This window comes from Pleurodeles waltl, chromosome 7, assembly GCF_031143425.1.
Source record: "Pleurodeles waltl isolate 20211129_DDA chromosome 7, aPleWal1.hap1.20221129, whole genome shotgun sequence".
Lineage (NCBI taxonomy): Eukaryota > Metazoa > Chordata > Amphibia > Caudata > Salamandridae > Pleurodeles > Pleurodeles waltl.
Window position 1 is genome coordinate 132,484,880 of NC_090446.1, and position 72,089 is coordinate 132,556,968.

Here is a 72,089-nt window from a genome sequence, read left to right on the forward strand (position 1 = left end):
CTTGAATAAAAAAAAATGCATAGAAATGCACATTGTACAGCACATCATGGATGTACGGAATCTTACCTGTAAACAAAAAGACTCGACAAATGTATTGTTAGATTACCAACAGGAATACTGTTGGCCAGATTTATAGAAATGAAATAATGATTGAAATATGAACAAAATTCACAAAGTAAGTCCAATGTCAAAAAGTCCACAAGGTACAGTGTGCTTGGCAAAGGCCCCAACTTGACTCCTGACAGCCTAATGGTCCCCACAAGGTAGGGGCATCAATGGGGCAGGCAGGCACCTCAAGGGTCTGCGGGTGCGGGTGGTGGTGTAGTCTTGGGTTTGGGAAGGGGGTCTTTGGGTTTTGACTTGGGAGGGGGGGGGGGGGGTCCTTTGGCTTTGGTTTGGGAGGGGGTGGGTTTTTTACCTGTGATTTGGATGCAGGGGCTTTGGACTTATGTTTTTGGGCAGGTGATTTTTTTGTGGGACGGGGAGGCTTTTTGTCGGGTGGAGGGGCAGCAGAGGTAGAAGGGGGGGGTCATGGGAGGACTTGGAGGTGGAGGGACTTGGCCCGGGGAGGGAACCATGACGGTGAGGGGCAACACGGGGTGGGACAGGCACAGGGAACAGGTCAAGACGGGCAAGGAAAACCTACTTAGGACCAGAGGGGATGGATTGGGAAACAGGTTTGGGAGTGGAGGTAGAGGGAGTGATTGTAGGACATGTAGGTGTGCTGGATAAGGGTGCAGATGTATTCAGAGTGAGTGTGTGTGTGTGTGTGTGTGTGAGATGTGGAGGAATGTTGAGTATCTGAGTGCAGGCGTTTATGTGTTTTGGGAGGATGGGGGAAGAGAGGCTGGGAGAGGACAGACAGGTCATGTGGATGTATGTTGGTGTGGTGTCTGCATGTAAGGTGGGTGTGCTGCATGTGTAATTGATGGTGGTTGTGGTGAGTGTGGATATGCTGCATGTATGAGTGTCTGCTGTTGTGGTGACTGAGGCCAACACAGAAGTGGTGACAGGAACTGGGAGTGAGGATGCAGTGCTGGCAGGTGTGAGTGGTGATGTGAGTGTAAGGGAGGAGGTGCTGTGGGAGACATGGGAGATAGTGGGTGATGTTGTGTCTACTTTTGTATGTTGAGTGTGTGCATGCTTGTGATGTGATTTGTGGTGCCTGTGTTTGTCTTTGCATACCTTGTCTGTTGCTTTGGGTAAGTACATGTCTGTATGTGTGGCTAGGATGGGAGAGGGGTCTGTGATGGGGCATAGGTAGCAGGAGGGAGGACAGAAGTACTAAGGACACTGGCTGCCATCAATGAAGAGGCCAGAGCCTGAAGTGATCTCTGTAGGCCAGATAAGGGATCGTGAATGCCCTCCAGGTAGGCATTACTCTCCTGCATCTGGGATGCCAGGCCCTGGATCGCATTCACAGTGGTTGCCTGCCCTACAGAGATGGACCTCAGGAGGTCAGTAGCCTCAGCACTGAGGTCAGCAGGACTGACTGGGGCAGCGGCTGAGGTGCCTGTGGCGAAGAGATGCCCACCCTCCTGGGTGAGCGGGCATGGGCAACTGGGTGGGTAGCTACTGGGAGGGCAGTGATGGTAAGGGGGCGGCGGACAAGGTTGGTGCTGGGCTGGTCCCAAAATGTTCCGCCACCACCGGGGAGCTTCCATCGGAGGAAGAATCTGTATCTGTAATACCTGCTCCAGTCTCCCCGTGGTGCTCCCCTCGCCCTCCAACCCAGTGGTCCCCTCAGCTTCAGTGGACTCCGCCTCCTAGGTCCCGTGGGCTGCGGCCTCCCCACTCGCCGGTGCCCCTACTCCTTCACCTGCTGATGCTAAGACACACAAGGATAAGATAGAACAAAGAGGAGGGGAGGGGGGTGAAAAAAATACCCTTTAAACATTTGAACAAATCAACAACATTAATCATTAGAAATTCCTGAATGCACCCACCACAATGTCAATAGACATATCTACACACCTACTGTGTATACACTCTAATGTGTATACTCAATCATAACACCTCTAAAGTAACACTCAGGTACAACTCTACACTGTCATGGCTCTTGTATACATGTTTATTACTGTGAAAAGTCAGTCCACAGTGACAGCTGGGCAGTGTGATACCTACCTGTGTCACCCTCAATGGACATGAATAGATAGGCATTGTAACCAACTCAAGATTCTGAACATCCCTTTAATATCCTACAATTTGGTACCTTGCATATGCCATGGCAACCTGTTGTACAGATGCTTACCTATCACAGCAACTAATACTTACATCACAACTGTCTCCTACCTACATTATCTGTCATAGCTACACTAGTCATCCTTTATCCCATGGCTTACACACCCTTTTCATTCTAAAGCAAACAGCACAGGAAATAAACACTGTCACTCACCCCCTTGTGGCTGCTGTGTTACCCTCAAGTGCCCATCCAACTCCGGGTAGGCCACCGCCAGTATGCGGGCCATCAGGGGGTCAGGATCCGACGGGAACCCCTTTCTCGTTGGAAGGCCACCCCCAAATGGGTCTCTGCGGTCTTCTAGGCCCAGCGTCTCTGGTCCTCCCACTGCTTCCTGCAGTGGGTGCTCCGCCAGGTATGGACCCCCCAAGGGTCCGCACTTCCTTGGCGATGGCTTTCTACAAACCTTTCTTTTGATGGGCACTGACCTGCATGGGAGACACAGAAGGAAAGGCACATTAATGTAGACCAAACAACCTACTACATTCTTAGGCCTACAAACTGTTAACATTTCACAATTGTACACGACTTCACACGTGTACAACATTCCCAGCAGTCATATCCGAAGCTACACCCTCCACTGGAATATCCTGCATACACATTCTAACACTCTTACATACCAATGTACCAATAAATACACCATAATGCGACCTACCTGCTGTTCTGGAGCCCCATACAGCTTTGTGTACAGGGGTAGGATCCCATCCACAAGTTTCTCGAGTTCTTCCGTAGTGAAGGCCGGGGCCCTATCCCCTATAAGACGCGCCATCGTGGCTCGACACAGCAGCACAGTCAGTGGAGGTCTTGATGGCTGGAGAGTCAGGAGTCAAGTAAGAAACACTGTAGAAAATGGTAGTCACGGCCGCAGCGGTTTACACTGTCGCAGCCGACGGTAATCGTCATTGATCTCTGTATGCCATAGACATCAATGTTAACCAATGAAGAGTTGCATGGTGGTTCCAACTGCCTACCTCCATAACGGCATACACTGGCGGAATGAGCTCACTGAAGTCTTTCCCCTGCATGCAAGACAGGCATCAACTATTACAAAACATATTTAACCCCTTAGCTGCTGGGCCTCCCCCCCCACCCCAGTGCTGAGCCCTTTTTTGGCTATTTGGGGTAGTTTGCGCTTAGGCCTTGATAACTTTTTGTCCACATAAGCTATCCACGGCAAATTTGCATCATTGTTTTCCAACATCCTAGGGATTCTTCAGGTACCCAGAGTTTGTGGGTTCCTCTGGAGAAGACCAAAAAATTAACCAAAATACAGGTAAAAGTTTTTTTTTTTTTTTTTCAGAAAAAGGGGGAAAAAAAGGCTGCACAAGAAAGCATGTGTTTTTTTCCCTGAAAATGGCATCAACAAAGGTTTGCGGTGCTAAAATCACCATCTTCCCAGCTTTCCGGAATAGGCAGACTTCAGTCAGAAAACCACATTTTCCAACACAATTTTAGCATTTTACTGGGACATACCCCATTTTTACAATTTTTTTGTGCTTTTAGCCTCCTTCCAGTTAGTGACAGAAATAGGTGTGAAACCAATGCTGGATCCCGGACAGCTAAACATTTCTGAAAAGTAGACAAAATTCTGAATTCAGCAAGGGGTCATTTGTGTAGATCCTACAAGGTTTCTGAAATAAAACAATATTGAAATTAAGGTGAACAAAACAGCAATTTTTCTCCACGTTTTACTCAGTAACTTTTTCCTGCGATGTCATATTTTCAAAATTAATATACTGTTACGTCTCCTGGACTCTTCTGGTTGTGGGGATGTATAGGGCTTGTCTGTTCATCAAGAACCCTAGGTACCCAGAGCCAATAAAGGAGCTGCAACTTGCAATGGGTTTTCATTCTATACCGGGTGTACAGCAATTCATTTGGTGAAATATAAAGAGTGAAAAATAGGTATCAAGGAAACATTTGTATTTTCAAAAGGGGCACAAGATAAGGTATTGAGAAGCAGCTGGCACCTAGGGAAACCTATATATTTTTGGAAACTAGACACCTAGGGTAATTCAGAATGGGGTGACTGGTGGGATTTTCACCCGGTTCTGGTACCCAGAATCCTTTGCAAACCTCAAAATATGGCAAAAAAACACTTTTCCCTCAGATTTCGGTGCTGCAAAGTTTTGGAATCTGAGAGGAGCCACAAACTTCCTTTCACCCAGCATTCCCCAAGTCTCCCAATAAAATTGGTACCTCACTTGTGTGGATAGACCTAGTGCCCACAACAGGAAATGCCCCAAAACACAACATGGACACATCATATTTTCCCAAAGAAAACTAACCTGTTTTTTGCAAAGTGCCTCGCTGTGGTCTCTGGCCTCTAGCTCAGCCGGCACCTAGGGAAACCTATACATTTTTGAAAACTGGCACCTGGGGGAACCCAAGATGGGGTAACTTGTGGCTCTCTCACCAGGTTCTGTTACCCAGAATCCTTTGCAAACCTCAATATTTGGCAAAAGAAAACACTTTTTCCTCACATTTCAGTGATAGAAAGTTCTGGAATCTAAGAGGAGCCATAAATTTCCTTCCACCCAGCATTCCCCAAAGTCTCCCAATACAAATGGTAACTCACTTGTGTGGGTAGGCCTAGTGCCCATGTTAGGAATAGATCTCACAATGGTCAATGTTAGTCCTTACATGAGAGCAACTGTTGACCCTAGGGTGATCCATTCCTGACGCAGGCACTAGGTACAGGCACTCAAGTGGGATAGCGTTTTTATCCGGACAGGTGGGAAAACACCAGGTGGTAGGAATTATGTGGATCCCAGCATATTCCTTTAGTTTGTGTGACAGAAATGCAACAAAAAAATGAGTTTTTATTCAACATTTCATCTTTGCAGGGTATTCTGGGTAAGAAGTTCTGGGGAATCCACACAAGTCACACCTCTGTGGAGTCCCCCGGATGTCTAGCTTCCAGAAATGTCTACATTTGGTAGCTTTCCCTATATGGCCGCCGAGCCCAGGACCAAAAACGGAGGTGCCTGCCTTACAAAACCAGTTTGTTTTGTGCTAGATAATTTTGATGTCTCCACAATACGATTTGGCCGGTGGAATTTGGGGCTGAACTAAATTGGGGAGCTCCTAAGAGAGCACTCTCTGTGCTTGCCGTTGCATGCACCTGCTCTCTGGGTTGGGCTAACCCGCTATTGTCCCGCTGCACAGACCGTGCTTGCGAAGGGACTGCTAGACTGTCCTCTTCACCTCCTTCATAATCACTGGAATACAAGTTATCGAATGGGACTCCTCTGACTGAAAAATCACTCCCAGAGTCTGCACCATTGTCCTATCCCTCAGATGCTGCCTCAGTATCTGCTGTCTCAGTCTCTGACCCTACGTCAGAGCTGTCCTCTATAACCTGAGTGAGGGCTTGAGCAGCAGTCATCCAACGATATGCCATCTCTGCTACTGGGTAAACTGTCGCTGTAAGACACTAGCCTACGTAGACAGTCACAAAATTGCTGGTGGGTGTGTGTGTGATACGTGCAACAGTGGAGGTCACCTTACCTTCGCTTCTTCCCTCAATTAGCACTTTCTCTCAAGATACTCAAAAAAAGACACACTATTACTTCATCTTGTCACATACCAAATATCACAGTCTTTAGTGCCTCTAGCGCCCAGTCCAACAACCATTATTGGTGCTCCCACCCCCATTACCTCCTCCTCCAATTCCCTCACTACCACCCAGCAGAAATGCCCTTCATCTCTCCATAGCCCCCCTCGCACATACATTTCATTTGTAATATAGCACAGGTAAATCTACTCAGCTACATACATAAAATACAGATTTGATCTTTGCAGTAGGCATATAAACCTTCTGTGCTACCTTATGGCATCAAAAACTGCCACTAAACAAAAGTCAGATCCTTTTGTAGCATAAACATAATCACAAGACTTACTTGACTTTTTTATTGCTGCCTAAAAGCAGCAGAAACATAATCACAAGACGTACTTGATTTTTTTATTGCTGTCTAAAAGCTACACGGTTGAAACGCGCCAGTTAAAGTATGTGCATTGCTTTGAAGACGTAAGCTGGAACTGCAAGAGAACTCATGGCGAATATATATATATATATATATATATATATATATATATATATATATCAAAAACGAAGTTGTCCTCATGTGAAAGCGCACTCCCAACAGGTTAATTAAACAGGAAGAAAAAGCAAAGCCAGCAACTCACAGTGAATTTCTTTAAGCTGTTTCATTATTCCAGGCCTTTGGTTATAAAATCATCTCTGGACACGTGTTTCTAGGTCAATCCTTTCTTCAGCAGAGAAAAATATAGAAGTGTTTCACCCTCGTATGTGCAGCCAGTGCTGGAAGTGTTCCAGGCATTTCTTTCTTGTTGAAAAGACCGGCATGGCTTCAGCTTGTCTAATTGCAGGCACCTGATTAGTCTCTTTAAATACTAGTCCGCCCCAGTGGGCCTCTCAAGTGAGCAGTGCATGCTGGTTATGGTAGTCCTGCAATTTTTTAATTTTGCCCCAAGTGGGTTGCTGGAGCCAAACGAATAATGAACCCAAACTGGGAACCTGTTGGGAGTGCGCTTTCACATGAGGACAACTTCGTTTTTGATAACTAACCGGCCCGTCCAGTCGGGAAGGCAGCACCACTGCACATCGAAGCAGGTCTGTGTGACTAAAAATGGATTGTCACATAAGAGCAATCAGGTTGGGCTATTCACAGCAAATCTGTCAATTTTACTTTGGATTCGCCTACATAGGTTTTGCATTTGGGTTCATTATTTCGTTTGGCTCCAGCAACCCACTTGGGGCAAAATTAAAAAATTGCAGGACCACCATAACCAGCATGCACTGCTCACTTGAGAGGCCCACTGGGGCGGACTAGTATTTAAAGAGACTAATCAAGTGCCTGCAATTAGACAAGCTGAAGCCATGCCGGTCTTTTCAACAAGAAAGAAATGCCTGGAACACTTCCAGCACTGGCTGCACCTACGAGGGTGAAACACTTCTATATTTTTCTTTGCTGAAGAAAGGATTGACCTAGAAACACGTGTCCAGAGATGATTTTATAACCAAAGGCCTGGAATAATGAAACAGCTTAAAGAAATTCACTGTGAGTTGCTGGCTTTGCTTTTTCTTCCCGTTTAATTAACCTGTTGGGAGTGCGCTTTCACATGAGGACAACTTCGTTTTTGATATATATATATATATATATATATATATATATATATATATATATATATATATTGGGGGCCGATCGCAGCCCCAGGGAAACAACAAACGTGCTGACAAAAGTTATCTCTATATATATATATATATATATATATATATATATATATTTTTTAAATAGCTGTATGGTTTCCTTGGGTGTCAATGTGGCCCCCAGGGAAACCATACAATAATTCAAAAAATTATTGCCCCCACAGGGGGTCGCCCTACCCACAGACGACCCCATGTCAATTTTATTTATTTTTTATTATTTTTATTTTTTAAACCCCTGGAGGGGGTGCGATTGTGTCCCCTCAGGGGTAAACCTACCTTTCATTTTTTTTTTTAAATGCCCTCGGGCGGGCAGCCCATTTTCCGAGGGGTGCGACCCGCCCCAAGTGAAATCCCTGGTGTCTAGTGTGGCTTCCTGGCGCTCGATCGCAGCGAGCGCCAGGAAACCGGTTCAGGAAGGCCTCGTTTGAAAGGGGAGAATCTGCTCTTTCAAATTAGGCATTCCTGAACTTGGGGGAGGCCTGATTGGGCCCATTTTCCCCACTGGAGCAGGAAGTGGCCTTACAGCTGCTTCCTCCTCCAGTGAGGAAAACAAACAGTGTCACAAAGGGGCGGGGGAGACACAGAAGATCGTTTTTTTAACCCCCCCCTGGTGTCGGCCACTGGTCGTGACCTGCACCAGGTAGGTAGTGCGGGCATCGGCCAGTGTCCGACGCCCGCACAGTAGAGGTTAATAATGTGTCACTAATCTATTGCATTATGGACATGAAATAAGTTACGGTCTAGGACTGTGTGTAAAACAATAGGGCAGTATAAACTTTAACAGTGCACTAGCATTGACAGGCACCCATCTTTCTGATGTAAACCTATGTAAAACCCAGGTGTATGTGCAAAATACATAAATATTACAACAACTCTGCACTTTGAAGTCTGCTTTGTATGCAAAAAGTGGTGGCAAATGTGATGATCACCCTCCATTTGTGACCATGACGTAGGATGCATGAAGTGTAATCGGTGTCACTCTTGTGTTGTTTGCCATGTGTAGATACCAACCACCTTGGAGGGTCAGACATGCACCTGTGTACCGAACCCTTGTTGACTTAGCAACAATGGAAGAACGCAACATCATCTCCAACTATCGTCTGACCATGCTACAATCAGGGACCTGTGTACCCACTTGGAGGGTGATCTGCTGCCAGCCATTCAACAACCTACAGGCATTCCTCCTATTGTGCAGGTGCTATCTGTCCTCCACTTCTTGGCCACTGGCTCATTCCAGGGGATGGTGGGAATGGCAACAGATATGTCTCAACCAATTGTCAGCAATGTGTTGAGCGATGTCATGTGTGCCTTACTAAATCATGTTAAAAGCTACATTGAATGCCCCCATACTGTAGATGTAGCCATTGTGAAGGCTGAATTCTATGCAATGGGACATATCCCTCATGTGATTGGGGCCCTTGATGGCACCCACATTGCATTAATACCACCCAGGGATAATGAGCAAGTGTATAGAAACCGTAAGAGCTTTCACTCTATTAATGTGCAGATGGTCTGCTTAGCAGACCAGTACATCTCCCAGGTGACAGCAAAGTTTCCTGGGTCTATACATGATTCCTACATCCTCAGGAACAGCAGTGTCCCATGGTTGCTGACGCTTCAACAAAGAGAAAGAGCTTACCTCATCATTGTGTATGATGAGTGTTAGTGAAATTACTGTTACCCCAGCCTTCCTACTCGGTCTGTGTGTAACATATTGGATTTTAAATGTTTGTTTCCTCTCTACACAGGTGATTCACGTTATCCCAATCTCTCCTGGCTACTGATACCGATGAGGAATCCAAGGACCAGGGCTGGAGAACAGTACAATGAGGCTCATGGGAGGACAAGAAGGGTGATAGAAAGGACATTCGGTCTGTTGAAGGCAAGGTTCAGATGTCTGCACATCTCTGGGGGTTACCTGCAGTACTCACTACAGAAGGTGTGCCAGATTGTGGTGGCCTGCTGCATGCTCCCCAATCTGGCACTAAGGAGGAATATCCCATTGCTGGAGGACAAAGGAGTTGGGAACAATCCGATGGCAGAAGAGGGAGACAATCTGAGTGACGAAGATGGGGACAAGGAAGATATGTAATCACAAGGACACAGCTCATCCAGCAGTAATTCAGCTAACATTCTGGTAGGTACATCTCTACATAGACAATGTCTAATGCTGGAGTAAGGGTTGGGTGTACTTTGTGATCCATCTTTGATATGAGTAGGTTTTGGTCCCATTTGGGTATCAGACGGAAGTACATAAGAAAGGTCTGTCAAGTAGGTCAACAGTCCCACTGTGATGTACAATAGTTTGTCTGCCTGTGTTGCACATACTTCAGACATCCTATCTACCTATTTGCACATTTGTGAATACTATATTCTGATATCATATAATCTTGTGCATATGTTGCTGCTTATTGTACCTTAAATTGATGTACAAACTTGGCATTCAAAGGTGTGAGCTCTGTAGTACAACTAGAATGAGTGAGTATTACTCAGTTCGTAACCAAGATGAATCAATAATCTTGTCTCATATTACCTGCAGAGGATTGAGGTCATGTGTTCAGTAGCATTGGGCTGTCTTTATATGTTTCAATCTACTTTGTCATCGGTTTAACCATCATTATTTGCAGGCACATACTGTTGACAACTGTGCTATTGATATGTGATGTACCGTCTTTGCTATCTATTGCAGTAGTGCTGTGGGTGGTTTTTTACTACACTTCCCTCTCTGCTACCTGAGGACCCAGGGATGTGTGGAACTGACTTTGCTGCAGACAACTGGATGTCAGGATGATACATTCACATCTTCACTGTGTATTAATAGTCACCTTTTTTAACATGTCACAATTTGGTTGCACTATTTCAATAATTAAACACAAAACACCATAACTTGTGTGTAAGTGTATTTATTGTGATTGACAAAGGGAAGGATAGGGTGCAAAGAAGTGGGACCATGGTGTTCAAAGACACCAGTCTGTTAGGCCAAGCAGTGAGTAGCACAGGTCCAGTATGCAAGTGGCAATCGACAATAGGGCTATGGAAGCAGAGTCAACAAGGTGTCTTAGTGGCACACAAGGGAGACAGTCCTGGAGAGGCTCATTTCCTGGTAGTGGGGTTGGTCTTGGCTTCAGTCTCTGCAGGATGTCTGGCTTTGCGACCACATTTGTGTGGGAGTTACTCAGCTACAGAGGGTGGCTTAGTAGTTGCTTGTGAGTACTTACAGCAGATGTATAGGGCTGGTCAGTAGTGTGGCTAGTGGAAGGGAGGAGGTGTGGCTAGTGGTGGGTGGAGGATTCATGCAGGACTGTGATGAGCTCCTGCGTCAAGCCTTTCATGGAGCCCATGGTGGCATTGAGGGCATGCCACTCCTGCGTGGCCTCCTTGTGGTACTCACTCTGCAGCCTCAAGTTTTCTCCCAACATGTCTATCATCTGGCCCATCTTGTCCTGGGATAGGTTGTATGCTCCCAGGACTTGTGTTATTGCCTCATGGGCAGGTGGCTCTTTGGGTTGCCCCACCCTGTGGCCCCTAGATGCCCTCCCATTGGCCCTAGCCCCTTGTGCCTGTCTCTCCGGAACAGTGTGCCCAATCCCACTTACACCAGGACCTTCATTGTCATGTGCTGTGGGTGCTGACTCAGGTCCCTGTACAGGTGGGCGCACTATGCATTGACGTGGCCTGGAGACACTGGTTTGGGGGCCTTGGGCGACAGGTGTTGTGGTGACTTAGGTTGTGAGGGGCTCTATGGTGTCTGGTGTGAGGATGGTGGAGGTGGACTGCCCAGAGAGACCGGATGGGCCAGGTAGGTCTTAAAGTTCCAGGCAGCCTGTGTAGCTGTCAACACTGGGGTCTTCATCTGGTGGAGGACTGGTTCTATGTGGCACTGGTTGACTGATGACATTCTCAGTGGCACCTGTGGATAACAGGGATTGTTATTCACATCTACCTGATGTACTCTACAGGGGCTGCTATGTAAGTGCTATATGTCATGCTTCAGAACTCAGGTGTTGTTAAAAGAGGGAAATGTGCATTGTTAGGTGGCTAAAGGGTGATGCATTGTGGGAGTTTTAGTGTTTCATGCTGTACATGCATTAGGTGCATTTGGGAGTGTAGACTTTGGGATTGGTGTTAGTGGCGTAGGGTGGGCATGCAGGAGATGGGGATGCATGCAATACAGGTAAACTTAATACAAGGGGATTAGAGGTGACTTACCAGTTTCCAGTCCTTAGGGAATTCCACTGAGACCCTTGGGGTGCAGGATCGCCAAGACCATCTCCTCCCATGATGTGATCTCCAGGGGTGGAGGTGGGGGCCCACCGCCAGTCTTCCTGAGGGCGATTTGGTGTCTGGAGACCATGGACTGGACCTTCTACCTCAGGTCATTTCACCTCTTCTGTATGTCTTCCCTTGTGTGTGGATGGCTTCCCACTGAGTTCACCTTGTCGATGATCTTCCGCCGCCATAACTCCACCTTCCTTGCCATGGACGTTTGCTGGACTTTTGCCCCGAACAGCAACAGCTGTGGCTCTACCCTGATGATTTAGTCCGCCATGGTCCTTAATTCATCATCGGTGAAACGGGGGTCCTTTTGTCGGCACATGGTGAGTGTGATGTGTGTGTGAGGGAAATGTATTTTGAGTGAAGTGTGATGCGTGAGAGGTATGCAGGTTTCTGTGATGTATGTGTGCAGTGCGATCTTCAGAGTGGTCATGTTATGTATGGTAGTTGTTTGTCGTAGCGAAGGATTGTTGGTTGTGTGTGTATGTGTTTTATAGTGGTGTGTGGGGGGGGGTGAGGCGTGTGTTTGTGTATCATGTGTGCGGGTATTCGAATAGACCAATGTGGTGTTGTGCTGTTGTGGAGGTTCCATTTCACCCGCTGCGTTACGGAGCGCCAGTGGATTACCCCCCGCACCGTGACTGCTGTGCTGATTTGTGAGTCGTAAAAAGGTGTGCGGTCGTTTTCTGGGATGGCGGTGTGGGTGGTGGGACAGCCTCTCTGCTGCCATCGTTCAGCCTGACGGTGTCGGATTTGTGGATGTATTTTGGCGATTTTGTTTTTTGTGAGTCATAATTGGGTGGGTGGAATACTGCCGCCACTGTGGTCTTTTGGCAGCTGCCAGCACGGCGGTCTCTGGGAAAGACCGCCAAAGTTGTAATGAGGGGCTTAGAGTTGGCCCCACCCTCCAAAAGGGGACCTAATAGTTTTAGGTAATATGCCAGGGGTGTCCACATTGTGTATCTTTGTAATTTAAAACAGTCCATTGCGGAGGCTCAAGATGCCAAACTTGGATAAGGACCAGGTAGCCCTTTGAAACAATGAGTGGGCGAGTTTGGTGGACCTGACACTTCCAAATACCCAAGAGAACAGGAAATATATTTGATTCATGGTAGGAAACTAACATTAAACATACAAGACCTCAGTGTGACCACCCACCACTGATCCTTAGCAAACTCCTGACTGTTTTCATGCAAATGCTTCTGTCCCTACCAGGATGACCATCTCATCACAGTTGCATGAAGGGACTCCTTAGGAGGGGTGTGGAGAGTTGAAAAGACTGCAAGTGCTGCCAGGCAAAGTGTTAAGGACTACAGTGATGCTTCACACACCCCAAAAGAACTGGTAAACTACCACCCATCATGAATCTCATTCAGTATGTGGCTCCAACATCTTCCTGCAGGTACTACCAACGAAGTCTTCTAAAAGAACCATGCCATGGGTACCGACTATGGACTCCTTGTCCCGGCACCAATGAGCCTTGAGGTCATCATTGTTTGTTGTGGTGTGTGTTAGTTCACACTTGATGTTGTTTTGGGCACAGTGTGAGCGTAAGCCATACTGTCGCTGGTCCCATTGAACCTGGATTTTGTGATGCAGGTAAAGAATTGACTGACTTGTTCTCACTGGTGCCAACATTTTGATGGACGCACACCCTCAGGCTTTTGGTGTAATACCCCTTCTGCTGTCCCTCAGCCTGTTGCCCAAATGATGCTTCAGAATACTAGATGGAGGCTCACTGCCGGGAGCTAACCTTTGCTTCCAGGTTGACCAGTAAGATTAATACGCCACATAAATGTGTTGGACCTGAAGGCTATCATCCATGTGCTGAAAGCATTAATTTCCAGAATGCTGATAATACACACAGAAACTCTACAGCCTTCTTCTATGTGAGGGAAGAAGCTGGCATTAAATCCCTGCATTTCCGGCAGTTGTAGGGAGTAAAGCTGATGCAATGGGTGCTCAGGCTCAGCATGTTTCTGCTATTCTCTCACCTTGCAGTGGTCAACATGCTGCAAAAAGCCAGAACTTTTATCCACATGATTGGGAGATCCACCAGGAAATCCTCAACCGCATTTTCAAGACCTGAAGTTGCCCGGGCCATTGCTGCCTTTACTCTCTTGAGCGTGAGGTCCAACAGGTTCATCTCTTGTATCGGAATGTGGCCTGGTTCCCCTAGAGGAAGGCCTGATGTTGGAAAGAACGGGGTTTTCCTTTATGCTTTTCTGCCAACTCTACTAATTATGGTGCTCCTGCAGAAGATCAGAAGCAGTACAGGATTTTGGGGGCATTCGAGTCACACCAGGTTGGCCTTGTCAAGTTAGGTACTCATACCAACTGTATCGCCTTCAGAGCTACCACACCGACTCCCCAACCTCCTGTCCATGGAGAGAGGTGGAGTGCTCTACAACCAGTAGCAGCAGCCGCCAATCTAAAGTAGTGAGGCGGGGGAGGGATAGGGGAATAATTTAGAAAGAAATACTCACCTGCCGCTGCTGGCCGCCTCGGTACTCCTTTCGTCCCGCCATGGACCACAAGCACAGGCTCCCCACCCAATCCAGATGCTGCTCCCATGCTATACCGAGCATCAGAGAATCTCTGGGATTAGCCCGAGCAGGCTGGTCTGATGCTCGCTCAGGCACAGGGAGCCTGTGATCCGGCTGCGTAACACAGCTGGGTCGGAGAAATATAAGTGCACTTGTCGGTTTGGCCGTCCTAAGATGGCCGGCCAAACTGGCATGTGCACTTTCTGTGCCCACCACTCCTCCCTGCCATGGCGTGGCCCTGCCCTAGATTCCATCTGCTCAGTCAGACGAAAAGAAAATGATAATAAAATTGTTTTATCATCATTTTATTTTCCACTGACTGATTCTGAGCATGAGGGCGACGCTCCTCCGCTATTCCGGAGGAGCCGCCCCTGCCACCACTACAGGTTAACTTGAGCACATTGTTCATGAAGAGGAGGGCGTTGCCTGCCTTGCTCACACCACACATGTGCACATGACACACTCAAAAGAAATCGACCCTCAAGCTGTATCTATGATTATTGGGAGTCTACTGGAACAGACCTGTGATATCCTTCTCCACTGCCAAAGATGTTATCAAAAGATGTCTTACAGGTCTGATGTATCTATCTCCTCCCGTCATATGTCTTGCAACATCTAGGGACTTCGACCTGGCTCTAGCCAGACCAATGCATAAAACTTTCAGCGCAGCGGCCTCTTATGACATGCAGCTGGTCTCATGAATTGTGTCCTTTGTGACCTAAACATTGGCCAATCAAGATCCATGCTCTACATACCTTAGAGCCATTCACTATATTCCATATGGACAACAGGGGTCCTAAGGCTTCACCCCACTTTTGTCTAAAAAGTTCTGTCAGGTATCTGTTTGAATGAGGAGATTGATCTCCTAGCATTCTTTCTGCAAATGATTCATTGCCAGTTACTCTTTGTCTTCTACCTCAATATATCCAGTGGCCTGCATGAACCAACCAGCTACTGGTGACTTTTGGAAGAAATGTTTCCTGAGAACGGTCTGAATGTGGCGGATCCTCCATCCTGGTGCAAGCACTCTCCAGCAGCAAAAAACAGCAACCTCTATACATGTACCTATCAGAGACACATGCCAGCAGCTAAATGAGCTTCACCACATTCATTCTTGAGGAATCCTTCTAGAGCGCTATAAAGCTTGGCCAGAAGTTTGAATGCCATCTGTTTGCTAGGCTTTAGCTTTTTGGTTCTGCCTTCCACTCTACATCTTCTTCTCAATTGCTGGAGAATCTAGCCACAAGGTTGAAAACTGAAAAGAGCCATGACTTAAGAGAAGGATGAAGTTACCTTTGTCGTAACTCTGTTAATCTTAATTTGTAGTCTCTTTACCATTATCTACGCTCTCCAGCAATCCTAGAGCCATCGGTGAAAAATACTCACCAGTTGGCTTCTGTTTTTTAAACTATGGGACCTGCTGAGGATCCTCATGTGCACAGTGAAGCGGGCCAGCCGAGTGAATGAGTGTCTGGTAGAAGCGTGTAAAGCTTAGTTTTAAAAACTTTTATGGCAATATCTGGTCCTGCCACTAGGTAGGGTGGTATCACACAAGAGCCTATGGGTTAACAGTAATGGAGTTACAAAGTACATTTATTCTAACCTGTGAACATAAGAACTGTCCAAGACCTGAGCCACAAAACCAGTAGTACTCAGGACAGGCATGTGTAGTTTAAATTCCAGCATTTCTGAAAGGGACGGGGAATGTTCACTAGGAGCGGCGAGTCTTGGGGTCTTGAGTGGGGGGATCTGGTGAGGAGTTTGTTGCAAGGGATTGCTTGCTATCAATGGACTCTGTCTTTTCACACATCACTAACCTGCATGCAAGCCAAGGGATTCTCTGAGGTTCTTCTTCTGTAGGCTATTATTCACCATCCACTCAGAAGTGATGGGGTTCAGTAGCTGAGCCACCAACATTAAAACCTGGGGACAAGGACTCCAATATTTGCCTCAGCACTAGACTGTAAATTGTGTGATTCTAGGCACATCACAAAATCCCTCTGTTGCTAGACATGTAAATATATAACATGCAGTTGTAAACATGTGAAATGTAAATATGGAGTTTAAATATGTAAATCCTTAATTGAATATGGTCTTGCAATATCCTCTAACACATATGCCCTGATTACGAGTGGGTCAGAGTTTTCTCCAGGGGTGGGCGGAACTCGAGGAATTCCACTCTGTGTAATTTGGTAGAGTTACTTAAAAACTCTGTGAGATTCCATGGAGTTCCGCCAACGGGTGGAAAATATGCACATCGCTCTGCAATTTAGTGCGAGTAGTACTGCAAAAAACGATATGAACTGCACTTTGTAGTGCACAAGAGCACACAGCCTTTTAATTTGATTTTGGTGCCACTTGAGTAGAAAATCTACATGAGCGGCAGCAAATCTATTCGGCAATTAGCCTTCTGGTCATGACTGCCCTTGTTAGAAAATTGCATTACGTGATGTGAAAGCTTGCTGATGCTCGCATTGCTGGAGCCTTGTGGGAAAAAAATTCTGCTGCACGGTGATTGGCGAAATCTGGCCGGAACCCCATATTACAAGAATAACATGAAGTCACCAAATTCCATAGGTGGAAGGAAATATTCCGCCCACCCCTAGCTTTCACACCTCTGATTGCCTTTGGATCAAAATTCTGAGTTGGATGGCACTTACAGCACATGGTACCTACTGGGTGCATTAATTACCTCAGCCTTCGTTGAATTTCAGCAGGTCAAACCTGCAGCATTTAATATGGGAATGTGCTGTGGTTACCGTAATACACTGCTTTGGGTATGTTGAGTGCCAAAATCCACATTATCCCCCAAAACTCAGAATAGGTGCTATTTATTGCACCTGAAAAAATCCTAACCCCACAACGTCAGATTTTATCAGGTGTGATGTACAGCACTTCATTGCTTCCCTATTTCATTTACATTAAATACCTCTCCATCCATAGACATTGTCCTAAGGACATCAATAGATGGATGGAGACCCAGCACTGACTCTTCCTCTGACCAACGTTTTGGTTTAAAACCTCATCTCTAATCAACCGATGTGAAGCCTTTTTTCTGGGTACTCGGGCAGTCACAGGGTACTAGACTGTACCTGTGGTGGGTGTGGTTGTTTATCACTAGTAGCCCAGTGTCTGGTACTGTTGCACTCCTACTAGATACTCATGTTACTCCATTTTGCATCTACAACACTAATGAGTTCAAGGCCCATCCCAGAAATTGGTTGAAAGTCAGATATTCTATTGTGTAGGAAAAAGCTCGAATTAACCTTAATGTCCAGTCAAAGCTACACTATGGGAGGGCAGTTAAAATAAGGAACAACAAAAAAACAGAAGGTCGTATGCCCCAAACAACAACAGTGTACTTTTGTGCTAAGGCGCTGGCCAAAGGATTGCGCCTCAGCCAGTGGCATAGCGTGGGTTGTCAGCACCCGGGGCAAGGCAAGTAATTTGCGCCCCCTAACCCGGGGCAAGGCAAGTAATTTGCGCCCCCTAACCCGTGGATTTTAGCACTCGCGAGCGCGCCCCCCCCCCCAGATGTTGCGCCCGGTGCGGCCTGCCCCCCCTGCACCCCCCACGCTACGCCACTGGCCTCAGCAGAATTCTAAACTCTGAGATTTCTGGGTTCTGATTACCACAATCAATCACCAAGTTCCAAGCAGAATGGAACAATGTATTACGGTGAATATAATGTCTCTGCTCTAATTCCATAGGGTACTATGTGCAAGACTAGTCAGCCTGGTGTGTTTGAGCCCAGGTGACTGAGAACTGAGAGAATAGTTCATAAACCCAGTAACCAAAACCTTCACCTCTTTCTCCCCAACCCCAAACAATGAACATTGGTCTAACCCCATGTCCAAAGTGCTGTCTGAGGGTGCCACAGGCGAGAACACAAAGCCTTGCTCTTCCGTTAACAGAGCTGTGGGTTGGCCTGCAGTGAGTATCCATAATCAAGAGTCCTGGGAGGATTCAGCTGAGATGCAAACCAGTCTCAAAGTCACAGTTCAATAACGGAGAACTAAAGGTGCAGGAGTTTAGCTAGCAGCCAGTGTGTGTGCTATGGAAGTGACAACCTTCAGGGAACCAGTCCCAGGCATGATTTGTAATTGGCAAGGTCCCAGAATGCCTCTTTGCAGGCCCTCAATCTTCTGGTCATATAAATGATCTTAGGGTGGATCTGGTTATCCTGGCTGCAATGTTCTCATGGCGTCTGGATGTCTCACTCTCTGTGGCTGGCTCTTTGTCCTCCTGGTCATGACCCAGATCCACACCAGACTCTTGACAGTACATCTTCTACTCTTCCCAGAAACATCGCAGCAGCACGCCTTCTCCAGAGCCCCATGCATGTCTGTGTTCTTGCAGATAACAAAAACAGCTGGGCTATGCCTATGGCACATATCTCTGCAGAATGGCATACAGTCTCCTTCAGATGTCAAGAGGAATCTGGCCCTGCTTTGGGGTACTGGTAGAGCTCCGGGGCACACAAATGCACAGCCTTTTTTCAATTTTTTCAGCTCCCCGGACATTACAGGTCTTCTCATTGCTAGGACAATACAAAGTGGACAGGGTGGAGGTGGCTAGGGAGAGAAGGATAAAATCTCAGGCACTGTAATAGGCAGACACTATCTGGAAGGGAAGCAGATATTTATTCCATCAGATATAAAGAGGGCTTATGACACAGAACACCAGGGACAGCAGGAGACCGGGTTGTCAGGTGCACACGGATTTTTAAGGACAATCTGAAAGAGGAAATCATTATTTTGTGCCAGCATGTATTTTGTCTTTCATAAGACTGCAGCCAAGGAAGCACAGACACACACAAATGGCACATGCAGCACATTGCGCACAAACCATGGAGAAAAGTAAGGACCTACGTTGTATGTAACTGAACTGATTTTCTAGGGAAGAGCAGGGTGGCCGCTTCCTTTTGATGGATAATGGAAAAAAAGCTTGTGACTGAGACCCATGATCAACTGCCACCAATCACCAATCTCCCGAATTCTGTTATTCAGGGGCACCAGTCACCCACCTCTGCGGGTAGTGCTATACTGACGATGCACCCGTGGTCAACAGAGCCCTAGGCTCTGCTGAAGATTGCCACTACAGGATGTGAAACAACTGCATTTCCCAGCATACATCTCTACAGGAAGTGACATCTCTGCATTCCCCAGCATCCACCCATATAGAAAGTGATATCGCTGGTTTCCTTCCAAAAACATCTGCAAAAGACAAAAGCCAGTCAAATGGACCTCATTCCCCAACATTCATCTCTCCAGAAAGTCAAATCACTGTTTTTTTCCCCAACACAGAAGAAGCAGGCTGCATTCCTCATCAATCTCTACATAAATTGGCATTCCAGCCTCCCTCTCTAGACAAAGTGACACCATTGAATTTCCCGCCATCCATCTCTACAGGATGTGACAGCACTACATTTCCCACAGTGCAGATTTATTGGAAATTATATCTCATTTCCTGCTAAAGCCATCTGTAATAGAAGAAGCCAGGCAAGCAGACTTCATTCGCAGCATTCATTTCGACATGAAGTGACAACATACGTCCCATACCACCCTTCTCAGTGGTTCCTACCTCCTAGACAACTCAACCATGAAACATGCAAGAGACACCCTCCTTCATATCATTAACACATACAAAGTGGTACAGAATGTTTCCCAACCAGTACACTCCCAAGGACAAATTCTCAACCATTCCCCCTTAACATTTCCAATCATCCAAAGCAAAACTTCCATATCCCTGGGCCAGGCTGATCATCTTGTATTCACAACACCTTTTTCAACATCCACCAAACACACCAAGGTCAACCCCCAAAAAATAATAAAACTACTGGCCCTAAGCCACCTTCCGTGAAGATGTGGTCCTGCTCTTGACCTTAATAAAAGCCCTCTATCTGGAGAAGCTCTGGAGCCTGATGACTTTATCAACTAATCACCCATCGCTCACCTACCCTTCATTGAAAAAGCAGTCTATTCACAATTCCAAGATAACATTCTTAGCAAGCATTTCCTGCACAATTAACAATTCAACTTGAGATCACACCCCGGCAGTTTGACTGCTACCTTAAAAATCAAGACAACACTCTCTTGACCACAGACAAAAAGGCACCTGCCTCCTGATATGACTGAACCCCTCAGCTGCCTTCTAAACCAGCAACCAGCCCACTCTTATCTATAACATGCAGTTTTGAAGGGAATCGAGTGCCAGCATCCTTTACTGGTTCGCGTCCTGCATATCCAAGCAACACCAATTCATTCAGAAGCGTACCCCATGTACCTGAAGACTCCTATCGCTTCACCCCTGCATGGAGCCACTTGGGACTCTACATACTGAGAACAGCATCAATTTTCACCAAAACCTCAATGACACACATCTCAATCGTATCTGCCTGTACCTCACTAGGATGCCTCATGAAGGGCCGAAGAAATATGACAACACCACCAGCTCTCCTGGCTGACCTACATCATCCAGCTCATTTACAAAGCTGTTGCTACAAGCATCCCGCCTGTAAAGCTCACAAGGTCGCCTCCTTTGATGAATCTCTGCACACTCGGGCATACACAGAAAGAAGTGCAAAAAATAAAAAGCAGGTCACAGACCTTCTTTATTTATGCACCCAGGATCTGGAGTGACCGCCCTGTATCCCCAGGACTGCCCCAAATGTTCTCTAACTTAAGAATGAGCTGAAGATACACCTCTTTAAAGAACATTATATTATGATGCGGTAACAGTCCACTTCCTCTCTCAGAACCCAGCTATCCAACCATTGACTTGCTGAGTGTATATTTCCCTTTGACTCTGTAGAGCGCTCCTCTACCTATACTGGTACCTTCTTTATACATATATACGTACTTCTAGTGAACTCGCTTATCACAGCTGCCTATAGTGGGGCAAAAGAAATAAACCTTTCCCTACTGTGCAGGGCTTTTTTTTTCTTACATAATAGCACTTCTTAGATTTAGATGCAATCTGCACTTGTAATAAGGGCTACAATACAAGAGACGTGTCAGGAGCTGTCATCAAGGGTAAAACTTTGAATTAAACAAATCCAGCACTTCTCAGAACAGTACAACGCTTTAAACAGGACAGTACTGGCACTTCTCAACATGGGTACCATACTTTTAACTAAACTATAATTTCACTTCTCACCAAGAGCTCATATCACATGTGACAGTACTGGCACTCCTGTGCATGGATCTAATACTTTTAATTAAACAGTACCAGCACTTCTCAGTGGGGTGCAGAGTATTGAAACATAAATGGGACACTATGTTATGTTATGTTATCTTATCTTAAGCGGATGCAGGTTCTTCTCGAAGCTGGGGGAGCGTCGCCCCCCTGTCGCTGCGAGCTGCACAAGCAAAAAAAAAAAAAGGGCAGTAAAAAACTTTAATTGTCATTTTGTTTTTACCACCGAAGCACACACAAGCCCAGTGTCATGCTGGGTGTGTCCTCTGCTGCTGAGAGGCAGCAGAGGATGGGAGCACTGGCTTGACTGGGTCCTCCAAAGTGCGTATGTCCCTTTGGACGGCTTTTGCACACATTGAAGCTCTCCACTCAGCTGTGTTAAGACAGCTGGGTGGAGACCCAGTACAGGCCTCTAGGGCCTGAAGGAGCATCCAGCCAGGCCGGTCCATCCAATCCAGGCACTGCTCTCATGCTGGTTTACAGCATGAGAGCAGCATCTGGATTGGTTAGGGTAGCTCTTCCAACATCGGCGAAGGAGAAGAGCACCAAGGAGGATGCACAGCCCGTGGGTAAATGCCATTTTTTATTTTAAATATGTAGTGTATGTGTGTGGGATGCATGTATGTGTGTAATGCATGCAGGTGTGTAATGTATGTAAGTGTAGTGGTTGTGTTTATTTGTACTTAGTGTTATGGTTTGGGCTTTTGGAGGGAGGGGTGGTTTACTCTGAAGTTTTGAAAGGAGGAGGTGTTGTTTTGGGGGGGAGTGGTGGGGCACTTCACTTGCCCCACCACTTTCAAAGGGTACCAGCCGCAGCTGATGTTATGTTATGTTGTGTTATGTTATGTTAAAATGATTTTTTAAAGTGCGCAATTACCTAAAGGTGTCCTGGCTCTGCTGATGGTTTTCTGCCCTTCAAAGAAATTACTTAGGGAAAAGCCAGGTTTTTATTTATTTTCTAAAGGAAAATAGATGAGGCATAGATCTACTGTGTGGGGTAGGAGTTTCCATGTGTTAGCTGTGCAAGTAATGAATGTTCTGCCTCCCCAGTTAGTACATTTATACCTTGGAATTGCCAAGGTCTTGGCTCCAGATGAGTGTAAGTTCCTGCCAGGCTCATATCACTTGAACCTGTGTATCAGGTAGTCTGGGCCAGAGTGATGCAATGCTTTGTATGCAGTGCATAGTGCCTTGAACTCAACTCGATTCCAGACTGGAAGCCAGTGAAGTGTATGAATGGCTAGGGAAGCAAAGTTAAATTTGGGAATACCTAGCAATAGCTGAGCAGCCGCATTTTGTAAGATTTGAAGTTTGTTTAAATGTTGTTGCTTCAAATTGAGGTACAGGCCATTATAATAATCTAATTTTGAAAGTACCAGAGATGTTACCACAGTTGTTTGGGCCTCAAAAGGCAAGAAATATAGAAGGTCGACAATGTAACTGAATTTACCTGGTCTCCAAAGGAGAACTTGTTATCCATGATTACTCCTAATGTTTTTTGCCTTCCTTACTGGCGTTGGGAGAGAACCTAGATCCTCTGGCCACCACACAGGGGTCCAAAGGAGCATCTGGTTCCCAAATAGGATAACCTCTGTCTTTTCAGAGTTAACTTTTAAACAATGTTTGTCCATCCACTGATCGACCGCCAGCATGCAGTCATGGAACCTCAGTCCTGTGTTGATGTCTTTATTGCCCAGGGACGCAGCAATTTGTGTGTCATCAGCATAAGAAAAACCAAAGGATCTGATCAAAGAAGCCAAGGCTGTTACATAGACATGAAACAATGTTGGACTAAGTGATGTCCCCTGTGGGGCCCACGTGGCAGAGAGAATGGATCTGACACAAAATGATCAAGAGCCACCATTTGCTTCCACCCTGTGAGAAACGAGTTCATCACAAGAGGAAGTGCTGGTGCATCAACCCCGATCTCCCGGAACCAGTCAATCAACAACTCATGATTGACTGTCAAAGGCTGCCCATACGCCGAGTAATAAAGGGCTGGACTTCCTCCCCCATCCAGGGTGGCTCTTAGCTCCTCTGTCGCTATGATCAGCATGGTCTCAGTGCGGTGCCCACTTCGAAAACCACATTGAGTGGGATCTAGAAACTGATTGCACTTTATAAAGTACGAAAGCTGCAGATTCATAGCAATGATTTCAATATGTCAAATGTGGCCGGGCCCCTCATGTGCATTTATAAATGTTGCCCACAACTCAGTCCGTGCTGTCTGTGAACAGACTCTATTGGTGCATTGAATGCATTGGAGTGAGTGATGGCACCATGAGGCCTAGAAAACAGGTCTGCTCATTTCTACCAAGAGCCATTCAGTCTTTACGGGCTAACAAAATATGTGCTTAATACTCAGTTTGTTTAACGCTCATATTAAACAGTCGAAAAAGGTATTTTCCCCATTCTCTAAAGCTGTTTTCTAAACATAGGGCCAGATGTAGGTAACAGTTTGCATGTCGCAAACAGCAATTATCGCTGTTTGCGACGTGCAAACTGCATTATGCAATGCACAAAACCCAATTTGCGATTCGGTAACCTGCTTACCGAATCACAAAACGGGTTTGTGAGTCGCAATTAGGAAGGGGAGTCCCCTTCCTAATTGCGAGTCGCAGCGCGATACCAGATTGCCTTGTGACCGCGGTCGCAAAGCAATCACGGTTTGCACCCATTTGAAATGGGTGACAACACATTCGCAAAAGGGAAGGGGTCCCCATGGGACCCCTTCCCCTTTGTGAATGGAACTGCAAAAATGTTTCCAGAGCAGGCAGTGGTCCTATGGACCACTGCCTGCTCTGAAAAAATGAAACGAAAACGTTTCATTTTTTGTTTTTGTAATGCATCTCGTTTTCCTTTAAGGAAAACGGGCTGCATTACAAAAAAAAAAAAAAAACTGCTTTATTTAAAAGCAGTCACAGACATAGTGGTCTGCTATCTCCACAGGCCACCATCCTTGTGAGTGCCGCGAGTCTCAAGGGGGTTGCGAATTGCGACCCACCTCATTAATATTAATGAGCTGGGCCTTTGCGGCCCACTTGCGAGTCGCAGATGGTGTCAGGGACACCATCCTACATTACAATTTGCGGCTTGCAAATTGCGAGTCGCTCTGACTCGCAATTTGCAAGTCGCAAATTGGAATATACCTACATCTGGCCCATAGTGACTAACGTGGGGCTAAGGAGAGAAACAGCCCCATAAATTCCATCTTGGAGGCAGTAGAGTGATGCCATCTGAGCAGACTTTGCTGTACTTCTTATAATATGAACAGAAGTGTTGTTCACTGCCCTTTGTAGCTAAACCAGAGCTCAGCACAAGCCAGCCCCTCTTGCTCCACGGAGCATGACATACAAGAATGATGTATAAAATACAGGGGATTGAGGCTGGGTGAGGCACAAAGAGCAGTTGTTAGAAGGATGCTGAAATATGGAATTCTAATTTCAGGCCTCCTGGCATGAAAGGCCTATGAGGAGAATGTATGTGACTTGCCATAAACAAGCTAAGAAACCCGTGATGAAATATGATTGGATCATATCTGACCTTTGCCCTTTTGTACATAATATTTGCTGAGCTGCTTGTAATTTTCAGAATTATTCTTACTCGTCTCATAGTAGGAAATAGTGTATAAGAAAGAATAATATAATCTACAAACGTGTGTTTGTGCTGCTTTTGGGGTTCATGGTGGGGCTCGACAATACCACTTACAGGTATGAGATTATCTCTCTGACAGGTTGTCTGACTCCTAACCAGTGCTTTAGATGGAAATATACAAGTACTGGTACTCACTATCCACGGTATGTTTGCTCCTGGGAAGTGCTGGTACTCTCCCATTGAATGTACTGCAGCAGAGCTGAGGAGTGTAGGTACTCTAGTCTTCAAATGAAACAAGTGCAGGCACTCAGTACCGGACAGTACCTGCCCTTTAATGCACTGTACCATGGTATCCATAGAATAGCTCAGCAGAGAGGGCCGAGAGACACCCTCCAGTGTTTGTTTTTCCTTAAAAGGTCACATTTTCTCTTTGGGGTTTAGGAAATCGACCAGGTGTGGCCGCAAAAACTTTGGGGAAACATCACAAACTCTTCCCAGCCGGGGTGCCATGTTCTGGGACAGCCCAGTAGCTCTCGGCAGTGGTCCAATACTTTAAATCGGACAGTACCACCCAGTCCAAGCAGAGCTCTTGCTCAGGACAGTCTCAGCAGGAAGCAGGCACTGTGGGACAGGGCGTCCCTGTCCTTCTACCTTTACATGTGATTGTGGAATTAAAAAAAATCAGCATTAGAGGAATCGGTTCCTAGGTCTAAATAACATGCTTATAGCACCTCACAGTGCTTGTTACATGCAGACACTTGCAGCAAGGGCATGGACCCCAAAATCGGGGGTCTTCCGGAACGCCTGCCAGTTTCCCTCCTGCTGAACGCGAATCTTCAAGTGCCTCGGAGCTGGTCAGCATCAACATTTTGCATGTTTAAAAGTTACAAAGTTCTTAAATTGTAACATTGTGTGTTTCTTGGCGTCCGATGGTGGTGTTTTGGGCAGTGGATTCCGAGATAAACTGGGATGCTGCCAGGAGCAGGACCACGTGGTATGGTATCTCTCTAACCCCCGCCTGCCAGGTTGGTACCCGGGACTGGATGATGCTGAGCAGGGTTTTCAGGGCGGGGTTTAGTTTATCGAGTGACGGGGGTGTCATGTTCTTGATGGAGGGCGGGGCCTGTCCTTTGGGGGCTGCACGCCTCTGCCTGGTACAAAGAGTAAAACAGAACAAGTGAGAGCTGCAGAGGAAAAGAGACAGAACAACTCGAGCTATGTCCAGAGACACCCAAAACAAGGGAAAAAGAGATCCTGAGAAAGGAGGCGCCCCTCAAAAGACAGAGGGAACGAAGTAAGGATATATATATCCGGGACAGAAAAAAAGCGTCTGGGCAGAACCAGTCTCGGAAAGCAGAACTGACAAAAGTCTCACCCCTCCAAAGACAGCGCCAGAGAGTGAAAAAAACCCAGGACGTAAACAGGCCACTAGACTAGAGACAGCGAGAAGAGACACACAGATCATGGGAAAACAGAGCTGGGAAGAGTCTCCACTGACATAAACCACTGGAGAGTGCACGTAAAGCAGACGAGCGCCCAGGGACTAGCCTTGGTGAAAATACATCCATAATCTAGGAAAAAAGACCCTGAGAAAAGAGACATCCCTCCAAAGACAAAGTTCACTGCAGGGTGTACTGGGGACCGAGGAGTTGCTCCCTGGCAAGGGCCTGGAAGAAGAGACGGTGATAAAAGGACATCCCACCCAAAGACAAAGTGCACTAGAGAGTGAGTAGAACATGGAAGAAGAGACACCATAATTCCGAGGGAACAGACCCTGAGAACAGTCCCCCATGAGATGTCCACGAAGGCTGCATATTCCATTCATAGCACTGGAGCAGAAAGGGGGCATTACTGGGAACAAGAGACCCCTTAATCCAGCTCAGCCGGGATACTGCCTTGGTGACAATCATTACCTCGAGCCTGAGAGAAGAGAGAGGGCCCAGAGAAAGAGACCACATTCAGAGAGACTGTGAGACATCGTGGAACTGCCTCTGGGTGCAGAGATGGCGCAGACTCTAGGAGGATAGACAGTCCGAACCGGAGGAAAGAACTCTACGAAATAGAGAGCGTCTTCGAGAGACTGCGACGGGGGCAGGAGACCTCCTGAACCCGGGAGCAGCGTGCAAACTACGAACGAGACGTTTTTACTGAAACTGCACCCTAGAAGCTGTAGATTCGGAGAACCTGGAACACAGAGACACCTCCGAGAAAAGAGACCGCCCTGAAACACAATTTTAGCGAGACTGCACAAGCGAGAAGAGACATCAGCTACATAATAAATACTCTAAGGACGGGGGCACCACCCCAGCCCCACAAAAAGCGTTCACAATATGCACCTAATCTCGCACAGAGAGACTACAGCCTCGAAGAGATGATACGTGCATGGACCTCATCCCTAAAGTGACCCTCCACCAGAGACTGCGACATATAGAGGCCGTGGGCGGGGATATTCCTGGAGAGACAGACGGGTGCATATAGACAGCATCCTCTAAGAGATAAACACATGAAAAGAGACTGCGCGTGGATGGCAGTGGTGTCGTCGTCTCTATTGAGAGATCACAAAACTCGACGAGACCCACTAAAAGAGACAGTACAAGGAGACGAGAAACCTGCAAGAGAATGCATCGATCAATGGGACATACTTCCTCGTCAAGAATGGGGAAATAAATACCTTTGAATAAGAGACCTGCATGAAAGACAGTTTTTAGGGCAGAATCCTCTCAACCTGGACTGAAGAACCCCCACCCGCCCATTACATAGAAACAAGCTCTCTTAATTCGACTGCTTTCAGTGTGAACTGCAGTACTAGAGACATCTACATTGTGAGCAAAAAAATATATAATTGTAATTGCATCTGTATACCGCTCCGTACTCGTTTCGAGGCGCTAAAGCTGCAGAGCGACACTCCTCCAGGACAGACTGAAAACAGAGGAGCATTGCCTAGAGACTGCTACAGCCGACAAGTCTTCCAGGTAGACTGCGCAGCGAGACTGCATCAACAGAGAGGCGTCTAAAGGGGTGACGTCTTGGAGAAACTTTGGCAGCACCCGAGGTAAGTCTGCAAGGGAGAGACTTCATGCAACAGCGTAGCAAGGATGTCACAGTCCCTGGTGTAAGTAAGGAAAATGTCCCTTTAGACTGCTGCTGGGGTCGTGGATATAGATATTATCGGGGTTCAATGGGCACCCCAGCGCTCGTGGCCACGGTGCCCCCGAACCTGCTGCACCATGGTAACTACGCCATTGGCTTTATCCAGGGAATCCGTCAGTGCTTAATTTGGGCCGGTGGTCTCCGGTGCAGGGCACCGGCACTTATTTTTTAGGGCCGGCACTTATTTTTCTGCCTCAATCATTTACTGCGAGCAAAAGACACATATAAGAAAGACGGAGGAAGAGAAAAACAAAAAAGCGTCACAGGGAGAAAACAGAAAGCTGCAAGAGTGAGCTGAAGGGGCAGGGAGTGGCTGTAAATGGATTAAAGAGGCCTGAGGTGGCTTCAGGATTACGCTGCCTCGGTATTTTGTGCTCGCACATTTAATTGCAGCCGCTGCGTGTTTCATATGAGAGCTTTGGGCATCAGCACGTTTCTATTTACAAATTAATCACTGGTCACCGCCTCTTTATAGAAAGTGATGTAAAACTCTGACTGCAGGGCAGATATTAGGCAGAGGCCACAAAAATGTGAAATTGCATGAAGGTGCCAAACAGCACATATCAACAGTTTATACACTTTAAATAAAACAAGGCCTCTCCTTTAATGAAAGTTCCCAATTACAAATGGTTGCCACTGGGCCGTTCGCCGGCAGTCAGGGTTCTGGACATCTGCTGAACTGATACAAAGAGGTTTCGCTTGATTTACTTGTTATTTTTAGGGGATTATTGATGTTTGATTTCATTTGCCTCTTGTGAGTGGTTGTCGGTGTCTGATAGAGTTTATTGATTATATCTGCTCGCATTTTTAATTACCCAATAGATTTTTTTCCCTGCTGACCCCAAGCTGGACGATTGAAAACCATTTGTAAATGAGCAACCGAAGTTTCCACCAGGGGAATGTGAAACTTTATAACTGCAAAATGAGCGCTTGAGTGATATTTTGAATTTAACACAATTTTATAATCTGGATAAACCGCAACACAATGACCTGCTAGTGTTGTAGTTGTCATGTATTTATTGATTCCATTTACCTCTTCTATATTTTTTCAAACTGCTGCTTGGCGCTTCAGGGCGCACACGCCACCGATAGACAACCTTATTTTTCAATATTATTAACCGGGTTATTGGACCTTTAGTGCAATTAATCTCCTGTTCTGAGGAGGGTGTCCGCTTCATTGGCGAACTTTTTAATTTTTTAGTGTGTTTTGGAAGCGCCCTTGCATGTTGCCATGGCAGAGGCACGGGTAGGGTTACAGGTGAGATCATGAAACGCGACACTGGGCTGGCAAGGTGGAAAGAACTCATCTCACCTACTGTGCCACGCGCTGAGTCCCTGTGCCACCCCCTCGGGGAATACCATAGGGTAGAGGGGAAAAACCAGGCCAGGGCTCAGAGACCAGTGCCCCTCAGGGGAGTTTCCCTTGCCACTCCCGCACAGGGCCTGGTGTGAGTCACGTCTCTGCCTCGCCCAGTAGGGGTCGCTATCAGCGTTCAGACTCCGCATCTCCCAGCAGGAATGGCAGAGGGGTGACCTTTTCTGGGGGCTGCACCGCTCCCACCAAACGCTTCACCTGGGGGCACTGGGGGGACAGTGGGGCATACTCACCTTGGGGGGCACTGTCCAGTGTGCAGCTATCACGACCTCTGCCAGCAGGGGGCCTCGGCACTGTCCAGTGTGCATCCATCACGACCTCTGTCAATGGGGGCCTCGGCACTGTCCATTGTGCATCCATCACGACCTCTGTCAATGGGGGCCTCGGCACTGTCCAGTGTGCATCCATCACGACCTCTGCCAGTAGTGGGCCTCGGCACTGTCCATTGTGCATCCATCACGACCTCTGTCAATGGGGGCCTCGGCACTGTCCATTGTGCATCCATCACGACCTCTGTCAATGGGGGCCTCGGCACTGTCCAGTGTGCATCCATCACGACCTCAGCCAGCAGGGGGCCTCGGCACTGTCCAGTGTGCAGCTATCACGACCTCTGCCAGCAGGGGGCCTCGGCACTGTCCAGTGTGCATCCATTACGACCTCAGCCAGCAGGGGGCCTCGGCACTGTCCAGTGTGCAGCTATCACGACCTCTGCCAGCAGGGGGCCTCGGCACTGTCCAGTGTGCATCCATCATCATCCATCACGACCTCTGCCACTAGGGGGCATCGGCACTGTCCAGTGTGCATCCATCACGACCTCTGCCACTAGGGGGCATCGGCCACATCCACGATCCTTGCACTGGGCTGCGGCAGGACCGGTGGCGATACCAATCCCTGCCTCTGCCAACAGGGTGGTCTGTGCCGTACCCAATGCTCGTGGGTGTGGGTACAGCACAAGGCCCCTGGCCCCTTGATCAGATCTAGTGCCACGTGCCAATAATCCCCCTTTTAAGAATTATCACCTGGACCCATGAAGCCAGAGCACAGGCATTGTAAGTTATGGGATGGGTTATTGGCCATCTCTGTCTGAAGTGATTATTTACTTAAAAGTAATTGGGAGATTCGTAATACACAAAACCACATAATACACACAAACTCTGCCACTCTGTTAAAGCTTTCTTTAGCCAGACTCAAAAAGACCAAATCAGGAGGGATTGAGAAGGAGAGCAGCCAGGAGCGAGGCAGTGGCCAGGGTGTTCTGTGTGAGGGAATGTAGTGAGAAGAATAGCCCATGTCGCCTTGTTGTCACTACACGGTTTATCAGTCCCAGGAGGAAGGTCTTCACTACACAAACTGAACTTCTGCTGGGAAGGTCACGTGGATTATAGATCGGAGCTGTTGTTAGAATGCTAAGGATACACTATGTTCCATTTGGCATCAAAATGCGTAAACATGAATCATTATTTTCTCGATATGTAGTTATTTTTGAGTGATTTTGCTGCTTCCGGCTGATTTGAAAGGCCACATCTCAGCTTCAGAAACAGCATAATTCCTCTATAAGGTCCGGTTTGTGCCTCAACAGCAGCTAAAGCTGGAAGCTGATTGTGGGACCGTGGGAGTGTATCAGACACCACTGTATTTCTTTTACATACTTCACTGTAAGTTCCCGCAGACCCTCCTGGTGGTAAGGTTTGGGCTGGGATACAGGGTGTGTGCTCCCAAACACCACTCACTGGGAGAGGCAGGAATTCCAGGACTGGGAACTTCATTTGAGTCCGGGCTCCTGGGCACCATGCTTCCTGGGGTGGGAGAGGACCCGTAAAGGCCTAAAATGTTCCTATTCTTGACCTGTTCACAGTTTTTGACCCAGCTGGTCACTTGTCTTTCCCCACTTGGCCCCAGGTATATCCGTTCAAGTTTACAACTGGTTCTCCTATCTTTCTCTTCTAGCATCCTCAGTCGTATGGTGTCCATCACTCACCGACCCCTACAGTGGTTGCATCTCCTCAAGCGCTGGTCTTCAGACCTCTTCTTTCCATCAGCACTGTCCTCTTACGAGACATGTCTCTTCCATTGCTTACCCTTATCGTCTCCATGTCAGCGATATACAAATCTTTGATTCCTTCCCTACACTGACTTCCCCTCTTCGTTCTCTCATGGTCAACTCATCTAAGACTCAGATCATCTACCCTACTGACAGCTCGGATAGTCCACATCTGTTTCCCTGGGATATTCACAAAATAGCGCCATCAGACAGATATTTTGAGGCACCACTAGATCCCATATCCTGCCTGGACTCCTTTATAAGTGCCACCTCTATGGCCGCCAGATCCAAGTGCTTAACGTACAAGAAATCTGTCCTCGCTTCCTCTGCCACGCTGGTGCACCGTCTCTTGTTCTATGAAAGCTAGATCACTAAAACAGGCCACCAGTTGGTCTCCTCCTTTACGTATTCCCACTTATAGACAAGGTCTTAAACTCTATTATGAGAACCCTACAATATATGGCAAGCCACTGCTCAACCTCTCAGATTGGGTTGAGGTCATTAAAAAATCTGCCACCCCCGATCTTTAAAGCCATAAATACATTAGCAGTAAACTGCCTATCCACAAACCTACACGTTGCTCTTTCTACTAAACTTTCATGTGGTGCCTCGTGGATCCGCCAACTAATATACACTCAAGTCCCATTTGCCCACATGTGAGACAAAAAGCAACACATTTCTTTTTCTATCTCAACTCTTCCAAACCTCTTTCTCTCCTCTTTGTTCATAAAGTGGATATTAAAGCTCTGTATATTTTTAATCTTTATGTTTGTAATGTCCATCAAAGATATGCACTAATTAGATCCCCCACCCCAACTATATTTGATCGTATGTATTGTGTTCCTAGGTACAGCATTGTTGACATGCTATTTTAAACATTTTCATGGCATGGCTTTCCTTAGGTACACTAACAGAAATTATTCTGTATGCTTGCAGAGGATGACGCTGAACACCGAGCAATGGCACCTAACCCCGCTCCGGAGAAGAGCCAGCACCCCATTACCGTCATCCCACAATTTTCATCCCAGGTTTTTAGAGGCAGGGACCACCACGGGACATCGCCCTTTGGGACAATCTGCTTCCTTTGGACCTACCATCAAGCAACCAGTGCGGCCCACTTGCAGCTGCTCCTCCGACTCCACTGACTCCGAAGGTTCCTTTGAAGCCATCTTCCGAGTGGTCCTGTTAGGTGACCCTGGTGTCGGGAAGACCAGTCTAGCCAGCATCTTTACCGGAATGTCAGAGCAGGGGCCACTGGAGCAGCCGGGAGGTAGGTAATCACAAATGTGAAAGTGCTTCTTCTTTGACCTCAGTAAAAGACTCCCTGTGAGGGAGCAGCACTTCACCTCACCTCATAGTGATGTAGTCAAGAGGCACTGAGCACAAATTACAGATGCATGCAGTGGCCGGAACTTTGGGCACAAGTGATGCTTGGATCTCATTTAGAACATGCCATGGGGCAGCAGGAGCACTCCATCCTTTTCTGAATTCTTCATGGACCACCAACAACCACTGGCACACGTGGTAATCCTTTGTGGATCACCATTGACCCTTTGTCCTGCCTACAACTTTCCTTGATTGCAGTTGATCATGATCCACTTGTGAAACGTAATTGGCCACGAACGACCTGTAGTCCTGTGTAACCCGACTTGTTGCCCTCTGCAGCGCATTAGCTCTAAGTGAGTCCTATACCGGCCATGAATTATTTATGTGCTATTATGCGTATTTGTATGGTAGACTTTCTGTCATAAATGTGGCTGTGCAGCACCATTCGGGTTCGGTACCTTCTCACTCAGGCTTTCTGGTGTCGTTCATGAGATCTTGTAAGCCTATGCAGTATGAGAGTATTTGAGTGTTCAATGTATTAATTTAGCTATTTTTGAAATTGAATTTGTTGGGTGTGACCAGAGATCTAGTCAAGTTGCCTATATGCTAATTGGGTTAGCTGGCATTGGGCTCTGCCTACAGGATACCTTTTAAGTGAAATACCTGGAGGTATTGGGAGGTGCTTGTAGCAATCAGATCCATCTTTAGGCAAAGCTGGACTGTGGGTGTTCTGAGCTCTCTTTGGATGTACTGTTAATAGTCCATTCATTCTCCCACATTTCCCAGCCGCCTTTGGAGTCCCCGAAGGACATCACTATGCACATTTCTTTGAGTATTGAGTAGTTAGTGGGTTGGTAAAGAAGGGTGGTGAGTATAGATACAGTCCTGATGGTTGAAGGGAGGGAGATTAAACTGGTATCATGAAAGCATCTTTGGAGGAGGATAGCGGAAGACAGAGAATGTCTTCCGAGATGATGTGCATTGCTCTCTGGAGGTGGTACTTTCTATCTGTTGTCTGGAGATGTTAGGTCAGGTAGGGTAGGGTTATTAGTGATGGTTTAAGGAAGTGCAGATGATTCAGAGGTTAAGGGCTGAGTGAAGAGGGTTATGTATGAGGTACTATTTGATGAAGCCGTATCTGTCAATTTGTGTATAGAAAGCTGCTGTCTATTACAGTGCAAAAGGCATGAAACATTCTGGTATATAATTTCTTTGCATCGTATTTCATGAAAAACAGCTTGTGGATGGTTACTTCCATTTCTTGTGAAGGAGAACTGGTCTTATACCTAGAGCATGGTTTCAAGACTATTTTAATCTGAAAGCTAAAATTGCCTTTAGCTGTTCCAAATCTGTGCACAGCGAGAATCTGAACCTAAAGTAGATTGGTGACTAGTATGAGAATTTTTTTTTCAAAAAAGGAAGAAGAAGACCCTAACTGTGATCATTTGCTCAGGTATGTTGTTCTGCTGTGTTACCATTTATAAGTCAATACTGGTTTGGTCTTAGATTCTGTATGCTGTTCCTGATGTTTGTTTGGAGTTGGACATCTTTCAATGACTACTGTAAGAGGGTATTTTCTGTGTTGGGATCTGTACCAATGATTGATGAGAGGTTCCTTTCTGTTTTGGGTTCTGTATCAATGGTTGGCAAGATGTTCCTTTCTGTGTTGGTTTTTGTACCAGTGGTTCCATAATTATAGTGTTTTGTCTGCTTGGCCGTTTGGAAATGTAGGATGTTCTTTTTAGGATCTGAATGCTTCTAGTGGTTAGAGATGTGTTTCTTTATGCTTTGGTTATGTTGTTTGGAAACAGCCAAGTTATAAGGAGTTTCTTGAAAGAAACGCCATCCTGGGTTGTACGCATGTGAATTATGGGGTATTCCATTATTTTGATAATTTTACTGAAACATATAACCATCCCTGATCTCTGTATGAACCCTTCATTGGCTAACATTATCCATTATCACCCTGCGAACCATTCGTTGCCATTATGATCTAGGTCCTTGCATGAGTACTTCATTGGCCAGTGTGATTCTGGATGTGCAGCTGAACTCTTTGTTGGTCTTAATAACTCATGAATCCTATGTGAGGCCTTTGTTCATGCATGCCTTCTCTCTGTTGTGCTCATCTTTACTCTGTGTCTGTTGATCCAGAATGCACTCCCATCCTTCTGTTCTCAGTTTTGCTCCTACTCTGTCACAACGTACCAGCTATCTCATCTGCCTACTTACAAGTGCCATCGTATATAATGCACTTGTAATAAGGCGGATTGGATATCCACCATCCATGTGTTGGAGTACCACATATGCAAAACTCTAAATCAGGCCCTATGCTTGGTCATGGGCTTTCTAAATTTGTCTCCTCCTTGGTATTCTTGGTCTGCTCCCCCTGAGATGGCTCCCATTACTTTCAGATCTATAGACCTTCATACTTATGTCTGCCCTGCTCCCCAAGATGGGTACACATCTCAGTTCCTCAATCGCTTTTCCTTTTCTGTCTGCTAGGCATTTCCTACGCTGTTTCTGATGTACCTCTTTTATCTTTGTCCTATCTCCATCTAGAGATCCGTGAATGTACCCTGTCGGTGGATGGAGAGGAAAGCACCCTGCTAGTGTTGGATAACTTTGAAGCAGAGAAGCAGGTATGGCACAGGTATGGGGTGTATGTTGATATAAGGGGCGATTGGCCTGCAACAGTATGATGTCTTTTCTAGATCTCAGCGGTATTACGAAACCTCACGGCATCACCAAAAGTGAGGCTGCCTCTTTTCCCCACTGACCTGGAAGGCAGGTGCGTATTCCTGCCCTGACTCCTAAGAGCCCCTTCACTCTCCATTGTACCTTGTTTGAACGGTAAAGACCTCACTAATGGGCGTTTCTCTAAAGGTAGATACTAAAGTAGTGATTTAGAGTTTGCTAGACAGGGTACCTTGTCACAAACACGACAGAGCACCCTGTTTATCAAACTGACAGTCTGCCTACCCTGTCTAGTGTCAAGAGGACCATCAGCTTTCCCTTGAAGGATCCCCAGTTGCTCCATTGATCGCCTGATGGAAAGATTCCTTTGGTGGCCTGGCAGAGTAGGGACCGTCGGAAAAAAGCCCTTACACAGCGACTTTATTTAGAGTGGACAGGCAAATGGGTTCTTTTCTATCTGTCACCACCAGGAAAAACCTGACTGTGATGGACAGAAAAAAATATTCCCACACCCTAATGACCACCCAGATTGGAGAAAAATCCCATGGTTTGGAGGTCATTTTTTTTGTTTTTCAAGAACAAGCTCTTACTCTTGGACTTTGTTATTGAAAAACAAAAAATATCAAAAGTTTGGTGGATGGGCGTAAAAAATGATAGTATCTTGAAGGAAACCACAGTGATGGTGGTTTCTTTCACCTTAAAGAGATTGACCGCTAGGCCGGTGGTCATCTCTAAATTGCACAGACTATAAGGGTGGCGGATGTTAAGAATTCCACACACCCCGATAGAAGGTATTCCGTGCTTCAGGGTTTAAATCAGGCCCTATGTATGGTATGACACAATGATTTATCACATCTAGGAAAAGATTAATGGACAGATGTATAATTTAAAAAAGTATTAACACATTCATTTACATATTAGCATAATGAAAAGTACAGATTAGGAAGAGCAGTGAAAATTTAAAGTCTTTAGGTCTAAACACTCCAGAGATATTTGCAATAAAAGCTTGAGGGTTAGGACACTTGACTCTGATTTGTGAGTCAGTTCATGGATTTTTCACAAAATTTGCTTCCGTAGCACTGAATGACACATTGATACCTTATGACGATTCAGCACGGTGGCCATCTCAAGAGCTGCCATAGGTCCATAGGGCAGTCACACGGTGAGAGGGGTGGCAGAATTTCACAAGTATGGTTCCATGCTTGAAGGGCCCTTGTTGAGACTGCTTCTACAGTCCCTCAATGGTTTCATGCTAGTGAAATAGTACTACGTCTAAAAAGCCAAGTTTATATCCCTTTTTCGCCAGTTTCTGCCGGTCATCGTTCTTTGTTTCAGTGAGCCTTGGGTGCCTTAATCTGGCCAATGTGACAAATAATGTTTTGTGCTACCAGGAACGAAAACAGCCATTTATCTCTACATTTGATAGTTGTGGGTGAAGCTTTTGGGTTGCTCTGTGCTCTAGATACAACTTGTATAACACAGCTATCCTCATGTGCCTCGTATGAACGTCAAAGTCCAATATTTTTGCATCAGGCCACCACATTGAAGAACATCCTTCACCTTGGGGTAACTTGTGGATTGAACTAGCAGGTTCGTAGTCCCTTTGAAATCCAACCTGGTAGAAGTGGATTATTATTGTCAAAAATGCATTTACCTCTGAGGTACTAAGGTATCCACATACATTTAAAAAAGATTAGGGGTCTCCCTGGCCGTTAGATTTATGGGGTAGCTTGTGTGTGTCAGGAAGCTAAAGCAGGGACGAGTGATCCCAGAGGGAACTCTTAGCAAAGAGATAGGTCAAGGTAATACTAAGGTATTCAAATTGTTACTCTGGTTACAGAACTGCACAGGAAAGAAGACAGACAAGAACAAGGTTTGATCAAAGCATGGGATGTACTGGTATATGAACATGAGGTCTCTTAGTAGTTTAGGGAAAGCTCTTCGGACTGACACCGGCAGATTCCTCCTAAAAACAGTTCTACAGCGGTCATAGTCGGCCCTGCCCTTATAGAGGCTGCTGTACTCGTGCAAGGTGGACAGAGACTGACAACAACACGGAGAGAAGTAAGACTCTAAAGGACCTGGGCACAACAACAGAAGTCTCTCCTTACGCGATCTGAATGGAGACCAAGCCAGAGGTCACGCTGCAAACAGATATGAAATGCAACAGAGAGTGGACCAATTCTGGAATGAAACAGAGTGGAAAGAATAACCAGACTACTGGACAGACAAGACAGTGCAGGACAGAGAAGGCAGCGAGGAGAAATGAAGAACAGCAAGATGAGGAATAACAAACAAGGCCTCAAAATCAAGAACGGGATTACAGGACTCAAGAGCATGTCAAACCCAAAAGGCACCTGAACAAGTAATGCCCTGCTGGTACAGAAACTAGAACTAGGGTTCAAAACCGGAAATTCAAGAATGGACCCAACAGGCACTGGAACAAGTAATCCCCTGCTGGTGTATGGAATAAGCACAAGAAAACAGAACATGGGCAGACCAAAACTTCACAACAAGGAAACAAAGGGAACCGTTGCCAACTCCGCAAAAATGTGGTCAGCATCCCAGCAGAGAAAATACAGAAATCATAATATCAGATTGTGGAGTAACGAAAATGCATAAAGCATAAATGCATAAAGCACCATGCTGTTCATGGCAGCCAGAGCAAAGCAGGACACTGTAAAAAGCAGTAGCAGGAATCAGGAACTAATCTCTAGGGTTCAAGGACTCAGCAGTGTAGGAACCTGGAGAACAAAGCAGGAGCCTCCGTCAACGGCAGTTGGGCAAAATTCAGAATACAGACGTCTGGCTCACACACCTCTTCCCTGCTCACAGCCACATGGGGAGACTGGATTTCAGAAGGTTTGAGAGCAGGCTGCAGCACAGTGCAGGTGAGAGCAGTCAACGTCCATCCACCAGCTCTCTCGCTGAAGGAGTGCCAGGAGGCACCAGTGGGGAGAATGAAAATCCGGAGAGGAACATGGATCAGATCCTGTTTAATAATACAACAGGAATTCATGAAAAGGAGCACTTGGGGTGCTGAAAGTGGTAAAACAGGGATCCAAGTATAATAAGATTCACCCAAAGTCTCCTCTCCAGCTTGGGTAAGACATATAAATACCATAATGCATTAGTGGTTGATAAGTAAACACTGGAATGGAATGGAATTTGGTGTGGATCTGATTTCCAAGACGGTTTAGAGTGTCTTTGAAGGGACACTGAAATGCAGCACCGGTTCAAAACTAGTGTACACAATAGTAGCAGGCTCACAACAGGTCCTCAAGCAGCGCCACCCAATGGCAGGATCGAAGGATCTGACAATTTGACTGTACAGGGTTATGTTTTCAGGGCTTCCATTGGGACATACCACCCTACCTTAAACTTAAGGTCCCAAGTGAATTGATTTAAGGTTAAGGTGCTTGATCGCAAGAGGGGACAGGAACTCTGAGCCACACAGTTCCTGCATTCTATTCCACTGCCAGAAAGGTTTTTGACCTCTCCATCAGGGGGAGGGCCACATGTATGCCAGATATGACACAGCTGGCAGTGTGCAATAGAGGGGTCTGAAAGCTTTCCTTAAAATAATGTATTGGTACCCAGGTACGCAAGCCAAGAATGAAGTTAGCCCGTGTGCATTGTCCAGTGTTGCAGATGCTAGCACGTACCAGCGTGTGGCATGTTCCCCAGAGGAAGCAGATGCACAAAGAAGTGAGATTCCCAAGGCTAAATCTTCATTGTGGATAGGGGTTCAAGTGTATATCTATTGGCCATCAAATTCCTGTGGTTTTCAAGGGTGTCTCTTAGGGTCAACACCTGGGTTCGAAGGACCATCTGTGGAGTCATTGCCCGGTCTTTCACTGGTCAGAGAGGTCCTGTTGGCAGATGTTGGGATGACAGGTGGGCACATCTGCAGGGCACTCAGTTGCTACCTACAGACTTGGCACCAGCCTTGAGGGGATGAGTAGCCCGCATGTCAAAGATCCTGGAAGAGCTTACAGCGAGTGGCACATGCCCTTGTTCCAAGCAGCACTGTATTCTCAGTCTTCTGGGGGCCTGAACAAGGGCCCAGTTACAATTAGGACTCTTGGTGGTTAGGCAATTAGGAAAGTAGGCTAATTTTCAGATTTGCTCCCAAGAAGTGCTGATCTCTGCTGTGGCAAGGCTTGCATTGCAGCTCCATCTCAAACACATAACACATCTTGGCTGTTGCTAAGAATCACATGAGATGTGAGGAGGGTTCCCATATGCATGCTGGCTTTCTGGGGTATGGGCATAAACTCAAGCAGCCCCCTACTTGAATAAGGGGCTGCTTAATCAGGCACATCTCACCACTCAGAGGAAATATAAATCGCCCTGTTACAGCGCTGCATGTGTTAATCTAGCGGAGAGAGTCAGTATATCTCTCCCTAGAAGCACGATACAAAGATGTACACCTCCTACATAAAAAACACCTAACACGTAGTTAGTCAGCCCATAGAAAGGTAAAGGAGAGAAAAAAACAAGGTAAAAATCAACATGGGATCCACACAGAAGTGCAGACGTTTGCCCCATCAAGCATCACTTCCATAGGCGACTGTAGGAAGGTACCTCTCTGATGACAGGTGCCTGAATGATTGCTTATACTTTGTGGCAAGCTAGGTGATCAACAGTTTACATGCTGTAGGCCCCACGGAGCCCAAACTGTCTTTCTCACCCCTTGGCAGTCCCTACATTCTAATTTCAAAAATACACAGCTAGCTTGGTAGTGCTGAACTTTGGTTTATATTCCTGGACTTGAACTACATAAAAAATTAAGGCCAATTTACAAAATGTAATGCATGTGCGAGCTTTGTGTATAACATAGAGTATACAAACAGTGCAAGAACCAGCGAACCATCCAAACAAAGTTATATTTATTCCTAACGCACGCTACACTCTACAGGGTATTAAAATATATTAAAAAAAGATTTATTTTACAGAGCTTGCAATAGTGATGGCAATTGTACTTTGAATCTGGGTGCAAAAAAATGTTTACTTTGTCACTGAAATGTTTTGTTTCTCTATTTTTGCAAATTCATGCTTGCATGACAGACACTGTTCTGAAAGCAGCAGTTTTTCACAATGGCACTCAGAGTGTAGAAGAACTCTTGAACAAGGCCCTTTTGTCAGGGTCACCCTCACATTTTTATATTCTATTGCAGAACCCCTTTTGGTTGGCATTAGGATTCTGTTCACTTTTTCCCTGCTAACAAGTTATAAAGTGCTTGTGCTCTCTCTGTAAGTCCGTAGTACATGTTACTACATGTGCCCCAGGCCTGTAAATTAAATGCTACTAATGCACCTGCAACACCTGTTGCGCCACCCACTAAAGTAACTTTTCAAAACATGTCTCAGACCTGGCACTACAGCCTGTAGTACAGTTGTAAAGTGTCATTTCATCTTTGCAAAATATACCTTTCGCCAGGCATAAACCTTCCTTTTAATACTTATGTTACCCCTAAAGTGCTCTCTAATAGCCCATAGGGTAGGGTGCATTGTATTTAAAGAGTAGAACATGCGTACTTGTTTTTTATATGTCCTAACAGTGAAAAACTCCTAAAGTTGTTTTACACTGTTCCAAGGCCTATCTCTCCCATTAACCAACACTGAGTTACCTTATTACATTAAATAAGTGCTAATTTTGAATTGGGGCAGATAGAGATTTGCCGTTTACACTCCAATATATTGAAATTTAAAATTCTCTATAATGGTGAAGTCAGGTTTTAAGTTACAGTTCTGAAAATGCCACTTTTAAAAAGTTGGCATTTTCTTGTCCCAGACATTTGTGCTTTCTGCCAGTGTCCTAGGTCACAGGACCTGGAGTAGCTCTGATGTCAGGGTTTGGAGATTGCTTCCAGACAGTAACAGAAAAGGAACCTAGGTGTGAACAGGATGGGCCATCCTGGAAGGACGGAAGGGAAGAGGCTGTAGCCAGCCCCACATACACATCAAAGGGCTTTGCCTCCTGCCCACACAAAGGAATTTGACACCAGGCCTCCCCTGCCTTTATCGCCCCAACAGTTTGAAGCCTTGACAGGAAAAAGGGAAGATCCTTTTAGAACCAGTTTTGGGGGTAGGAGAGGGAGCTCATCCACACAAAGACTGGCACCAGATATAACTATTGGACCCCTAGAACCACTCTTCAGAATACTCATGGGCCCTTGGCAGTTGCAAAGGAAGGACTGGTCCTCTGCCATAGGACTGCCCTGCTGCTCGAGGGACTGCCTTGCCGTCCGAGAAGGACAATTGGACCTGCTTGCATTCCTCTCATGCTAACCAGACTGACTACAAGTGTCAACCACTATGGCGGCGCTAAAGTGGCGCTAGGGGCTCTTAAATATGTGCCTAAGTCTCAGGGAATTACAATAATGGTAAGATCATTCTGGAGGTAATATGTTTTCTGGAGAGATCTGTGTTTTCCTAGACCCAGTTTTGGATCAAAGTAGCATAGAGTGTTGATTTGTCTCCGGTAAAGCACATCTTGTAACCTGCAGATTACAGATTTTTATTTCATGTGAATGGGTAAGTGGGTTTCTGCTTTTAACACATAGATCTTTTGTTCCTTGCAGGTCATAAATTGTAATCATGATATAGTACAATGAGCTATTTTTTTTTGTAGTTTTATAAAGTGCAAACTCGACCCGAAGGTATCGGAGCACTTTTACATGAGCGCCAGTTACGTTACACAAGGACACGTTCATTTTTGGTAGGCATGGAGAGATTAAGTGATTTGCGCAGGATCACAGGATGTGGAGCCAACGCCGAGACTTGAGCCTGGTTCCCCAGTTCCAAGGTGGGCAGCTCTGGGCCACCTATGAAGGACATGTGACTCCGATACCTTGTAACCCTCACTGTAACGCATCCTGTACATTGATTTACACGCATACAATTTATTGTCAGTGTATAATATATGCGTGTGATGTAAAGCGCTCTGACACCTTGCATTGGGATGAGTAGCTCTATGAAGGAACTAAACATAATAGTGGTATTTAAATTGTTATTGGTACAGTCCAACACATCTGACATTCTTACAGTGCATGCATATCTCTTATATACAGGTACTGAACAAAGTCAAAAGCCTGCCTCTCTCAAGTACCTGTGAAGTGATAAGCTGTGTGCCTTTGTTTCCCCCCCATTGCATTTAGGTGTGAGGCTCCTGGTAACTCCAAGCCAGGATACTTCAACAAAAGGAGGTCTGATGGCTCCCTAAATTTTGGCCTTTGTTAAGGGCCCAGATGGACTCTGCTAAGTCCTTGCAGCCTGCACATTGCTGTTTAGAAGGAAAGCAGACAGAGTGCAGGCGCTGGTGAATGTATCCTGGTGTTTGAAAATTACACTGGTACAAGCTTGGCATATTTATGTGGGGCCTAAACTCTTGGCAGGGTAGATGGCACGTACCATCGAAAATAGTGGGTAGACACGTCTACTCGTGCCCGAGGTTTCATTCCTTTCCATATATCTCACAACCCTACTCTCTCAAACATAGCTCCAGTTTCCCATGTCCCTCCCCTGTGGCCGAGCTCGAATCAATGCACTGAGCCGTAGCCCTTGATTGGACAAGATGCCAATAGATTGACCATTCGACCAATCAAACAGAGCCCAGGGGCAGAGGCTTCCAGTCTGGAAACTATTGACTGACCCGGCACTGGGTGGTCGCTCCCAGAGGAACAAACATTTCATAGGTGGTGTTTTCTCTATAAGGCACAAGCAGTAGTATCACTCTGAGCACAAAGCAAAGGCAACCGGAAATGATCTGTGGGTAGGTATAAAAGCCAGACTGGATATAACTAACAGAAGTGGTGACTGAACAGATGAGATGGAGGTCTCAGTTGAATTCCATAGGGCTGATATTGAAGGGTTTTGGGCACAAACAGTTCTGTCTCCTGCAAAAGAACTCTGTCTCACTGGAATGCTCATCCGATACCTGTTCTCTGTGTGAGGGAAGTTGCACGGCTGCTGCCTGTGATGTACCTGGTCTGTGTACATGAGGGAAGTGTGTAGTGCTGCTGCTGTGCCTAGTCCGTGAGGGAAGTTTACCCTGCTGCGGTGTGCAGGGAAGCATGCACTGCTGCTGCCAATGCTGTACTTCATTTACGTGTGCACAAAGGTTGCATTGCTGTTGCCTGTGATTTACCAGTTTCATGTGACGGAAGCTTGCACTGGTGATGCATGTGATGCATTGGCTCTGTGTGTGAGGGAGGTTTGCCCTGCTGCTGCTTGTGTACACCCGTTCTGTGTGTGCCTGCTGGAAACTGGGGCTGCCTGTACCGTTTTATCTAAGCTAGAGAAGCATGCATTGCTGCTGCCTGTGCTGTACCCTTTTCTCTTTCTGTTTGTAACTCTCTGCTGGAAGTTTGCACTGCTGTTGCCTGTATCGTACCCGTTTTCTCTCTGGTTCTCTGTTTGCTGTGCGTCGCTCTCTGATTGAAGCTTGCATTGCTGCTGTCAGCTGTGCCTGCTCTGTGTTTGAGGGAAGCTTTTCTTCCTGTCCTGTCATTGAGAGACACTTGCACTACTGTTTCTTGCTTTTGCTCTATCTTTCTGTGTATTTATATGAGTGAAGCTTGCCCTATGGCTTCTCACTATGGGTGGGTGAAATGTTCTGCTCCGTTGGCAGAGTGCGTGGATTTTTGCCCACGCCAAGTTTCTCTTGGAGCACGAAGTTCCAGCAACAACTCCACCAACCGCTGCCTGTCGGAGTTTTTTCTCATGCATGGCTCGCCAACGTTAGCTTTGCGAGCCAGCATTTGGGTGCCCAAGCAATTTTCAGGTGGTAGAATGCTTCCCGATGAGATTTCTCAACGTGGGCAGTAGCGGGCAGTCACTACAGGTCCCGACCGTTGGCACTGAGAAAAATGCTGCTTGAGTAGAAAATCTATTTGATCCGCAGAAAGAAGCAGCGCCCTCTGGCTTACCACGTGGCGCCATCCGCGCTGATTGTACAGTGAGGAAGAAGCTCCCAGTGCTAAAAATCAGTGTGAGTAGCACTACGTGCCCGAATCCACCAGCTCGCAGAACTCTGTGAAATCTTGTGGAGTTTTCAACTTTAAGTGAAACTCCACGAGCGCCACCCAGGCCTATTGCTCACGCTGTTCCTGTTCCTCATGATAGTGAAGCTTTTGGTATTTGCTACTTGTGCTGTATCTTGTCTGTGCTTTTGTATGACGAAGGACAGCACTGGAGCGAACCCTGCTTTACCTGTTCCTACCACATCAGATAACTAAACATACTACAGTGGGAAATGGGTTTCCTGGAAATCCCATGGACTTCGTACAACATAGATGCACAAAGACAACATTAAAAGACACCACAAACAGCCCAGTTAACATGTGTCACATGCTCACTGCACTCTTAGTGTTTCACTTTCGACATGTTCGCTGACATAGAACAAGGAATAAATACCAATTCACATCATTTTTGTGTACATTTTTGGAGACTAATCTACCGAAGCAACTTGGTAATGTTATCTTGTATTCCTTCAAAGTTTTACTGTGGTGACCCGCAGATGAAGTCCTCTCTGGTCTCTTCCCTCTCTCCAGTCTGTCGAAGGGGACGATGTGTCTTGGAGCATGCAGGCTGGGAACGCGTACCTCCTTGTGTACTCGGTCACGGACCGGGCCAGCTTCGAGAGCGCCTCTGAGCTCCGCATCCAGCTGAGGCGGATACGCCAATCAGAGGATATTCCCATCATCCTCGTGGGCAACAAGACTGACCTGGTTCGAAGCCGGGAGGTCTCTGTGGAAGGTGAGTGTGGTCTGGCCCTGGGGTAGAAATGAGCACGCCTAGGCCACGTACCCAAACTCTTAGGAGTGTCTGGCCATATTTCGGACGCTTCCAGGATCTCACTAAATCATCAATGCACCACCTTCTGCTGAAGCCTAAGCTTTGCCCATTTACATTCATATTCAGGGTAGTTACTAAATCAAATTCACAATCTAGTGTAATAATACCATGTCCACTGTCAGCCCTGTTCTCTCCTCCTTCACCACCATCAAGCATGATTCCACCTTTTTGATGGTTCATATGGGTTCGCACAACCTTAGACCCTTCCTTGCCAGTCCTCTACAGCGCAGTTTCAGGAGGTTCTACTCCTCCCTATATCTACTGTGCTCAGTTTCAGCATGGGCTAATGGAGCACATTTACCTCTGCTGGACTGTGTAGCAGTATGAAGGATGTGCAAGAAGAACATGGTAGAAAGTTCATCAGGGGCTTTCCTTTGAGCTCTGAAGCACCCTTCTCATAGCCTGTTTGGAAGTTGTTAGACCAGGGGAAGCAAGCATGGGAATTCTTGCAGCCATTCAATGGGTAATCCTAACAACTTGGACAAAATAGGCATTTCAACCTTCCAATCACAAACCCATCCAACGATTGATATTGTTTCCAACACCACCTAGTGGCACGTCAAATCACCTATAAGCTGGAAAGCATACTGGCCAAACTTGTTGAATATGAAGGGCATTTAACCACATTGGTCAATTGGACACTTCATGTGTCTGGTTCTATTTTTACAAAGTCATTTTAAAACGTCCCTTATCCTTCCACTTCACAACCCTTTCTTTTAGTTCATGAAATGTTCTTTCAGGGTGAGTCTACCATACTCAGCTATAATTTAGGTTTTCTGGCCCTTGGTAGATGTCACCCAACCTGCAAGATCCCCGCACAGCCACTGTTGGCCACTGCCTTCGCTTTGCATAGGTGATTCAAGTCTGCGCTCAACCACTAATGGCATTTCACCAACATAATCCCTCAACAACATCTCTGCGGTTGCAGAAACGCAACCTTCAGTTCATGTTTCTTTGATACTTCCATCTTGTTGGCTTGTTAGTGGGATAACACCTTGTAGGCAATATAACTCTGAGGGCCTTGGTCATAGACTGGGGGTAAATGAAAAACCCCACATTTCAGGACAAAATACTAAATACGGAGCAGAATCCGCCGGCTGAATGCCCCCCCCCCCCCATAACATACATATATAACTGAGGAATTCATTTGATGAATTTTCCTCTCTGGTGCAAGGTTGATATAGTAGTTATTCTTAGGGGAAAAGAAAGTCAGGACAAGAAGGAGATTCTGCTAACAGACCAGTGCCAGGTTGAAGAGTAAAAACTAGAACTTACAAAATCAATGATATGATCAAAACTACGCACGAAGAGGGACATGGGAAACAAGTACGAAATAAGACCATCAGCATCCCATAGGTGTCTACACATTTAGTCCTGGTAGATCCCAGGTAACTTCGTATGCTCTGTCTCTCTCTGCAAGTTACTCTACCAGATGCTCCATCTGCAAGGCCTTGGAGGAGGATGAAAGTGTGTCTCAGCTCTGCCACATAAACAAGCATAAAAACCCGTGTGGATCCAGGCATACACAGAACATGAGTGTTTTCGGTGAAAAACAACAATCGACACACTGCAATATAAAAGCATCACATGTCCCCAAAAGACGAAGGAAGGGGAACACATCTAAACATTAATCTCTGTTCACGGCCACGAGGGAATACACAATATCACACTTAGATATGCTAAAAAGTAGAGGGATGCATAGGGTTTTTCAAGCTTTAAAGCCAATAATAATGTAATAAAATCCCAACAAGGCCAGAGCCAGTCTGAATTGCTTGTGTTCTCGTCTAGAGGGACTTGGCTGACAGCTCAAGTTGGACTTCTCATACTGGAGCACAACCAAGATTGAATCGCACATAGCTGGTCTCTGTCTGGGGTGCCTTACTGGGAAAACAAGTCGATGGACTGGAAGCAGCTCATGTAGTTACCGGTGGCTCCCACTGATTCAACGTTCCATCTATCATGTTATCGTTCATGACTTTAAATTAAATCATACAACCTTTGGCCTGATGAGGACATCACAGGACATCCCAGTTCACGTTAGCGGCCCCGAATCAGAGAAAGGGACCATGTGTCTTTTGACACGGATGCATCATGAGTGAAACATGTCATGACATAAATTAGTGCACTCTGACCAATTTAATGGGTTAGCAGATTTCTTCATTACTAGACGATCATGCGCAGTGCCATGAAGTCACTAAGGGCCAGATGTAGGTAGACAGCAAATTGCGACTTGCAATTTGCGAGTCAGAGCGACTCGCCAATTGCAACTCGCAATTTGCTATGCAGAAAGGTGTCTCAGACACCTTCTGCGACTCGCTATGGGGTCGCAAAGACCCACCTCATTAATATTAATGAGGTGGGTCGCAGTTTGCGACCCCATAGCGAGTCTGGGCACTCACGGGGATGGTGGCCTGCTGGAGGCAGCAGACCACCATGTCCGTGACTGCTTTTAAATAAAGCAGTTTTTCTTTTCTATCTGCAGCCCGTTTTCCTTAAAGGAAAACGAGCTGCACATAGAAAAAAAATACCGAAACCTTTTGTTTCTTTTTTTTTTCAGAGTATGGACCACTGCCTGCTCTGAAAAAATAATTTTGTGATCATTCACAAAGGGGAAGGGGTCCCATGGGGACCCCTTCCCGTTTGCGAATGAGTTACCATCCACTTCAAGTGGATGGTAACTGCGAGTTGATTTGCGAACATCGCGGTGTGAGTCGCAAATAGGAAGGGAACACCCCTTCCTATTTGCGAGTCGGAAACGCATTTTGCGAGTCGGTTCCGACTCGCAAAATATGTTTCTGCATCGCGTGCGGGCATTAGCGCCTCGCAAACGGCGTTTTTCGCCGTTTGCGAGGCGCTAATGCCTTGCTACATCGGGCCCTAATTGACTAACTGTAAATAAGAAGATACCGCAGTAGCCTACCTTCTGAATCAGTAGGGTTGCTAAAGTGAGAACTATGGCAAAGCAAAGCAGACTTTAGCAAGGGCCAGAAAGCACAAGCCACACTGTGACAACCTGCATCAGGAGACTAAAGCCAAGATAACGTTAGCAAGTTGAAGATTGGAGACCAGGGCAAATAAAGCTCAGAACCACAACAGGAAACATGACATCAGGCAAACTGAAATAAGGTCTAGAAAGAGTCACAGGCTCATGGAGTACATGAACAAAGGCCAAGGGCAAGTTGGAAGAGAGTACAGAACTAGAAGCACGGCACAGAAGATATGGCTTAAGAAAGGCCAACACAGGATGACAACTGCATCATAAATCCGATGACCTGAGAAAAGAGCTGAGGCGAAAGGAGCCCAGGATGGAAAAAGCATTGGGAGCTGCAGGTTGCAGAGGAACAGAGGAGCAGACAGCAAAGGGTGGCTATAGCAGGAAAAGGGCACAATGGACAGGGTCTGACTGACAGGTTGGAGGCAGAGAGGAAGGTCTGGATCTGATAAAGCAAGACAGGAAGGAACTGCAGTAGACACAGCTCCTGACACATACATGAGAGTAGCTGGCTAAGCCCAATAAGTGAGGGCCTTGGTTATGAAAGTTCCAGCAGGCGCGGCATGAACCTGGAGCTTTGGGCCTTTGCTCCTTCCAGGCATCTTATTACGAGTTGCGCAACGTGGTATTTAGGCCCTGTTTTTTGCAGAAATACCTCTCCTCAGGATAACAAGTTGTACCGATGCCCTCTGGTATTCCCAGGAAGATTCCACAATTGGTATACCACCTGCATTTGGCCACAAATCCACCTATAGAAGCAGGTGTAATATGTGACCGGATGAGTACCTGAAGATTGAGAAAAACTTACAGCAATTCTGGGGCAACATTGTATTCCCCATTCCATACTCAAGACTTGTCACCATCCACTAATGGGGAGATAAAGGTAGTAATGTTAACACCAGGCAACTCATAATGAGGTCATAAGCAAGTCCCAGCAGTTCCACATCCAGGGTGGTGGTCATGCAGCATAACTGCACAAAGCCAGCCAGAAGTATGAGCTGTGACACCTACATCTCCTGGGTATGAGAGCCACGGGCCGCCATACCTTCAACTTCAGCACCTTTTACTGTAAAATCCTTATGCCGCCTCCCTACCATCCTCTATTATATTCCTGCCATTGTACATAGCCTTTTATCCTGTTTAGGGCGAGCGCGCAAGTGCTCTGACCTGTTGTAATATATCTTTGGGCTTCTAATCACGCCCACCGCACACCCGTCACTATCACTCGTTCGTGAGCTTGCCTTTCAAAAATCCTTTGTTATCATTGGTAAATGCTTTATGTTTGTCCCTCCTTGGGGTGGTTCGGTTACTGCCTTGGACATCAACCCTGTCACATGGATGATTGCACGATTGCCGATATGTTTGACTGAGCGAACTTCTTTTTCCTTTTGTGCCTCTCCTTCGCGCTCATGCTCAAGGCGGCCGTGGCACTTTGAATCGCCTCGCTTATCTCAACTGTTTAACTTTTCATTTTCAATTTAAGTGGCAAGAAAAGTTCCAGTTAGGAATTTACAACGTTAACAGCTCTAACTCAGGCAAACATGAGACCCATTACATTGCAAATGCTTGTTTTTTGTTGTTATTCAATTAGTTTACACTGCTCATCTCCCTCTTTCCCGCAGAGGGCCGAGCCTGTGCCATGGTCTTTGACTGCAAGTTCATCGAGACCTCCGCGGCCCTGCACCACAACGTAACCGAACTCTTCGAGGGCATTGTCCGCCAGATCCGCCTGCGCCGGGACAGCAAGGAAGCCAATGACAAGCGCCGGTCCATTTATAGGCGCAAAGAGAGCCTGACCAAGAAGGCACGCCGCTTCCTGGACAAACTGGTGGCCCGAAACAACCGGAAGGTGGCCCTGAAGGTGCGCTCCAAGTCATGCCATGACCTCTCAGTCCTCTAAGCAGCTGCTTTGTCCATGTTCAAACGGTATCCTGTGAGGATCCTTCCAGAAGCTTCTGTGAGGTACATGTTCAGGATCCCCCATTGTGTTCTTCGCCTTCTGAATAAGTGACTATCTACATAGAAGGCGCTGCGGATGCCAATTTGTTCCAAACTGTCTTCCTCAAAGTACGTCAGCGTGGCGTGGAGTACGGACTGGTAAAATACGAGATAAAGCTACCAGGGTCATCTGAAGCAAATCTAGACCCTTGAAGGACCCTGCCTTGAGCTAGGCCGTGGATCACTGCGCAGGCTCCTTTCATTCAGGAGACGTCATCAAATGACTTCCCAGGTGTTCCTGAAGTGCTCTAGCGCCCCCTCTTGTGCCGCCGTGTCCTTCTCACCACTTACTGGGGTGCACGTGAATGTTTTTCTGAATGTCGCTTTCATTTTATTCAGCCCTCGAGTGCCCTTGCCCCTTTGGAGAAACTTTTTACTCGGAGCTGCTGAGGGGCATTGCCGGAACTCACCTTGTGCTCTGAGTTTAGGGGGTTCGGGGTGCTAAAAGCTTCAGAAAGGGCAGCCCTTCACACCAAAGGGCCCTCAACGAACAGGTTGGGAGCTGTGCCTATAGAGAGACACAGAAGGGGGATCTGTGTGTTTGTGCAGAGAATAGAAGAAAGTGCACAAGTGACTATGCCTTAGTAACATAGCGCCACTCTGTGGTCAGGAAGCCCTAAGCCACCTGAGCCTGTAGGAGGTAGGATGTGCCTCTCAGGTGGAGTGCTGACAGTGAACAGCAGAGACAGTATGCTGACAATGCTGCAGTGATCCCTTTTATAGGGAATGATGACCTTCTATAGGACAGGGCCTTGGACAGGGACTGTTGGCCGTCTACAGACACATTGACCAGTTACAGAGACATCTGGCTGTCTGCAGAGACTGTGACAAGTTACAGAAAATGCTGTCAGTACATGAACAGTAACACGCTATAGGGTATGCTGGCGGTTTTACAGGAAATGCTAAGAGCAAAGGCAGGGACCTCTACACAATGGGTGATGCCCTTCTACGAGGACAGTCACCTGTTACAAGGAGTGAGGGCAGCAGGAAAGTGAATGTGTACATGCAGTGCTGACAGCAGGGGCAGTGTACATGCAGTGCTGGCAGCAGGGGAAGTGCTCGGTGAACATGCAGTGCTGGCAGCAGGGGAAGTGCTCTGTGTACGTGCAGTGCTGACAGCAGGGGAAGTGCTCTGTGTACGTGCAGTGCTGACAGCAGGGGCAGTGTACATGCAGTGCTGGCAGCAGGGGAAGTGCTCGGTGAACATGCAGTGCTGGCAGCAGGGGAAGTGCTCTGTGTACGTGCAGTGCTGACAGCAGGGGAAGTGCTCTGTGTACGTGCAGTGCTGACAGCAGGGGAAGTGCTCTGTGTACGTGCAGTGCTGACAGCAGGGGCAGTGCTCGGTGTACATGCAGTGCTGACAGCAGAGGAAGTGCTCTGTGTACGTGCAGTGCTGACAGCAGGGGCAGTGCTCGGTGTACATGCAGTGCTGGCAGCAGGGGAAGTGCTCTGTGTACGTGCAGTGCTGACAGCAGGGGCAGTGCTCGGTGTACATGCAGTGCTGGCAGCAGGGGAAGTGCTCTGTGTACATGCAGTGCTGACAGCAGGGGCAGTGCTCGGTGTACATGCAGTGCTGGCAGCAGGGGAAGTGCTCTGTGTACGTGCAGTGCTGACAGCAGGGGAAGTGCTCGGTGAACATGCAGTGCTGGCAGCAGGGGAAGTGCTCTGTGTATGTGCAGTGCTGACAGCAGGGGAAGTGCTCGGTGTACATGCAGTGCTGACAGCAGGAAAGTGAATGTGTACATGCAGTGCTGACAGCAGGGGAAGTGCTCGGTGAACATGCAGTGCTGGCAGCAGGGGAAGTGCTCTGTGTACGTGCAGTGCTGACAGCAGGGGCAGTGCTCAGTGTACATGCAGTGCTGACAGCAGAGGAAGTGCTCTGTGTACATGCAGTGCTGACAGCAGGGGCAGTGCTCGGTGTACATGCAGTGCTGGCAGCAGGGGAAGTGCTCTGTGTACGTGCAGTGCTGACAGCAGGGGCAGTGCTCGGTGTACATGCAGTGCTGGCAGCAGGGGAAGTGCTCTGTGTACGTGCAGTGCTGACAGCAGGGGAAGTGCTCGGTGAACATGCAGTGCTGGCAGCAGGGGAAGTGCTCTGTGTACGTGCAGTGCTGACAGCAGGGGAAGTGCTCGGTGTACATGCAGTGCTGACAGCAGGGTAAATGCAGTGCTGAAGGCAGGGGCAGTGTTGTGTGTCCGTGCAGTGCTGGCAGTAGTGGCTGTGCTCTGTGTACATACACTGCTGGTGGCACGGGCAGAGCTCTGTGCACATGCAGTGCTGACAGCAGGCACATTGCTATGTGTCCGTGCAGTGCTGGCAGTAGTGACGGTGCTCTATGTACATGCACTGCAGATAGCACGGGCAGAGCTCTGTCTACATGCAGTGCTGACAGCAGGGGCAGTGTACATGCAGTGCTCAGTACTGATGGCGCTCTGTGTTCATGCAGTGCTGAGAGACGGGGCAGTGCTCAGTGTACATGCAATGCTGGTAGCAGGGGCAATGCTCAGTGCACATGCAATGTTAAGAGAAGGGACAGTGCTATGTGCATGTGCAGTGCCGGCAGAAGGGACAGTGTTCTGTGTGCATGCAGTACTGATAGCTAGGGCAATGCTCAGAGTGCATGTAATGCTGATAGAAGGGACAGTGCTATGTGTACATGCAATGATGACAGCAGTGTCAGTGCACTAGGGGAGATGGTCAGTGTACATGTAATGCTCACAGAGGTAGCAGTGATTGCTGTCAGTCTACAGGTAAACTGATTTGGTACATTGATTGCTGACATGTTACAGGTAAAGTGTCATGCGAGACTCATTGCTGTCAGATTTCAGGGTCAGTGACAAGCTGCATAGAAGGTTGACAGCCAGAGGTAGCAGTGATTGCTGTCAGTCTACAGGTAAAGTGATTTAGTACATTGATTGCTGACATTCCACAGGTGAAGTGATCTGTGAAATTCATTGGTGTCAGTCTACAGGAACTGTGACGAGTTGCAGAGAAGGCAGACAGAAGCTGCAGTGATTTGTTGCAGTGATTGCTGTCAGTCTACAGGTAACGTGATTTGGTACATTGATTGCTGACATGTTACAGGTAAAGTGTCATGTGAAATTCATTGCTGTCAGCAGTGATCTGTTACTGTGAATGCTTGCAGTCCTTATTGGGAACCTTGAGAGTCTGCTGTTACAGAAATGAGACCATGTTTGCTTCAAGGCAATTGATTTGTTCCTCTGAGAACGTTCTAAGGTGCCAGTTACGCGGGGACCCAGAGAATTCTAAAGTAGGACCCTCTAAAGCTGCATTATGTTGAGGCTGGAGGCTTCATGGCAGGCTGGTTCTGAGGCCAGTGGCTCTAAGGCAGGATCGGCCCGAGGTCGGCAGCTCCAAGGCAGGATGGTTCGGAGTCTGGCGGCTCTAAAGCTGAACAGTTCTGAGTCTCACTGCTCCAAAGCATGATGGCCCTGAGTTGGGCAGCTCAGAGGCTGGGCATCTCCAAGGTAGGATAGCTCTGAAGCCTGCGATTTTGAGGCATGGTGGCTCTGAGTCCAAGAGTTCTGACACAAGATGGTCCTGAAGCCGATGGCTCCGTGGCGAGATCCTCCTTGGGACATGAAGGTCTTGAGCTCAGATCCTTCAGGATAAGAGGGCCCAGATGTTGAAGGCTGCGAATCAGGATTGTCTGGAGGTGGAAGGCTTAGGGCAGGATAGAGCGAGTGCAGTAGCTCCTCTTGTACATAGTGGTTGGATGGTCTTGGAAAAGATGTCCCTGACTGTGGAGACTGAGGCAGAAGGCTCTTGGTCAGAGTGACTGAAGTTGGTGGCTCTGACAGGATGGCCCTGAAACAGGTGTGCCTTAACAGAAAGGTCTGAGACAGGCACCTATCAACTGGATGGTACTAAGGCTGGAGACTTTGAGCTAGAAAGTCCTGAGACAGGGCTCCCAGGCAGGATTGTCCTGAGACACGGGCCACTTGGCAGGATGCTCCCGGTTCCTATGGGCCTGAGGCATAGGACTCAGGGACATTATGGGCCGCAGGTGGGGGCTCTTGGATAGGGTGGGCTTGCGTTTGGTGTCCATTGACCAGGCTGAAGATAATAGAGTGGATGGTTTTGAAATAATTGTCTCTCGATAGGAGAGGCCTGAGATGATGGCCCCTAAACAGGCGCGTACTGAGGCCAGTGCCCATGTACAGGCTGGTCCCCCTGGTTCGAGGAGCCTGATAATGGGAAACTCGTCAATCGTATGGTCCTGGGTTTCCTGTCCTAATGAGTCGGTCAAGTGATGAATCTGCAGCACCTTGTCCCTGCTCCAAGAGATCCAGACTGACAGAACTTCGTGAACAATTACTGAACACAGATGCCGGATGAAACATGTGAAGTTATTTTGATTAAATGTGTGCTCTTTTTGTACACTACTGACTTTCTTGTCCTTTACAACGAGTTTGGAGCTCCATAATGGTGCGTTTACACAAACCAGTGATATCTGAAAGGGCCTGAGAAGTATTTAAACTGAGCATGTTGTACAAGGGGCTTTGTCTGAGACCTACAGGCCATTTGTGGAAACACCTCAATTAATGTGTAAGGCCAGTTTTCTTCCTTTTGCAACAAATCAATGGGGCAAATGTCTCTTCCCTGACAATTCAGCCCTGACTCCTGAAACCCTCTCCCACTAATCTCACATCTATTGAGGAACAATGGTGGGGGGGCATCATGGACTTAAACCCAGGAAATCTTTGAACTGTGGTCAGAATCGGTAGAATAAAATCACCCTAACTTTAAAGCCCTTTAATATCCATATGCAAACCCTAACTTCAGGAACGTTGAGTTGTTTGTACCACAAGAAACTTCAGTAAATGCATGAAATGGTTTCCTTGAAAACAGAAAGCTAATCCCAATTGCCAATAACAATTGTTAATCGCCAAAACAACTAATAACTATTGGATTAACCACTAATCTTTGGTTCACGAGTACCATGCTACCCACCACAAAGTGCTTCAACGCCTCATTGGGGGTAATAAACACTATATAAATGCAATTACAAGACAATACAATACAATCCCTGGAGATATGTTTTATTTTCAGACATTTCCAAAGAGTCTGGTTTCTGCCTTTCCCCTTGCGTGGTTTGTGTGTCTCCAGAGGGCATGAGTTAACACAGATGTTCAATGGCAGGGATGCAGTTAAAAAGGGTTGCTTTTGATGAATACGTTTAAAGGGATAATGCTTTGGTGCTAATGAACTGATAAGAGTAAGAAATGGCTGGTATTACAGTCCTTTAACCCCAGTCACAGGGATTAAAAGGGGTGGGTGGCAGGTGGCGCGTGGCGCGTGGCAAGATGGGTGGGAATAATAATGAAAAAAATTGTAAATGTAAAAAATAAAACTTACCTGCTCTGCTCCTGTGCTGCACCGCACCTCTTGCTCCCGTCGCAGGCTGCAGGCACAGGCTCCCACCCTGCCCTGTGCCAATCCTGACGTTGCTCAGAGCAGCGTCAGGATTGGCTGGGAGGTCCCAGCCAGACTGGGAGCCTGTGCAGGCTCTCTCAAGCCCGGCAACTGTGTTGCTGGGCTGGAGAGAGCCCTTTGCGCATGTGTATTTGGCTGGCACGAGACAGCCGACCAAACACACATGCGCACTGAGGGAAGTGCACAGTGCACTCCCCTCGTCCTCGTCATACCCCATGGCCCGCCCCTTTAACAACCAAACGATAATAAACATGGCAGGGGTGACACCCCTCCGTCCTAATGGAGGAGCCGCCCCTGTTTAACCCCCCCCCCATCTATCTCCAGCAGCCTTTGGCTTTTCTAATCACCCTATTTAACACCTATAGATAGTCCTTCCAAAAGGCACCTGGCAATGGATCGAGCTGGAGCTAAAATGAAATCCTTCTGTCTCCTTCAACAGTTTAGCCCCTCCTCCTTGGCTCACGAGGGCCTGTGGTTGGCAGTCAGGACAAGATAAAGAAAGAAAAGTTCCTGGTGTGAGTTAATTCTGGAGACTGAGAGCAGAGGCCATGCAACAGGCCACCGATGACCCTTATTCTTGAGCTGGGGTGTGCTGAAGTTCTGTTCTGCATTACAAGTTTCTTCAAAGGGCTGCAGACGCATGCTCTGTGCTGATATTGGGCCTAAAGTGGCCTCTTTTAGAGTTAGTATGATGTCATGTTACAGATTGCACACCTGGTCCTTTTCCGTGTGTTTTTTATATAAAGCCTGCTGCACCCCAATGCCTTTGGCGTTATATTGATTCTTTAATTCTGCTGCCTTTTAATTGGTGCGTGCAAAATGTGCGTAATTAGCTTTTTGAAACATTAAGCAAAATCCTTGGAAAATTATGTGAAATGTAACTACACGAAAAGCAAATCTGAGATATTGCTTTAAAAATAAATTGTGAAAAAAAATCCACAAACGCTACGAACAGCCACTCGTGGCTCTTGATGTGTTCAAGAGTGCGCGTGATGAAACTTTGCGAAAAATTCCACAAGATTACGCCAGTGTAAGGTAACGGTTATTTGGGGGGGGGGGGGGGGGGGGAGGCAGATAGAGAAAGGGAGACACCGACGGTAGTCTTCAAGAGGACCAGAAGGATAGAGGTACAAACGCCTAGAGACACCGGGGTGCAGAGGCAAACACAGGGAGACAGATATTGACAGCATGGCGAAACGAAACTTGAAACCGCCCCCCCCAATCCCCCACCCGCAAAGTACCTGGAGGGGGCCCCTCCCACCTGGACCCAGTCAGGGGCCTGTCACCCGTGCACAGTGTACTGTGCTGTGGGGGCTCGCCCCTCCCACACCCTCCTTCATACCCTCACCGCGGGGTCCTTTGTTACGCCACTAACTGATGGAGACAAAGAGACGGCGACAGAGAGAACAAAGGCAGATGGAGCTAGAGTCAGATGTGAAAGAGACAGATATAGCGACAGACGGACGGACAGACCCGTCAGATAGATAGATAGATAGATAGATAGATAGATAGATAGATAGATAGATAGATAGATAGATAGATAGATAGATAGATAGATAGATAGATAGATAGATAGATAGATAGATAGATGTGAAAAGTAGTCTGTTATTAGGCTACAAAAAGAACAAGTTTGGCCCCTGTCCACCTGGGCCTCAGCTCACAAACAAAGCACGAGCCAGTTTATGAAAAGTGACAAATTGAATTTCCTACCATGACCCCTTCCATTGCCTACGTGCACCCATATGTAAACACACGGCCAGCGCCGTCCCTCTCTCCCACACTCAGCGTAGGATTTACTCCCGGCTGCAGAGCGCGGGAGCGCCTCGCCCCCACCCCTGCCGCCCCCATTGTAAAGATGGAAACTTGGCAGGAACCCTCAGCAGAGGAGTTTATGGAAAATATGAGCTCAAACCCAGGAAAAACGCAGCTCAAGGATGACCTCTGGACACTGCGCTCTCACTGATACTTCCTGCCAGTGAGGGCTGCGCGCGCTCTCGCGGTCCCAGTGTCACTCCCAGTGACTGAAGGATAAACTCATCTCTATGTCCACCACTGTCAGACTAAGTGACTTGGTGCTGATCATATCCACCTGTCTTCCAAGGTCAGCCCAAGCGACTGAGTGCTGCCCACATCTCCCTATGTTGTCCAGGGCAACTCCAAGTGACTGAGTGCTGCCCACATCTCCCTATGTTGTCCAGGGCCACTCCAAGTGACTGGGTGCTGCCAACATCTCCCTATGTTGTCCAGGGCAACTCCAAGTGACTGAGTGCTGCCCACATCTCCCTATGTTGTCCAGGGCAACTTCAAGTGACTGAGTGCTGCCCACATCTCCCTATGTTGTCCAGGGCCACTCCAAGTGACTGGGTGCTGCCAACATCTTCCTGCTCTCCAGTGTCACTCCAAGCAGTGCTTGAAATAGAAAAATAGAAGTGCAGGTACTCTTTGTCTGAGTACCTGCTTGCTTCTGACAAGTGCCGGTACTCTCCAATTAAAAGTATTACGTTTATCCTGAGAAGTGGAGGTACCCTGCCTCTCAAAATAAAATAGGGCCGGTACTCGGTACCGGAAAGTACCGGCCCATTTAAAGCACTGACTCCAAGTGACTGAGTGCTGCCATCTTCTCCCTATGTTGTCCAAGTGACTAAGTGCTGCCAACATCTCCCTAATGCCAAGGGCCACTACAAATGACTGGGTGCTGCTAACATCTTCCTGTTGTCCAGGGCCCCTCCATGTGACTGAGTGCTACGCACATCTTCCTGTTCTCCAGTGTCACTCCAAGTGAATGGGTGCTGCGGACATCTCCCTGTTCAAAAGTGTCACACCACGTGACTGAGTGCTGTTTCCACACACCTGTCCTCCAGTATCACTCTGAGCAACTGAAGACTGATCACATCTCCCTGTTTTCCAGCGCCACTCCAAGTGACTGAGTGCTTCCCACATCTCCCTGTTCTCCAGTGTCACTCCAAGTGACTGAATGCTGCCAACATCTTCCTGTTGTCCAGGGCCACTCCAAGTGGCTGGGTGCTGACCCCATCCACCTGTCCTGCAGTATCACTCTGAGCGACTGAAGACTGATCACATCTCTCTGTTTTCCACTGTCGCTCCAAGTGACTTTGTGCTGATTCCACCCACCTGTCCCTCTGTACAACTCTGAGCGATTAAAGACTGATCACATCTCCCTGTTCTCCAGTGTCACTCTAAGTGACTGAGTGTTCATCATATCACCCTGTCCTCTATTTTCACTCTCAGTGACTGAAGGGTAATCAAATCCACCGTCCTCCAGTATCACTCTCAGTGACTGAAAGCTAAACTCATCTCCTTGTCTACCAGTATCCCTCCAAAGGAATGAATGCTGATCCCACCCACCGGTCCTCCATTGTGACTAAGAGGCGCTGAGTACTCATTTTCTTTCACTATCCCAGTGTGCTCATCACATCTCCCTGTCCTCCAGAATCACTCTCAGTGACTGAGTCTTCATCATATCTTTCTGTCCTCTATTGCCACTCTAAGTGACTCAGTGCTGATCACATCTCCCTGGCCTTCCTTATCACCCTCTAACTGAAGAATGATCACATCTACCTGTCCTCCAATACCACTCTCAGTGACTGAAGGCTAGGGTTATCTTCCTGTCTACCATAGTCACTCTCAAGAACTGAGTGCTGATCATACCTCCTTGTCCTCCAGCGTTACTCAGAGTGACTGAAGCCTGAACTCATCGCTCTATCCGCCACTGTCACTCCAAGTGAGTGAGTGCTGATCCCCATCTACCTGTCTCCCATTGTCACTCTGAGGCATAGGGTGCTATTTTTTTCACTGTCCCCGTGTGCTCATCACATCTCGCTGTTCTCCAGAATCACTCTCAGTGACTGAAGGCTGAACCCATTTCGTTGTCCAGCAATGTCATTCTTAGTGACTGAGTGTTGAAAACACCTCCCCTTCCTCCAGTCCTGTTCTCAGTGAATAGTCTCAGTGACTCAAAGCTGATCTCCTCTCACTCTCCCCTTGTGTTCCATGATGGTATATCGCCTACAATAATATCGCTAATCTAAAAATATACAATCAAACATTTACATAAAAGTAAACTTTAAAATTAAATCACAAAAATATACGTTAAAACTATTTTTAACAAAAAATGGCATGTAGAGTGGTCGAATTCAGTACAACATGACCAACAGTAGGGAACGTGTTGGACTTTGGTGGGGTCCGAGTTACTATGCTCACTCCTACACAAGCAACAGGGGGCAGAGTTCTGGACATTAGAGGGCTCAGATTTACTATTACCACTCCAGCTTACAACAGTAGGTGAAGTATTGGACTTAGGAGGGGGTTAGAGTTATTAGTCTGACCCCAGTCTAAACAACAGTAAGGAAAGTGTCAGCTTTTGAAGTGGCCAGCAGTACTATTCCCGCTCCAGCATAAGCAACAATAGGGCAAAAACTGGACTTTGGAAAACTCAGCTTTTCTTTTCCCTTATAAATAAAAATGTAATGTATAAAAAAATGAAACATTAAATATATTTACACAAATAAATAAACAATAATATTTAAAACATTATATTATTATTTATATGGATAATTAAAAACTAAAAATACAAAATTAACAAACACATTTATAAATAAAATTGACAAGCAATTAAAAATAATTTAAAAATCTTAGCACCATATTCCCCCATAAACCCAACAACCTGCTGATTAAAAAATGAAATAAAATAAAATAAAAACTTAAAATATATTATTACATCAAAAATGGAGTAAAACATAATTATACATACTTAACATTAAAATAATAACAACTTGTATGAAAATAACTATTTTTTGCATGATCACACACATATTTTTTAAATGATGCTATTTGATTTTGGACTCTGCACACAGGGACCCTGCTTACCAGGACCCAGTGCATATGCTCTGACCTCTAAAAGCTTGATGACTTGATTAAAAATGACACATTTAATTTATCTATAATTCCCTAGTATATGGTACCCAGCGCACCGAGGGCCTATAAGTTAAATGTCAGTAGTGGAATGCAGAACCTAATATGCTACAACTAAAGTGACAATGCTAAGCATGTATTCAATAGTGGTTTGCGGGCTCAGAAGGGGCGGGGTGGCGTGCGGGTGGAACAGGAGGAAATAAATATTAAATAAAAAAAAAAAACACTTGCCTTCCCCGACGCCGCGCTCCGCTGCTTCCTCGCTGGCGCTGCAGGCACAGGCTCCCAGCCTGCCCTGAGCCAATCCTGACGCTGCTCAGAGCAGCATCAGGAGCGTCCAGGGTGGATGCTCCCAGGCAAAACTAGGTGCCTGTGCGGCCTCTCTCCAGCCCAGCAACCGGGTTGCTGGGCTGGAGAGAGCCCTGTGCGCATGTGTGTTTGGCCGGCCTGAGGCTGTCAGCCAAACACACACCCGCTCTGAGGAGGAGTGCTGTACTCTCCCCCTCAGTGCACGTCACCCCCGTGGCCCGCCCCTTACCAGAAAACAATCATAAACAAAGTTTATGATGATTTTCTGGTAAAGGTTTTGCAGCTGCTGGCGGGGGCGATGCTCCTCCGCCCAAACGGAGGAGCCGCCGCTGCATATATTCAGGCCTGCCCCTGCAGCGTGCGTGTGCAGATTTAGTAGCAAATTTGACCTGGCAAAATAAACTACCTGCCCAGCCCAAATCATCTTTTTGTTAATTTTAAGTCACCACGAAGGTAGGCTTAAAATGCCCATAGGGCAGGGTGCATGGCTTTTAAAAAATACGACATGTGTACTTACGTTTTTCATGTTCAAGCAGTGAAAAATCTCCAAAGTCGTTTTTCACTGTGGCAAGGCTGCCTCTCTCATAGAAGAGCACTGGGTTACATTGTAACACTGTATAAAACATAGCTTCAGTTTGGAAATAGCTAGAACCACAAATCAAGGAAACAATAGAAATTTAAAATCCAATCTAATGGCCAAGTCAGATTTTAAATTACTATTTGGAAAATGCCACTTTAAAAAAGTTGCCATATTTCCTCCCTAAAGTCTCTACTAGCCTTTTCAGAGTTAAATCCCCAACTGACACCTGGCAGCCTGCCAGGAGATGTGAATAACTCCCAGGAAAGAGAACCAAAGGGCCTCAGCTGGGAGGAGGCTTGATCTCCTCCTGACAGCATGTCTTGAAGGAAGTGCCCACCAAATGCACAAGCTTCAAATGGGCATCCCCTGTCACAGGCATATGAAGTTCACACCTAGGAGCTTCCCTGCCATTGACCAACAAGCCAAAGTGGCACCATTCCCAGCAGGGAAACCTGTTCCAGAACTGGTCTGTGGGGATGGGGGTCTCATCTCCCTAGGACAAACCTCAAAGATGTGCCCAGAGCTTTGCACAAGAGAGGAAAGGTTCTGCCATATTGGTTTTAGGAAAAGAGGTGCACTGTGGGATTGTTTACAGAAAACACATAGGGAGTGCTGCACAAGTGGGTAGGGGCAGCCTTGGAAACTTTCACCCTATTGGTTAAGGAGTTGTGAGGAATTGCACACACCCATAGGCTGCCACTGGCCATAAAAATGGGAGGCTCAGTTCCCTTTTCAGAACATCTCTGTACCCAGGACAGAAGAGTGGATTCCAAGGCTGGTTGACTAGCCTCTTGTTCAGCTCCAGAAACACAAAAGCTCCAAGAAGTCAGAGTCTCTGCTGAGCCCAGCTGGCTAATTTCAACCAGATTTGTGCTGGACCATGCTGGCGGCTTCTAGGAGATTGAGGCCTAACACCCAAGTGAAGCCCAAAAGATCCTGGACACTTGGCCGGTGTTAGAGTGTACTCTTTCCCCATCAAAAATTGCAAGATTGGACACTGAGAAACATTTTCCAAACTTTCTGTAGAAAGAACTAGAGGATACCATGAAACGCAGACACGGATGCCCAACTGCAGTTCATACTCAACATGATAGTTTGTCCTGTGAAAAGGATCCTGACTTCCAGAAAGGTTTCTATGTCAGAGGCTACCATGGATCGCAGCCGCCAATGTCCAAGTGCAGTTCATGCTCAACTTGACAGTGTGTCTTGACGAAAGGATCCTGACTTCCAGAAAGGTTTCTTAGTCTGAACGTAGAGGACTTCACAGGGACCAATGCCCAGCAAAAACCCCATGATGACAACACCTTCCTGGGCCCCGACTTCAGACTTAACCCTCTCAGAGTTTTCATGCCTTCGCCATCAAGAGCCTCAAACTTCCCACTAGAGTTGAGGCTCCCACGAGGGCTGGATGCATCTGGCGCCACAACCCGCCGGCGAACTAGTCAGCCAGAATGTTTATTTCAGAAATATAGAATGTCAGTAGATAAAATTTCCACCAGGATGAACTTGGTCCCTGTATCCGACCTGCACTCCATTGTGGTCAGTCTTAATTTTTGACCAGATATCTGTGGTTGGTGCTTTGTGCTTTTTGGTGCTAGAAACATATAAAACTTTGAAAAATCGTATCTCCATTTCCCTACATCAGATTTTCGTTTTTGTCTTGGTGTTTATTTGTGCAGTAAAAGCTTCTCTATTTTTATAAACTGGAGTTGGATTTCTATTATGTTGTGTTTTCTACTTTTAACTGTTTAGTACTGATAAATGTTTTACCCTTCTCTACTAAATTAAGCATGTCTGCACTGCGTTACGGCTACAAAGGGTTGAGATCTGGTTTAAATTGTTAAGACGTAACTAGACAAAGTAAGGAATAGCGCCATTATTACTTGAAGAGGACTACCATCCACTTCAACTAATCTTCCACTTTATCACAAAACGTATAACATCACTAATAAAACTCAACAAAATAGAGAAAAAAACAGCATTATGTAAAACTATATTTGATAAATGATGTAAAATACTTAAAAACACAATATTCTTACCTGCAATATCTTATCCCACAATATTCTTAACATCATAATGGGGGTCATTATGACCCTGGTGGTCTTCTATCCACCAGGGTAAATGTGGCGGTCCCACTGCCCACAGACTGGTGGAGAAGACCGCCACGTTATGAGTGTGGCAGGTTGGCCGCTACCAACCCTCCACATCTCCACTCATACCGCCATGGTGGTCCACAGAAGACCACCGGCGGTATTAGGAGCCGCCTGTCCGCTGCGGTTTCCATGGTGGTAGCACTGCCACGAAAACCATGGCGGAAAGGCTACCGGTGCCAGGAATTTCTTCCTTGTCACCAGTAGATGACTTCCCCCCCTCCCCCGCCCCCCAGAAAGCACTAAACCCCCCTCCAGACACAGCGCCCCCTCCCTGCATACATGCACACGTACACAGACACCCACATGCACCACACATACACTCATTAACCTGCTCTTACATACATGCATTCATCCACACGCATTCACTTCAACAATCATACAAGACCGCCAAAGTCATAATGAGGGCATATATGTTTGACATGATATTCATGTCATACGATATTTTTGAAATTATATTTTGGTGAAATACTGTCTCAGGACAGATCTGCCTGTCCCAGTACCTCAGTTTGTGTTTGAGGGTCGATCTCTCAATGTCAATGAGCGGGGACTGATCGCCAAGTGTCACCGTAAGTGTCTGACAGTTCACCTGCCAGTTACACTGTCTATGTCTGAGGGCAGATATTCCTGTCACATAGGCCGGATCTGTGACTGATGACTGATCTCTCAATTTCTGCATCTGAGGAAGGATATCCTCATCCCAGTGGCCCTGTCAGTGACTGAGGGCCGATCTTCCAATCACTGATCTGCACCCGAAAACTGATCTTCATACATCACTATCTGTGACTCAAGGAGGATCTCATGCTTCATGGAAGATATCCCTCGAGTAAGTGTGATCGGAGGCACTAAGGATTAATGCGACAAGTTGCACCTCTCTGGTACCTGCCCTTGTGGGTCAGTCGAAAAAATGTCCTTCCATTTGCTGAGGACATGTGGATTTTTTAATTTTCTATAGAATCCCTTCCTGCCTTCATCATTGCTTACATCATCCCTTTTCAGTCTGATGCTTCCAGTTGTGTGGCATGCTTTCATCGTCTGGCACTCTTTACAAGTAACCAATAAATAAATGTATCTTCCTGTGAGAGAGCCATGGACTGTGTAGGGTTCAAGTTCAGACTCGCACCAGAGGGAAGGTTGTCCTGAATTTATCAAAAACTGTTGATACTCCCGTCAAACCTGGCTGAGGTAATCCTGCGGAAACATGGACAACGGTGGCTTTGAAAGACCTGTTTTGCTCATTGTGATAGCACGTAAATGCAAAACACCTACTACATGGTGCCACACTTAAACTAACAACAAGCATTAACACTGTAAAGAAAGAATTATTTCCGTCAGGACATTTCAATTAAAAAAGAAAACAAAATGTTTCTTTATTTTAGAAAAGCCTAAAGAGTCACTAAAACAAGATTATATAAGGGTTCATTAACTTAAAATCACAATCATAAAGTAACAGGAAGTTCCCAAAGTCAATATGAAGACCAAAATGAATTTAAAACATCAAACATAACTTTAGAGAGACGCCCAATGAGTTCAAAAGTGAACTTTAACCAGGACTTTTGAAAACAAAAACTATGGTTAAATTGAAATGTAGCCAGGTAACGTTTAAAATGGCCACCCACGACTGCGAGGCTGGCGCGGACTCAGCAGCCCACAGCGCAACACATATTGTTTTCGTAATGACGTCTCACAGTCATTCAATGCGCAGGATGGGTTATCTCACAGGTGATGTGAATCTTAGTTGCTCCTTAGAGAAAACAGCTGACATCCATTCTGTGAGAATTATGGAGTGAGGCCATCAGTATGTCCCACTATCATCACGCTGGAGTTTCTATGATCTAAATGGTTTGAAGCATTAGCAACATTTCCTTTGATTTTGCCACAGTGTAACTAGACGTAATCACAATAAATAATAGCAGGCAGGGACAAATCTATTCATTAATTAAATTAACCAACCCACTCACTTTTGGCTAAAAGGGTAAATTACTTTCCCATATTTATTTTATTTATTTACAAATAGCAGTGTGTACCTCATCATGATAACATATAATTAAACATTTACACATCAATTACATATATTACACAACACAATTCTAAAATACTAAACAAACAAAATGGGTAATGCCCAAGGGAATAACTCAAAAAGATCACTCTAGCTTAATTCACATTGTGATCATGCCTTAGACAGATGGCCAAGGGGTTAGCACCCAGCTGAAAACACCTAACGATTTTTTTATGGTATTATGTAGTGCTTCTCATTATTTGATCTCTCAATTTCTTAATTATAAACCCTTGGTCCCTTTAGACTAGTGTCGATGCGTTTCGGCCTCAAAACTCGTGGCCTCCTCAGGACAGTCGTAGGGCACTTGCACCTCTACAAAAAGTAACATATATATTAAATATTAAAAACGAGCAATTACACTATATTGCTTCTCTATCTCTCTTCAAATATGTGTAACTAGAAGCATCTAAAGAAGGCCAACTTCACAGGTGCTCAGGATTGCAGCTCACCACTGAAAGATTAAAGACCATAGGCAAGTCCCCTCAGTAGTGCTATCCTGTGACCTGAGGGATAGCCTCGGTGCCTCCCAGCTCTCCAAGCACTTACTGTTCCTTTCGATTTTAGGATCGTCCTGCAACTCCACCTTGAGACTTTGAAATGAGAAAGTGATGAGGCAATCTATCAACTAGATAAAAAGTGTCAAGTAAATGCTACTACAATACAGAACACCTTCGCAGATAGCCCTAAAGTATCCCTGTGTCATCAAACACCCACCCTGGATGTGATGCCCTTGGAAGGTTTTGGTAATGTGGATCCCAGCCCTGAGTGTTCCCATGGTCAGTTAAAGAAAGGAAAGCTCCCGCTGCAAGAAAATAACACTAATGTCCCTTCTACTTGCTGCCCGAAGGGTGACTGGCCAGCCGCAGCCTGCGCCCCTATGGTTATGCTTCTTTACCTTTTTATTTAATTTGCTTATTTCCTTCCACTGCTCATTTTTAGGGAACTCCTTTTTTTTTCTTTTTCATTAGGCAATCCACGAGAGTGCATGTGTTTTCCAGCTCTCTCCCTCTATCTCGTGTTCTCTCTCCAAATGCCCCCGCACTCTGTGTTTCTCTCTTGCATACTTCATACTCGCCCCTCCGCACTTTCTCCTTCGGGTACTGAGCTACCCACTCCCCGTGTTGCTGTCACCCTTGTGTGCTCTTCACTCTCTCAGGATGCTTCTCCGCTGCCCTCTGCTCTCTCACCCACCGTCTTTCTCTTTTCCTCCTGTGCTCCTTGTTCCTTCCTTCGCCATCCCACTTCCTTCTCCGACCCACTCCTCCTTTGCCCGATAAACTCTTCTTTTTTAAAGTTTTGCGCTTTTGTGCAAAACATCCATTATTGTTTTCATTAACTGATCCAAGAGGTGCTCAAAAAGTGGCAGAGCACACCATTGTTTCTCCTTGTCGTCAGTGTCTTTTAGGGTGAGTGCAGCTGCTGCTGTATTGTTTTAGTAAATCCCATCTTTTAGCATGCAGTTTGTTTTTCCAGGGATTGTTAAAGTTAGCTCATTAGCAATGATATGCTTGTGTTTGAATTTAAAAGGCTATCTCTACCCTCTCACTGGGATACAGAATAAAACCCTAGAATGCAGGCCTCTTCCTTAGGTCTAGCAGGTATCAGACATCAACTATTGTGGAAGTTCCAGGTTCATAGGGTGTGTTATGAAAGTGCATTCAATACATCCTTTGTATTTTTTCATAGGATGGGGCAAGAGGGGAAAAAACACCCACTTCATAGAGCAGCTAAATCTCAGACAGAAAAAGTGTAGCTTCCCTACTTCAGAGGTAGAGCCGGGCAGAAGCAAAGCCAGCAATCCCCATCACAGGCCATGTACATCTAGGGCAGCAGCTGTGCAAGCTTTCTCCATCACAGGACATGCACATCTAGGGCAGCAGCAAAGCTAGCTCTCCCCATCACAGGACATGCACATCAAGGGTAGCAGCTGTTCAAGCTTTCTCCATCACAGGATAGGCACATCTAGGGCAGCAGCAAAGCTAGCTCTCCCCATCACAGCACATGCACATCTAGGGCAGCAGCCGTGCAAGCTTTCTCCATCACAGGACATGTGCATCTAGGGCAGCAGCCGTGCAAGCTTTCTCCATCACAGGACATGTGCATCTCGGGCAGCAGCTGTGCAAGCTTTTTCCATCACAGGATAAGTACATATAGGGCAAAGAGAGCAATACCCAGCACAAGACAGGTACATCTAGGGCAGCAGCGAAGCCAGGTCTCCCCATCACAGGACAGGTTCAACTCGAGCAACAGCTGTGCAAGCTTTCCTCATCCCAGGGCAGGTACATCTAGGCCAGCAGCAAAGCCAGCTTTCCCCATCACACGAAGGGTACAGAGAGGGCAATAGCAAAGCCAGCTTTTCCCATCGCAGGACAAGTACATCTAGGGTAGCAGCTGTTCAAGCTTTCTCGATCACAGGATAGGTACATTTAGGGCAGCAGTAAAGCTAGCTCTCCCCATCACAGTACATGTACATCTAGGGCAGCAGCTGTGAAAGCTTTCCCCATCACAGGACATGCACATCTAGGGCAGCAGCAAAGCTAGCTCTCCCCATCACAGCACATGTACATCTAGGACAGCAGCAAAGCCAGCTCTCCCCATCACAGGACATGCACATCTAGGGCAGCAGCTGTGCAAGCTTTCTCCATCACAGGATAGGTACATCTAGGGCAGCAGTAAAGCTAGCTCTCCCCATCACAGCACATGTACATCTAGGGCAGCAGCTGTGCAAGCTTTCCCCATCAAGGGACATGCACATCTAGGACAGCAGCAAAGCCAGCTCTCCCCATCACAGGACATGCACATCTAGGGCAGCAGCTGTGCAAGCTTTCTCCATCACAGGATAGGCACATCTAGGGCAGCAGCAAAGCCAGCAATTCCCATCACAGGACACGCGCATCTAGGGAGCAGCTGTGCAAGCTTTCTCCATCACAGGATAGGTACATCTAGGGCAGCAGTAAAGCTAGCTCTCCCCATCACAGCACATGTACATCTAGGGCAGCAGCTGTGCAAGCTTTCCCCATCACGGGACATGCACATCTAGGGCAGCAGCAAAGCCAGCTCTCCCCTCACAGGACATGCGCATCTAGGGCAGCAGTTGTGCAAGCTTTCCTCATCACAGGATAGGCACATCTAGGGCAGCAGCAAAGCTAGCTCTCCCCATCACAGCACATGCACATCTAGGGCAGCAGCCGTGCAAGCTTTCTCCATCACAGGACATGTGCATCTAGGGCAGCAGCAAAGCTAGCTCTCCCCATCACAGGACATGCACATCAAGGGTAGCAGCTGTTCAAGCTTTCTCCATCACAGGATAGGCACATCTAGGGCAGCAGCAAAGCTAGCTCTCCCCATCACAGCACATGCACATCTAGGGCAGCAGCCGTGCAAGCTTTCTCCATCACAGGACATGCGCATCTAGGGCAGCAGCTGTGCAAGCTTTCCCCATCACGGGACATGCACATCTAGGGCAGCAGCAAAGCCAGCTCTCCCCTCACAGGACATGCGCATCTAGGGCAGCAGTTGTGCAAGCTTTCCTCATCACAGGATAGGCACATCTAGGGCAGCAGCAAAGCTAGCTCTCCCCATCACAGCACATGCACATCTAGGGCAGCAGCCGTGCAAGCTTTCTCCATCACAGGACATGTGCATCTAGGGCAGCAGCAAAGCTAGCTCTCCCCATCACAGGACATGCACATCAAGGGTAGCAGCTGTTCAAGCTTTCTCCATCACAGGATAGGCACATCTAGGGCAGCAGCAAAGCTAGCTCTCCCCATCACAGCACATGCACATCTAGGGCAGCAGCCGTGCAAGCTTTCTCCATCACAGGACATGCGCATCTAGGGCAGCAGCTGTGCAAGCTTTCCTCATCACAGGATAGGCACATCTAGGGCAGTGGCAAAGCCAGCAATTCCCAACACAGGACATGCGCATCTAGGGCAGCAGTTGTGCAAGCTTTCTCCATCACAGGACATGCACATCTAGGGCAGTGGCAAAGCCAGCAATTCCCAACACAGGACATGCGCATCTAGGGCAGCACCTGTGCAAGCTTTCTCCATCACAGGACAGGTGCAAATCGAGCAGGAGCTGTGCAAGTTTGACTTCTTTAAAGAACAGGTCCAGTATGGCCGCAGCAAAGCATGCTTCCATTGGTCACAAAGGCAGTAAGTGCACTATCTTTTATTCCCAGCAGAGCAGACTAGCAGAAGCTCCCGCTGCTCTCAGAACATGTAGTTTTTAAGGCATCGGTGACACGTAGGTTACAGGCAGATCAGATCTCTGGAGCAGGTGCTTAACTCCTCGAGAGGAGTGTGTAGGTGGATGAGTGAGTGATTATGTGAGTTCTGGCACCATTCTCACGTAGGTGATATTCCATGGTGGAGTCCTGGAAGTGGTGCTGCTGGCACTCGGAGAGTGGTGTATGTGTTGAGTCTTTGATTTTTCATATTTTCAGAAGTAACCATTCCCTGGTTAGGTCATTGTTATTTGAGCAGTGAAGCCACAGCCTAAGTAACTAGGCTTTAACAGGGCAGTAGGTGCAATCTCTGCGAATACTGGCACGCCAGGTGTTGTGAAATCCCAGCCCCAATGCTGCACCTGTTCAAAATGTTGAGGGTCCCCACTGCATCACGTGTAGTGACCCCATCATCTCGTTCTCCAGCCAGCCAGCAACTCGGTACTGATCGAAAGCAATTCCACGTGTCCAGTCTAATTCACAATAAATAGACATCCGTTGAGATTGCATTATTATTCAAACATTCCTTATATCAGGTTTCCCAGAAAGTCACAGAACGTAGGATGATGACTCATGTATTCAGTTACAATTTCACTGGGTGTTCAGTGGCCAGCTCGTGCCCCTCTATTGTCCCCGGTTCCCTTGTTCCTTTGGAGTGTCTAGGCTGACCTATCAGGAACCCTGCTCTTTGGGACAAAGCATATCTGATGAAGCTTGGGGGTGGCCTAACAGTCAGTACAGGGCTGTACAGGACGAGCGCCCACTCTCGGTGGCTTCAATCCAACATTTTCTGGTGACCCTCAAGAGAGGCTCAGGATTCATTTTCCATTCGTTTCCCATCCTACCTGCTGTGGTTTTCTCGCATGGTACCACGCCGACAACCCCCCCCCCCGCCTCCAAGTGGTTCAAAATAAACAACAACCAGGTGTTACTTCCAGGAAGTGCATGTTAGGTTTCATTAACGAGGCGGAGTCTGCATGAATCTTAGGGCCCCAGGAACGCAGCTGAGCAGTGGACACCGAGATACCCATTTGTCAGAAGGCAAACACAGTCAGTAGCGAGAAAAAACAAAACATGTACGTCCACACCTTCTGAGCTCGCCCTTTCTCTGCTTCAGTGTGACTGAGCCCCAGTTAATACTGTCCTAGTGAGTGTCAATGTGACTGAGCCTGATCTCACTGTCCCAGGGTCACTGGGAATAATCCCTGATCTCACTGTCCTAGTGTCTCTGTGACTCAGTCCTGATCTCACTGTCCTAGTGTGAAGTCTGTGACTGAGCTCTGGTATCCCTGTTCCAGAGTCACTGTCTGGCTTCAGGGTTGGCCTCCCTGTCCCAATGTCACTAGTGGCCTCCCTCGCCGGTGACACTGCCTCTGGTTAAAAGCTGAACTCCTCAAACTGAGCTTCAGCCGACACATGAATGACTCTGCCCCAGCCGCACGAGCCTCTCAGAGCCACTGAACTGTTCGACGATTCTGCAGCAGGGAGGGAGCCCTCGATGTTGTCACAGACAAACACCCTGGGAGGGATGGAAATCTGTTCATGGAAAGCAAAGCGGGGTTAGCCAATTTTCCAGACCTCCCTGGCGGAGATCCAGCCCGTGGCGGGGGCTAGGAGACGAGTCCTTCTCGGAGGAGGCGCTGCGGAGGGTGAGAAGTGTGTAAACCACGAGGGACAAACGGGTAGAGCGCGAAGGGAGGCAGGCTTGTTTCGGTTTTTATTTAAAATAATTCGTTGAGAGATTTTGAACAGGGAGTGGACATATTTCCTCTCTGTCCCAATGTATGTATCACCTGGGAACTCTTCTGCTGCTCTCTCCCGCTTCAGCCATACTCATGAAGAGTCGTTTTAC

General features: G+C 46.9%; 1 protein-coding gene across 1 annotated transcript; it reads left to right on the forward strand.

Annotated features, from left to right (window-relative positions):
* Positions 1 to 26,279: 26,279 nt before the first annotated feature.
* REM1 (RRAD and GEM like GTPase 1) lies at positions 26,280 to 55,661 on the forward strand. The gene is made up of 5 exons (XM_069243338.1): positions 26,280 to 28,136; positions 32,587 to 32,920; positions 35,536 to 35,615; positions 45,228 to 45,432; positions 50,146 to 55,661. Exons 2-5 carry the CDS (start codon positions 32,590 to 32,592, stop codon positions 50,421 to 50,423), a joined length of 894 nt encoding a protein of 297 aa, XP_069099439.1. The 5' UTR covers positions 26,280 to 28,136; positions 32,587 to 32,589; the 3' UTR covers positions 50,424 to 55,661.
* Positions 55,662 to 72,089: the final 16,428 nt, after the last annotated feature.

Bases quoted from the DNA above. Each gene is read 5' to 3' on its own strand.
- REM1 (XM_069243338.1), top strand. From the start codon at position 32,590: ATGACGCTGAACACCGAGCAATGGCACCTAACCCCGCTCCGGAGAAGA. The intron at 35,616-45,227 runs GTATGGCACAGG...CCCTCTCTCCAG, and splicing joins ACTTTGAAGCAGAGAAGCAG to TCTGTCGAAGGGGACGATGT. The intron at 45,433-50,145 runs GTGAGTGTGGTC...TCTTTCCCGCAG, and splicing joins CCGGGAGGTCTCTGTGGAAG to AGGGCCGAGCCTGTGCCATG.